The sequence below is a fragment of the Oenanthe melanoleuca genome, chromosome 6 (genome assembly GCF_029582105.1).
Source record: "Oenanthe melanoleuca isolate GR-GAL-2019-014 chromosome 6, OMel1.0, whole genome shotgun sequence".
In the NCBI taxonomy this organism is placed as follows: Eukaryota; Metazoa; Chordata; class Aves; order Passeriformes; family Muscicapidae; genus Oenanthe; species Oenanthe melanoleuca.
The window spans coordinates 31351941-31424029 of NC_079340.1; the positions used below are offsets into that span (position 1 = coordinate 31351941).

The window sequence follows — 72089 nt, forward strand, 5'->3', positions numbered from 1 at the left end:
TGGGGTCTCTGACTTGATACCTCAGAGGTCTTTCCCAACCTAAATAATTCTGTGATTCCACTGTGCCAAGCCAGCATTCTGCACACCATCACCAGCTCCTAACCTGTGCTGGAAATCTTATTCCTGTGAGAATCTGAAAGGTAGAAATTATTTTTTTCCTTTTGCACCTGCCTCTTCTTTACCCAGAGTATGAAAATCCCATGTTGATGGCCCCAGGCAGTGCTGGGGCTGGCCACAAGATGGTACTGCAAGACCAGAATTCCTGTTGGAAGCACATGGAATTGTTAATGTTGGAAAAGCTCTCCGAGATCTGTGTCCCCCAGCACTGCCAAGGCCAGCACTCACCCTGTCCCCAAGCTCCACATCCCCAGCTCCTCCAAATCCCTCTGCAGGTGGTGACTTCACTGCCCTGGACAGCTTGTTCCATGCTAGACAACCCTTCCAGTGCAGATTTTTTTTCCTAAAATCCAACCTAAGCCTCCCCTGATGCAAATGGAAGCTGTATCCCCTGCTCCTATCCAATGTCCCCCTTACCTGTGTGATGGATCCAGCAGGAATGACTTTTTATGACACTGCTGTGCCTTGTCTTCAACAAAAGAACATTTGGCTTAGCTGGAAAATGGATTAAATTCTTGGCAGAAAGTTGCATTCAGAACTGCAACAACTTCACCATTTATCCTCATTTTGCCAAGCTGAAGCCCAGATATTATAACAGATAACAGATTATAACACACCCTTTTCCTCATCCAGTGCCTGTTTTCCTTTGCAGGAGATCCTTTGTTTTTATTGTATTTCCTCCAGACAGCCAAGGTGCTTGGCCCAAACACTCAAGGCCTTATACAGAAAACACTTCACCTTCCTCTGCAGCAGCAGTGAGAACATTTGGGAAGAGCCCTTCCCTCAGTGCCTTTGCACTCAGGAAAGCTGCATCTTTGATTAGTTTTGTTCAGCAGAGATAAGAGCAAAGCACAGCATGAGACATGAATTTTCTGAGGTCTCTGCAAGGAGCCACTGCTATGCTTTGGCACAAAATACCAAAAATGAAAACATATTGTCTTGATATTAATTCCAACTCCTTGGCAAGTTGCTCTTTTGGGGTTGTGGGTCACCTCAGCTCTACAGTGACTAATAAAAATAAAATGGCATTTTTGCACAGCTAGAATTGTCAGCAGGAAGGTGAAGGGACCTGGAAGAACTTGGGTGAGCCTTGTCCTCTGCAGAGATTTGCTATGAAGCCACTGACTCTGGCTCTGACACCAGCACTGCCACATCACTTGAGGAAATGCTGTTTAACTTCACTCTGAGCCACCAGATCAATTTTATCTTTACAGCCTGAGCTAGAGTGATATCCTTACCTCCAAAACGACTTCTTGACCAATATTTGGTGCTGTTTGATTCTTAGTCATGCCACAACCCAACAGCATTCAGGCTGCAATGTATGAAAATCAGGAGATCCTATTTTGGGGCTCATGAAGGAGATGGAGACATAAAAAAACCTCAATGAAGATTTCACTTTCAGAAGGACCAGAGTGTGTGAGCTGCTCAAGTTAATGATAAGGACAGATGTATTAATTAGCTTTTAGGGCTGGTAAAATAATATTAGCTGATGGCTGTAATTGACAACTCAATGAAAATATTTGACCGTGTTTCCGGGTCAGGAAACATCTGTAGAGAGTTATCCTGACCACACAGTGTTGATTCCAAACCAAAGCACAGCTGGGTGACCTCTTTGGTGTAAATAAGTTGTTGATTAAACTTTTAACAACTGCAAAAGGTGGTAAATTCATTCTGATTTTCTGTTTCACAGTCCCATGATAGTTTATATTTGTGCTGCTGAAGTAGTCTGTTCTCAGCTCTCCAACCATTCTTGGTCTGTGAGCATTTCTGAACTAGAACTAATCTGTTCTGCTTGTCTAAAATACTTCACTAAATTATTTATTTTAGGCTTTTCAAACCCCAGACTGAATCCTTTTTTAAGCAGCACATTACCAGTTGGCAAAGAACCCAGGAACAGTCTTCTGTTGCAAAACATCTCACATGTCACCAATCCTATTCCCGTGTGAAACCTTCAGGATCCATCAAGTTTTCAGCATTAATTCTCAATTTAGAAACACATGAAGTGAATAATCTGTCCCCATGGAGGGGGATGGGGAAAAGTTACCTTTAGTATTTGTGAATGTGCTTGTGAATCTGTCAGTAAAACTGCACTGTGGGGTCAGGATCAAGGCTGGAAGGGCACATGAAGCCAATCAGAGAGGATTCCCTGGGGGTTTGAGAGCTGCCAGCTGGACAGGAGCTTCCTCTCACCCACTCAGCACATTCAGGGAGGAGATAGCTGAGCCCATGAGAGGAAATGATCAATAGGTAGCATTTATATTTAAAAAATCTCTTAAAAAAATCCCTTACTTGGGTGGGACTTCCACCTGCAGAAGGCTGCAGATTGTAGCTGACAGTGACCTGTGATTTGTTTGAAATCAAAGATTGAACTGCTGCACATCTGTAGAAAAATCTGATCTTTCTGTAAGCTACTGAGAATCCTGCTCATTTATGATTTTAATAGCAAAATTCCATATGGCTTTTACAATGAGTATTCATTCAGAATGGAGAAGACCAATCCTGCAGAATTTAGCAGAAATTTCCATAAAATCTCTCCAGGGCCAGGAATGGACTTTCAATAAAAGTGGTTTCCTGAGAAAATGTGTGAGTGGTATGAATTAATTACACATATTCATACTTACATGAACAAAATATGGAAGGCAATGAATTTGTTATGCTAAACACCAAATTGGCCTGTTTAGGTTTCAGCCATCCATTCTTACCTGGATTACAAAATTTCCTTTTACAAGAACTGTGGTAGGAAAGTCCATTTATCTTGGAAGATATAAATGAGACTTGGAAATTTATGTGAATTCACTTCACCTTTCTTTCAGAATTAAGGAAACATTCAGTGTTAGTGAAGACCATTTGAAAACAGGCTGACAAAAAGAAACAGAATTTTAGGTTGAATTCAATTAAAAATTTTAATGACTAAATGACATTGATTGCTTGAAAAAAAAAAAGAGTGAATAACATATATTGAAAATGAGAGATTATAAATGTAATTGTAGGAAACTGATGCTAACTCTGTCTTGCAGCATCTCAGAGAAGGTTACACTTCAACACCCCTGTGGAAGAGTGTTAGACAACATTGTCCCAGTGCTTGTCCACTCTTTTGCTGGGGTGAAAGAAGTTGCAATAAACTGATTAAAGCAAGATGCTTTCCATTCTCCCAAGGAAAACGTGGCAGAGCTGTTGAGACATGTGCTGGCTGAAGATGAGACTCTCAGCTCATCCATTGGCTGCTCTTTGGAATGGGAAAAAAAAAACCAAAACAACAAAAAAAGTCAAATATCCACGCACAAAAATAGAATTTAAAAAAATAAAAACTCCTTTAAGCACTGTAGTCGTGGCAAGAAATTTACAGGTTATGTCCTCTTCCATAAAAAAGCATCATCAAAAAGAACTTGTGCCAGTTTTGTATTAAAAGGCCGATAGAAATCTCTTAAAATGGCCTTGGTGGTTGGCAGCATCGGGCCCAGGCTTCTGTCTTCAGGTCTTCTGGTGTTTGAGGCAGGACTCTTGGTAATCAGAGCTTCTTGCTTCTCACTCAGAGGTCCTGTGGAAAAAGAGAGTGTTATATTCAAATATTTCCCCCCCAAAAATGCCCATCCTGAAGAAATCGAATGGCTAAATCAGAAAGGTTTGCCATGGGGAGAAAAATGGAATTTTTGGTAGCAGCCACGAAATTCAGAATATTGAATAACAGGCTTAGATCAGCAAAATAAATCACTATTGGTAAACATGGGAATAATACATATTCCTCTCCCATCAAAAAGCAGCATAATCACTCTTGGAGGAAAATACCTGTTTTCAGAGAAAAAAGACAATGATTGAAGACAACTCCCATCCATTCTGGAGCTGCAGGTATTTTATGCTGTTTCATTTCATGGTGTGAGCTGAGTAACACCCAACAGAAACTCAGAGAAGCCCTTTTTGTTTTGTTTATTTGGAGGCTGGCAGTGGGATCAAAGTGGCCACAGGTGTGGTGATGCCCCCACTTTGGGAATAAATGTGCATCAGCAAGATAAAAACCTACAGGGTTTTCCAGCACAAGCCATATTCAGGAAGCAGATGCCAAGCTTTTCATCTGTTCAGCCTGCTGCATCCAAGCTTTTCTCATCATCTAGACCAATCTTTGGACCAGACAGATGATTTTTTCAGCCACATTTTCATTCTCTTGCTACTGTCAAATCAACATTGGGCAACGTTTTGTCTGCCGGCGTTTCTTCCGAGGATTAGCAACAGATGTCTCAATCAAGGCAGCAAAAACACAATTTCCCCCTTCTCCTCAGCTACAAACACAACCTTTCATGCTCAGATGTAGGTTCTGGGCTGGTAGCCCTTCAGTTTGTTAAAACTGTGGGGGATAAACTTTGCATTTCCATAAGAGTGTGGCAAACAAGCCCTGAGTGCCTTCAGGAGCAGGGCTGGAGATAAATCCCTGCATTATGAGTGGCCTGCAGATTTTTTTTCTTTATATACTCTCACTAAGATCTTCTAACACCAAGCATTTGAGAATTTAATTTTGCCTGACTCCAGGCAATGAGATTAATGCATCCTTCAAGCCAGATTCCTTTGCTTCTCTTTTTCTCTCACAATAAAGCAAAACCAACCTAAAAGGAGAAGGATAATCATGATTTTGCACACTTAAACCAGCCAGCAAGCACCTACCCAGATCCAGGAACTGGAACACCATGTGCATGGTGTACCTCATGTTTGATGCATGGTCCTCCAGGCGAAGAACAAGGATCTGATCTTTGTTAAAAACTGTCAGCCAGTCCAGGAGATACACAACATAGAGCCCTACCTGTAACCTCACCTGTAAGCACAAAAAAACCCAAATTAGTTCACCTTACAACACTCCTAGCTGTAAAAAAACAACACCCACCTCTGTTTTCTGGGCAAAAAATCCCAAATATGTGCTTTTGAGGAATGGCAGAAAGAAAGTATGTGAATATTTTTCAATTTTCCTCTTGTTTTCTGAACCTCTTAAAGAAATCTTTGCAAACAGCTTTTCTGCTGGTGGGAGATGTCATTTTACCAAGATGCATGGGTCTCAGGTGCAGCAGCATTGGTGGTGCCTTGTCTGAGCCAGAATCTGTCAGACCAGAGAGGGGGAAAGGCAGATTTTCACCTCTCCTGCCCTTATATCTGTTTTTCTTCCCTCCTCAATTTTACATAACAAGTTGAAATATAAAAAGAGTACCCTTGGTGTTCTTAAAAAGTCCAGCCTCCAACTGTGCTGATAAATATTTTTCTAAATCCCTTCAAGCTCAGAGGAGAGGAACATGAATCCAAAGTCTTAAGCATCTTTCATAAAAGAGGATTGACATCTTCAGCTGACATTACCACAGAGCCCATGAAGTGAGACCACAGCCCCTTTCTCTGGCACTGCCCCATGAGCTACACTGATACCTAAATTCCTCTAAAAAAAACATATTTTGAATTATTGCTGAATTATTATCATCCTGTGTGATTTGGATGTGTGTCTTTGGCTGCTCATAATGTAAATCTCCATATTTAGGAGATTTCTTTATAGATGTGCTACACCAAAATCTGGAACTTCTCATTTGATTGAGACACCAGGCTAAGATGGGATAATTCTAGCAGGGCAGCACCCCAGCCCTCAGCCAGCGCCTCATTCCACTCACCACTGGGGCATTAACTTGTGGTTTAATGTTTCTTTTCTTACTCCAGCCTCTTGTTAATGATTTCTCCATCTTCCTTGCACACTCCAGGTGCTGCAGGCCACAATTGGCACCACCCTGCTCACTGTGCCTTTCTCTGGGTACTGTTCTTCCCACTGATTCCAGGTGCCAACACCCCTTTCTGTCCCCTCAGCATCCAGCAGCAGGACAATGCCTAGGACACCTCTCTGGTTTCAGAAGAACATTAACAAATAGCAAATCCCCTTTTTTCCTGGCACAGTCACAGAATTAGCAACCTAATGAGCTCACCAGGGACAGCAACCCTCACACAGCAAACCACGAACACAACAGATTTAGCAACTTGGCTGAAGGAGAAGCTAAAAAAGGCCACTGAGGAGCACAGTTGGCATGTGGGTTTTATTCCAAACACCTGCTTGTGGCTCTATGGAAGGCAAGAGCCTCCTCTGCTCGTTTCCAAAAGCATCTTCTTCAAGAGGGCTCCGAAGACAACAAACGGAGATGGGCTCTGCACCCTGAGGATGAACAGAAGAGGAAAATCTTCCCTTCTGCTTCTCTCTCTGCCTTTCTCTGCCACACTGCAAGGAACACATTTGTGCAGGCAGATGGCTGGAAAATCGTGTGATGCTGCCCAGCAGCAGCTGGTGTGTGAGGAAGTCCTGGGGCTGCACTCAGGGATGAGCAGCTCCAGTCACCTGGTGAGAGAGAGCAGGGTCCTGTTGGCTCTGCTGCTGCAGGGCTCCAGCCCATGGAGTACTCTGGCACTGTTATTCTCCCAGTGGAAGAGGCAATAACTTCACCCCAGAGGCAAAGGAGGGAACTGTTCCCTCTGAATCCTTTACAGCCTGAGCAAATAAAAGAGGATTGAAAGGCAAACTGGCCAGATGTGATGCTTCAAGTCAATCTCTTCTGTATTATTCTCTGCCCTTGAGCAAAATCTGAAGTCAGCTCTACACTAAAATTGTGAATTTTGGAATCCTAAGCCCGTAATACTTTGTAATACCTATCCATCCCCCTGCCAGTTTCTGTGTTCTCTTGTATAATTTTCTGGCAGGCACATTTAAAAAAAAAAAAAAAAAAAAAAAAAAAGGAAAAAACTTTATCTAGTTATTGGTAGCCTTTCCTTAGAAAAGAACACATAATTTATTCTGATTTTGAGGCTATTTGGTACCACAAAGATCTTTGCCAGAGCTACTTTTTTGAAGACATCTGCAAAAAGCACATTAAATTGTAATCTTCACTAAAATGCTCTCCATGCACTTGCACAACAGCAAGGCTGTGTTATCCCTGTTGGCATCCACCAGGGAACAGGCTGAGGAGACAGCTGGGCCCCCACAGCATCTCTTAGATTTATATTTACATCCTCCACAAACAAATGAAGAGGGAGAAAGTTTTGATTTTGGGGGATTTTGGTGTCTGGACAACATTTCCTGCAGGCTGGAGCAGCGAGGAGCCAGAGGTGGCAGGGAATACGTACAGGCATGGCGTTGTTGAGGGTGTTGTTGTAGACACAGGCTCGCAGGGAGAAATCCAGCACACAGCCCTCAAACAGCTGCAGCGACTCCGCCACCTTCTCGTGGAAATCCTCCGCGGACTTGTTGGCACTGGCGAAGTACAGGTAGTCAGAGTACAGCCTGCAAGGGAAATGTGGCACTGAAATACCATAACACTGTAATCAGAGTACAGCCTGAAAGGGAAAAGTGGCACTGAAATACCATAACACTGTAATCAGAGTACAGCCTGAAAGGGAAATGTGGCACTGAAATACCATAACACTGTAATCAGAGTACAGCCTGAAAGGGAAATGTGGCACTGAAATACTGGTAGTCAGAGTACAGCCTGAAAGGGAAATGTGGCACTGAAATACCATAACACTGTAATCAGAGTACAGCCTGAAAGGGAAAAGTGGCACTGAAATACCTGTAATCAGAGTACAGCCTGCAAGGGAAATGTGGCACTGAAATACCATAACACTGTAATCAGAGTACAGCCTGAAAGGGAAATGTGGTACTGAAATACAGGTAGTCAGAGTACAGCCTGCAAGGGAAATGTGGCACTGAAATACCTGTAATCAGAGTACAGCCTGAAAGGGAAATGTGGTACTGAAATACAGATAATCAAAGTACAACCTGCAGGGGATTTGATGCCTCCATTGTACCCATCTCTCAAAATTCCAGAAATCTTACATATTTTTCAGTCTCTTCCAAAAAGACACAGGTGTTTAAGAAATAAAAACTCCCATCTTTTTAGGTCTCACTTATTACTGCAGTAACCTTTTGTATTGCATTTACTTTATCCTTTAACTTCCCTAGATTTCCATGGGTACATAAAAACACCTCATTTGGAAAGTTTAGGCCTTAATCCAGCAAAGCACTTAAGCACAGGAATAGCCTCTCTGCACTCATTATTTATGTCAGTGTTTTGCAGGAAGAGGATTTTAATTCGCATGGGAAGCAAATGAAGACTCTGTTCACTTAAAAAAAAAAAAAAAAAAGAGAAAGAAGAAAGGAAAAATCTGAAGGACCAGGCCAGCTGAGTTCACCTCAATTAGACACACAACAGCATCTCCAATATGGATAAAATGTGGATATCCAATGTGGATATCAGGACTCAGCCTGTCCCAGGGATGGTGGAGCTGAGTGGTGAAAGGTTTCTTCCTGGGAAGAATCAGCCAGCAGGCACCAGGTACAGCATGGGCTGCAGGTTATTAAAAAGGTTTAATATGACTGCTTGGTATTTCTGACCATCCATCAAATGAAAAGCATCATTTTTCAGACTTGTTGGCATCTTATGAAAAACCTTTCTTGAAGACAAGTTCTCCCTCTGCAGGGCAGTTGAGATTTTCTTTCCATTTTTCTTTTTCTTTTTTTCCCATCTGTTTTTAATTCTGGGGACATCTGCCTTTGCTGATTAGGATTTCAGCTGTTCTAGCTACTTGAAGTCCTTCCCTTCAACCTCCATTGAAATAATGACACCAGTTGACAACAGCCATCTCAAAAATAGATGTCATTCAAATATTCCCTGCTGGGGATAGCCCAGACTTTGTGCAGGTTAGATTAGAGCCCATCCCTCCCACCTTTCCCACTGCCTGGAATCACCAACAGATACTTGGGCTGCCCCTTCTGCTCCTGCAGCTCAGATGAGCCATCAGGAAAGCAGGGAATTGCCAACAAAAAGGAAGTAATTTGACATAAACACAGTGAAGGAGATGAAGCTGACTTTTTCTGTCACCCCTGCTAAAGCTGGCAAAGAGCTACACCCCCATTCCAGAGGGTGGATAAGGCAATCAGGGAGTTTGTCACTAATTTCCACTGGAAGCCACTCCAGAGCTGTCTCACATAAAATTACCATCTGTTAACTCCTGGGGTCAGGAGATGCTGTTGAGGCTGAGAGCTGCATCCCCACATCATCTGCAGCCTCATCCTCACCATCATCTTCATCCCCACATCATCTGCAGCCTCATCCTCACCATCATCTTCATCCCCACATCATCTGCAGCCTCATCCTCACCATCATCTTCATCCCCACATCATCTGCATCCTCTTCCTTCCCTGAGTTTTTCTGGGCTTTGCCCTTGCCCTTGACCCTGCCACAATTATTCTGAATGTCCCTCTGGAGCTGCAGTGAGAAGGAATTCACACCTCCCCAGTCTGATCCCTGGGGACTCTGCTCCATCCCCTCCACCCTCTCCATTGTTATCCTGCTTCAGAGGGCACAGTGGGAAGGAATGTCCCAGAAATCTGGAGGAAGACTGGCGAGAAGAAGTGAAATGCAAGTGGAAAGCTGGGCATGGCTGACTCTCCATAGCCATTTAAAACACCCATACCTTGGCAAAAGCCAGGCCCTTTCCCTGCAAACATCAGGAAGTCCAAGGATGAACTCTTGGCTGTGCAGGCTACAAATGCCCAGTGAAACTTTACACAGCTGTCTCACCAAGCACTTTAGAGTTTAAAAACTTGTATCATTTGCTGACTGCAGAGCTATTTAATCATTTTTAATCATGATTATTTAATCAGTTTGAACTAAAAACCCCATGAAAACATAGATTTTACTACTTAAATGAAGTGAAACATTTCCCAGGACCACTTCTGCTGAGATCTGAAATCACAGTGCCCTCCTAGTCTAAAAAGCCCTGCTGAGAACCAGGGCATGTTAGCTCAGGTAATGGCATTAGATTGCATTTGGAAACATATAAATTCTTTTTTTTCAGAGTAGCTCAGGAGTCCAGGCATGGCACTCATGGCATTCACACTCACATGCTTCTCTAAAACATTATCACTGTTACCTGAGCCAAAACACACAGAATAAAACCCCTCCTACCACAACCAAGTAACTCTCAAACACCATGTGAATATTTACTTGCATCCAACAGGGTGTGAACTAAAAATGTTACAATAACAAGAAAATTTTCTTGCTCACCTTTCAACAGGGTCCCTCAGCATGATGATAAGTTTGGCATTTGGCTGGAAGGCATGGATGAAATCCTGGATCAGGAAGGGAGGTTCTCCTTCAGTGCTGTTGTCATAGAAGAAAATCCAAGCGTTGTTGTCCCACATTGTCGAGGCACTGGCCTCTCCTGGAAATGAAAAGCATCTCTGCTGGTACCTCAATCCATTCTTCCTCTTGGAGTGGAAATTGGCTGAATTTTTAAGTGCTATAGGCAGATCAAAACTGACCCCATGAATCCCAGCACACTTTAGCTCTTGCAGACTGCTGAAGCTCCCAGAGCTGCAGCAATCCCACTGCCCTGTGCCTTTGGGAATGCAGGGATGGCTAAGGCAGGTTTTATGCAATTCCACCTGAAATATTCCTCTCCACAACCACACTGCTTCCTGCTATTGGTTAACATGCAAATGGATTTAATTTGGGCTGGGATGGACTGCTGAGGGTTTCAGCACATTGTTCAGTGAGGAATCATGCACAGAATGATCTGGGCTGGAAGGGACCTTAAAGATCATCTTGTTCCCATCCCTGCCATGGGCAGGGACACCTTCCACTGGGCCAGGTGGCTCCAAACTCCATCCAACCTGGCCTTGCAATGCTCTTTGCAGCACCCACAGACTGGCCTTAATGCTCCCAAATCTCAGAGCAGCAGCTTGCTAGCAAATTGTAATATCTCCCACAGAAAAATGTGGAAACCACCACCCCTGCTAATCTACAGTGTGCAAAACATAATCAGAAAAATCACTGAGCATCTAATAAATATTTAAAAAGCAGCTGAGATGTGTCACTGAGGTCTGAAATATTACTTTTATATAATTATTTGTGTAGAGCAAGTCAACTATTTACAAATAGAAAAAGGATTTATAGAATAAATAGCACACTTTGGTAAAATATCAGATTCTAGCATTTAGTGTCTGAAGAAGCTCACTTGGAATACAATGCTACAGGGAGAAATATATTCAGTAAAAATCTCTGCCAGAGTGAGGTATATGATGGTTCAGCTGCTAAATAAAAGATCTGATACCTGTTTTGAATTTTGGAACCTTCTCTGTCTTTTTAAGTAATCCTGGCATTTATGTGGCACAGTACAGTTCAATAAAACATGTACAGAAGCTTTTTGGGGACTTACATTCTCTGACAGTCTAATGAAAACTAATTCTTGCTAATGAGGTTTTTCAAATCAAAGGAAAGGAGATTAAAAAAATAATAATGTTGTAAGCTTATAGACTTGTGCATTATTTCCCTGTTTTTTCTTCTTTCCTCTGCTGGGAAAGACCAATAAAGTTTTAAAAAGATGGACAAAACACAACATGAGAAAGGTACTGGCTCCAAACTTCAGGTGAACATAATGTGATTCATTAAGGAAGTCTGGGAGTTGTTAGAAAACACATTAATCTTCTGTCACGTTCATTTTGCCTCTTTTCAGGAGGAGGAGATCAGGTCCACTGGCTGTAGCTGGGTGTCCCCAACAGCTCTGCTCTTCCATTCTAAATTAATTAGCCAAAGCACTGCCTAATCACCAGCAGGCTTCAGCCTGTCAATTAAAACTCAATTAGCCCAGCTCCCACGCTGGGTGAGGCAGAAACACAAAGGATTAGAGAGAGGCCAGGGGCTGAGCCAGCCCTGCCACAGAAACCTCCCCTGAGCTCCAGGAGAGGGGAAATGCTGGGATTTGGAGCACCTGCAGGCAGGGATTTGCTGGAGGGCACTCCAGGGATGGGGGAGACCTTGGGCAGTCCCTGCTGCATCTCTGAAACTGCTCCCTCCAAAATGTTTCCCGAATCATGCCAAGGTGATTAAAGTCTCACTGAGCCACCCATTCCTGCCTGGGCTGGGTCTGATCATCCTTCACAGCTCTCTGCTCTGCTCCCTCATCACCCTGGGTGTTCTGCTGGGCTTATCACAATGGAGTGGCCAAACTGCCAACACCTCTGCAATGGGAACTGCAAAAAAGCAAAACCCAGTGCATTCACACCTAGATGGGCAGAGTCTCTTCACACCAGAGCCCCCATTCCACAGAAAATGTGAGTTCCACCACCTGAAACCTGCAGGCAGGACACAAGTCAGGCAAAATCCCAGAATCAGAAAGATTATTCTTCTTGGAGGAGACCTCAGAGATTGCCAAATCCAGCCCAAAATCACCAAAACCAAGCCATGCTAAAGCATTAACAGGGCTCAAGGTGCTGCTCCAGCCCAGCAAAACTTGGGGTCAAGAGGGAAAATCTTCCCACAATATGACTGTCATGAATTTAATGAGGGGGAAAATATATATATATATGTAAAAATATAATAATCATTCTGATCCCTGCTAACTTTTATAATTTTAATTTCTTGAGGCAGGCAAACAAAAATTTTCCTGTCAATTTGACAGTGTTTGGTTTTGTTTTATAATACAGGTTTAATACCTGCACTGAGAACAAGCCATACTAAAGATGAGATTAATTAATTACCAACGATTAATTATGTTTAATTATGCCAGTGCAACTGAATTATTTTTTTTCTTATGGACTTAAAGAACATATGAATTATTAAATTGCCTAAAGAATGGTGCATAGCCTCCTCATTCAGTCATTAATGGATTAGCATCATTTTGTGTTTTCACAAGTCATTCCTCTGAATTTATCTTATTAATGATCTCACATAAACAAGTCCTGCTCAGAATGCCTCTGGCTGGATCAGCCCTGTCCTCTTGGGTTCATCTCTAAACAGATGTTGAGTTGATTTTTTTTTTTTTTTTTTTGAAAATGCAGTTATTACCCTCTAGGTTTAATATCCAAAGAAGCTTAACTTTTCAAAGTAATATAACATGATGAACTACTGAAATATTTACAGTTTTAATTTGATTTCTCTTTGCAATCATCTGAAATAAGAAAAGGAAGATGATGAGCAAACCTGATATTCATACAGATTCATTTTAGGCTAGATGGCTTTGTTTTGTTTTTCACCAAGGTCATAAAAGACTGCCTTAATGACTATAATCATTCAAGACTTTTCCTGTAAACTTAATAAGAAAACCCAGCAGAACCTTAATGACACAAGAAATGAGACCACAGGAAAAAGAAACACAAAGTGAACTCTACAAAAAGCTGCAACAGGAGGTGGGTAATCAAAGATGTACGTTGCCAATTAGATTAGGGAATTTAATTAGTATAAGCACTTCACCCATGAAAGGACAGGAGATATTATTGAAAGTAGCAGGAAAATCTGCAGATGTCCTTGATGGCAGCATTTCTTAAGAACCCCATCTTGCAAATGTTGCTCAGTGCTGCAAATGTTTAATAAAGTGAATGATGGATTTAAATGGAGGCTGGGGAAGAATTGAACAAATGTGACTCAGCCAAGGCTCTGGTTTAACCAACCTAAGGCATCATCACCATCTCATCCAGCCAGCAATAGGTTAAAATTTTAGGTTATAGTGACACCAAACCCTCAATCATTCTGAGGGCAGGCAGCAAAATCTTGTCTCTGTTTTCTGTAGAAATGTGACTTCAAGCCTACTTGAAAAGTCTGTTTTAGACAGGGAACTGTCCCCTGCACAGCTCCTTTTTGCATGGAATGTGTCTGGTTTCCCTGTGAAATAAGACTGGTAAAATTCCCATCCCCTCAGATCTCTGGTTTTAGCAGACAGCAAAGCAGAATTCAGAAGTTTTTGATGTTGCTCATGGGCATGTAAAGCAGCACACCATGGACCAGGGTGGTGAGCCCAGTGGATTGTGTGTCATGATCCAAGGATCCCTCCCTAGAGCCCAGTTCTCAGCATGGACTTCCATAAAGTACAATAAAACAGCACTATTGGATGATTTTTAGTGGTAATTAGGTAACTTAATACCAATTAATTATATCAATTTCTTCTGTTGGAGCTTGAGAAGAGCCACTAGGAGCTTTTGCTACTACATCTCCCACCAGCTCCAGGATCTCCAGTGTGTGTCATAACACCACAGTTACTGATTTATCCCAGACATTGCTCCAGCTTTTGGAGCTGAAGCCACAATCCCAGCACTGCAGGCAATCCCCTCATAATTGGACTGGAAGTGGATGTGGGGACATGAGTTAGGGGTGAATTTGGAAGTGCTGGGGGAATCTTACAGGTATTTTCCAACCTAAATGATTCTATGAAAGCAAAATGAAAACTGTGTTTGAAGGAGTCACCAAGGTCATTCTCATTCTTGGAAAAAAAAAACAACAAACCTACATTAATTAAATGCTGATGCTCATCAGATATACAGCACTCACTCAGGAATTTTCTAGAGATAATCACAGCTTCTTAACAAAGAAAGGAAGAAAAGAAAGCCTACAGGAAAAGCCAAAAAGCTTCCAGGCACACCAGAGAAGAGCAGATGAGGGGCTCTGTGTGCCCCAGCTCTGAGCCAGTGCAGCTAGAGAGGACTTGGGGCTGTGCTTGCCCTACCAATGATGATGTTGCTCCTCCTGCCACGCTCCTTCCCTGCATCACTCTGCAGCAGGCTCTGGATCTGGTGTGCAGCCAGGTCAAACAGGTCCAGGTAATCCTCCACCGGGTAGCGGTCGTGGAACCCATCCCGCAGCCGGATGATTCCTGAGGAACAGCCAGAAGGAGAGAGAGAATCACCAACTGCAGCAACAACAGGGCAAACCAAGGTGGCTCCAGAGCCCAAGCCAGCCAACACCAGCACGAGATCAGACCAAGGGCAGCCCTCAGATGAAAGTGCCAGTAATGAGGTGAGATCTGAGAAACTGAATGACTGCGCCACAAATTCGCAGGGACAGGAAATATTTTAAGCTCTCTGTTTTGTAGTCCCTGCATGAATGAGCTTGGATTTATCTTCTTCTAAATTTAGCTTTTGGAAGGAATGTAGAAGATAAGATTCTACTTCCATTTGCACCCATGTAAATTGCAGTAATATTGGACTCCCACTAGATTTACTGTTTTGAGCTTGAGCACAGGCTCTGATGCCAGATATGCAAATCAGCACACACTGGGAAATCATTCATGGTTTCTTTCCTTTCACAGGTATGCAAATAAAGCTCCATGGTAGTATTTTATTTTCTCTTCTCCTTCCCTACTCCAGGGTGAGTTCAGCATCACCTGCCCCCTGCGTTTCTCAGCATCTTGAGCTGCATCCTGTGATTTTTATACTCCTTTTCCCACTCCTGTTTCCAAATCTAGTCTCACTTCTCCATGTGCTGTACATGCTCCCCACACAGGACTTCTCATTCTCCCTTTCATGTCCCCTCAATGCCAATAATTATCAATTATGTGAGAGGAAAGCTCAGCAAGGGAGTTCTTTTGTCCATTGCCTCTGATTTTCCCCTTTAGGAAAGTGGAATTTAATGAGGGTAGGAGAAAGTTCAACAGCATATTTAGACTTGTTTTGAGGGGGGAAAGAAGTGCAAGTGTGGTGTGCTAGAGGCAGCCTTGGTTTGTTGCCACCCCACTCCTGGGAACAGAACCAGGGGCAAGGAGCCAGGAGAGAGACAGTCAAGCTGAGACAAAGTCCTGTGGAGCATCAACCATCCCAGCAGAAGGGGAAAGGAGAGATTTGCAAAATGGGGGCTCCCCAGAGGGCTGTTTAACTTCAGCTGAAATTAGTCAGTCTCTTAAAAATCCACTGAATCAGAGGATGCCATTGAACAAAGAGATTTCTTGTCCAGCTTAAGTGTTAGAAACCAAAGCAAGTTAATAGCCAGGAGCATAGGAGTCATAGCCACTTGCTGGCTGTCTCAGTTTCACTTGTGAGGGTGTTTGTCATATTCTCCGTTTTTCTTTTTTTAATTCTTAAATAGTAACCATTAGGTAATGTACTTTTAAGGCAGAATTAAAGGATAAGACATCAGGAATAAACTTGATCTTCCATTTTCAGTGGCAGACAGCTGAGATGATCAGAAGGTCATTCCTACACATCCCTCTCCCACGAGACCATGAGCTCTGCAATGTTTCCTCATCCTCCAGCTTTAAAAAACAACTTCAAAAACTGAATTATGCAAGGAATGTTCTCTTCAAGGATCAGCACTTGGTCCCCAGTGGCTGACCACAAGACTCTGCAAGTGGAGGGTTTGTGAGTGCCAGCACTGAGATAGGAATTCACCCTTGTTCTCAAGTTAGATGCACTCCAGCCTGATTTTTTACATTCTTCTGCCTGTTTGGAAGGTCAGTTCAGAGCTTTAGTAAGCTCAGTCTTGCTAAACTGAGGATGGGTGCATTGCCTCCTCCAAAATTGATTCCAAATATTTATGTTGGGGTTAATCTATTATTTGGTGTAAAACATTTTAGTTTAAGGTATCAGTTGGATTCAGCTTTTCCTGCCAGCACTACCATGGAACACAAAATCCTCCACAGATTTTGATGACAGTCCCTTGTTTTCATCACCTTATCTGAACATGAGAAAAAGTTGTGGCCTCTCCTGGATCCCTGGAAGTGTCCAAGGCCAGGTTGGACATTGGGCTTGGAGCAACCTGGGACAGTGGAAGGTGGAACTGGATGGGCTTAAAGGTCCCTTCCAACCCAAACTATTCTATAATTCCCATGTTTTGTCTCCAGTCAGCTGCTGACTGTGATGAACAAGTCCCTTCTCATGGGTCCTCAAGGAGGACCACGATGCTTCTCTTTGTTTGACTTGGTGTCACTCCTCAGTTCACACTGGTGCCTCCAGTGCTTCTCAAACTAAATTATCTAAAATTATCTAAATTATTATTAACTAAATTATCTCAAAAGCAAGGCTGTTTTTTCATCACATTGCTTTACATCTTAGTTTACAAAAATGTGTTTAGAAAATGTCCAAAGTATTTATTTTGGCAACTTTCTCACGGCATCTGCGAAGGAAGAAAATTGAAAATTTAACAGCAAAATCATGAAATCCCATCTCTGGCTGAGAGCTCCTCACCAAGAAGCAAGGAACAAAACCCTGTCTGCAGGAGCTCAAAGCTTCCTCTGGGATCCAGGCACAGGGAAACAAGATGGAAATGACAAGACCACATGTAGGAGAAATAAAGAATTTGAGGTATGATCTCAAAATAAAGAACAGAAGCAGCGCTGCTGGTGTCCCAGTGCCTCAGAAAGTGTCCTTTCTTGTCTTTAGCCACAGAAATTCATTATTTTCCCATTCCAAGGAAGCTTAGAAAAGCACCAAAAGAAAGTAGTGATCAAAGTCCTCATCTACCCTTCAGTGCCAGTTTTTCCTGTTCCAAAGTTTGTGTCTGCCATAAAGCAACAGCAAATGAGAAACAGAAATTAAGATGTCGCCAAAATAAGCAGAATCTTCCTCTTGGAAACAGTAAAATCACTGAGAAGTCTTTGATCTGTGATACCAAAGTCATCCAAAGTGAGGGCACGCCAGCACTTAACAGCCAGACCCAAGAAGAGGAAAATCCAATGCCTGGGTGGAATACAGAAGGCACAACACTCATCCACATGCAGAGGGGAACATTTAGGAAAATAAAATGGGTCTTCTGCAGCTCATCTAATCTCTAACCACAAGACTGACCATTCTCAGCATCCAGAGAGAGATAAGAAGCAGAAAAACACTTCAGAGGGATGAAATTCTGTGCTCAGCCTGCTGCCCCAGACACCCTTTGGAGGTGCAATCACGAGGGGTGGATGCCTTGTGCTCCAGCTGGCCACAACCCCAGCTATTCCAGTCTGCCTTCAGAGATGGAAATACTGATATCATCCAGAAAAAGTATCAAAAATACATGCAGGGCCCTCAGTGTGAGAGAGATTCCTCATGCAGAGCATCTCTGCTGATCCGTGTTGGCCAGAGCTGTGGCACTGGTGAAGCTCCTGCCACAGTTTCATTTATTGAACCATGAGGACTGAAATTTTCAATAGTGACCCATCATTTATTGATGTAAGAAAGGCTTTATGGAGTTTTGCAGCTCAAAACTATCCCTGCTGCTCTTCAACTCCCCCATGACAATCTAACAGCTTCTCTCCTTGCCTTTATAAATTCATAAGTTTTATCCACTGTTTTTATTTCCCCTTAGATTTTCCAAACTGTTGCAAACAGACCAAATGAAATGTGCATTTTCCCCAAGAGGTTTAACCCAAAACACCATTGAACAAAAACAGGCTGTGCATCCACCACTTGGATTTCTCCAAACTGCCAAAGCTGGCAGTGTCTAGGCAAGACAATAGGGAGCAAATTTACAAACCTCATCCTGAAGACTTAAAAAATTTTAAGAAACACTGTTGGGAATGAGGAAATAGGAAAAACCTTATAAATATGAGTGCTTAGCTAAAGATTTTGAAACCATAAGTGAAATAGAAATGATAGCTTTGTGGGGCTGAGAGCAACCATGTGAACTCCTTCCTTTGTTTAGGTAATGCCAAAGAGCCAGCAGACATCCTGTTCCAAGCATGGTTTAGAGATAAGGTTTATAGATAAGAAAGCCATAAAACATGGTAATATAGCAATTCCTATAGGCTGCATGCAAGTATTAGGAAATTAGTATTTTGTAGTAGATTGGTTAGTGGAAATTAGAATATTCAGCATAGAAGAAGTCTTATTGTATTGTAAATGGGAAATCACTCTCTATTCCTCTCTCTCTTATTCTCTCTTACACTCTCTCCCTCTCACACTTCTCCCTCTGTCCTGCTCTGAGTTGTGGCTTGTAACACCCTGGAACTCCCTCCTAGGTATTTACTCTGAGGGAGCTAAAGTGTGCTACATTAGATAAACGAAGGAGTCCAAAAGAGGCTCTTTGTCTTTCTCAGGGATCTCGTTTATTGCATGATGACTCCACGGACAAAGAGGGTTAGGGTCTCACCTAACGGACTTTTCTAGGGAGAAGGTCAGGGAGGGGACTTGGAAAGAAGCCAGTAGGATGTGGACACAGAGTTAGGGTAACACATTCCTTACACCTCTTTAGGTATTGGGTTACAGCAGTGGCTGGCAGCCCTTAGCAGCACCTACACCCGTGCCCTAACAACAAACTACAAACTCCAAGACCAGAACACAGAGAGCTTGTCCTGACGGCCCTCCCGCCAACAACTCCCACAGGACCCACCTGCCAGGCTGGCAGAGGGCACCCTGGCTCACCAAAGCGTTTCCTGGTCCACCAGTGGGGCTCCTTGATGGCCGAGAAGCGCACGTCGGGGTGCAGCCGCAGGCGGTCGTACAGGTCCGTGGTGCCGCACTTGGGCTGCCCGATGATGTAGAAGTGGGGCAGGCAGCGCAGGCGGTAGTGCCTGTCCTGGTAGTGGTCCAGGTGGTTCCAGAACACCTTCCTGAGGTACTCGAAGATGATCCGGAAGCGCTTGGAGTACAGCGCGTAGGAGTTGGTGGCGTACGGATCCGTGCTTGTGTTGCCCCGGTACTCCTCGTACCAACAAGGGTTCTTGCTGTTTGGAAGGAATTTGTTAGGAATTACCGAAAACATCTGCAACATAAAGAACAATAATTTCAGTCAAGGCAGCAAGCAATCAGTTGTACTTCTCTTACTTAGAGTGGCGAGAGAGCAGAAACCACCTGGATGTTTCTGCCTACAAAGTTGACCCCGTTTATGGCTTCTGATGGCACCAGGACCAAATCCTGTGCAACCCATTGGACTGGGAGACAAGTATTTAGAAATTCTTTCATTTTAAGGCCAGAAAGGGCCTCAATAAACTCCTCTGCAACCCCAGGAACTGATTTTTAAAGTCAAACACCTAATACTCAAATCAAATTACCTTCCAGTTTTTAACTCTGAAATACAAGGTTTGCAATGACTTTCAGGCAGGTACCCTGGCAAGCAGTTATTAGAAAGGCTCTTTTCCTATTTATCATTTCAGGTGACAGGTAAATCTAAGTCACAATGATTTTGCATGAGAGAAGGTAAAAGTTCAGTGATGTTGTACAGCTACCAGAAGGCTGCCTGATTTTTTTCTTCAGGTGTCAAGACCATTTACAGAGCCCATCCATCCTGCCCGTGACTCAGAGGGATGTGATCTACAATATCAACTTCTCAGCTGCTGTGAATCAGGAGACTCTAGGTGGTGTAAATCACTGCATGAACATCCAAGCAGTTGCACTTTTTTATATCTAGGCAAAAGATTGATCCAAAAGCCTTGAAATAAGGATGTAAACCAGTTTAAGGCACGCCTCAGTTCATACTTACATGTGGCTCTTGCTTCCTCAGCTCTTCTAAATCAGGGCGCTGCCTCGTTATAAACTCTATCTTCGAAGTAATGGTGTCAATAATTAATTTAATGCTTGGATAATCCTTTACATATGAAATATTCATTTTTGAAGGCTGGTAATAGTCTTTCATGTCACTAAGGCTTTCATTGTCCATTAAGCTGGGATTGCTAGCAAAAGCTCCGTAATGGAAGGGAGATGGGATCAGCAGCAGGCCGTGCTTGGCTCCAGTCAGTATGTAGGAAACCATCACCAGAGTCATTATGATGAGCCCAAACATCAAACTGCAGAGCTTCCCCTTCCTCAGGCAGAAAAACCCATTCCAGCTCTCACAGTGATCAGTCCTCACTTCCAGAACTGCCAGCCACTTCATCTGCTTGCTGTCGGTGTACAAAGGGATTTTATTTTCTCCTCTGCACACAGGACACTTCTGGTTATTGTGATCAGGTCCACGGCATCTGAAACACTGTCTGTGCAAGTCATTTGGTAACAAATGTATGCAGCAATTAATGCAATACCTCATATTACTACTGTTAAACTCCTACATTAATGAGCCAAGCACAGCCATAAAAACGTTTCTGAAGTGTATGAGTCATCTTCTGCAAGTCTGAGATTTTTTTCGTTCCTGGAGTGGTTCTACAACTACTCAGCAATGCAAAAGGACAGGTTCAAAACAGAATAAAAAGTGACATGTGTCACAGGAAGAAAAAGAAGCCCCAACCACCACCAACACACAAAAATAGATGTACTCTGGATGTGGCTCCCAAGAATTTGGCTCAGTGAGAGGAATGTGGTGAAGAAAAGGATCAGCTACAAAACTGGCTCAAGTTTTTCCCATTGAACAAAATGAGAAGGAAGAAAAATTGTTGCGTAGTGTGAAAATATGCAAAACACAAAAATAACTCATTGTCCTCTGCTTTATGCTGGAATAGGCAAATATGGGTAGAAATTTCCAGGTTCCTTTAAAACAAGCAGGTTCCAAACTGCATTACTGCTGCTGGAAGCTTCATCTTCCCAGAGGTGGCTCCAAAGAGATGCATTGTCCAACCTAGAGAAACAAACCCAGATGTTTATGTACACCCAGACATCATCCACACCCCAGCAGGAGCCAGTTCAGATTCATGTTTGAAGGATGTCAAACATGTGCCAGGTCTGGTAATTACAGCACTCAGGATATCAAACCCAGGGAACTTTTGGCTCCAGGGTCACAGAGAGCTGCCCCTGGTTTTCCAGGCTGGTTGCTACCACAGGTAACACTGCACGACTCACCAACCCACCCAGCAGATCTTAATCTGCTCTGGAAATATGGGAGCATTTCTGGACAGTATCCAGTGACACAGGTTTAAATAATTACGATCTATCTGCTCCTGGAGACCTTAAATTAACAGTCCTGAAGTGGGGTAGGAGCCTGTTTGAGGCAGGGATAAAGTAACAGTCTCCTTTCAAATGTGGGAGATAAAGAGCCAAAAAAAACCAAAAATATCAAAAGCCACAAGTAAAACATTCAGCAAAGTGAAGGGATTAAAAAACAGACAAGGCTAATGACAGGATCTCAGGTTTCTGGACCAAATGATGGGTCCTCTTATTACTCACCAAATCACAGAAGTATAATCAGTACTATTATGAGTCCCACAATTTGACTATTTTGCCTTTAGCTCTATCAACACCTATTTATAATGCTTAAGCAACCCTGCAATAATTCTAGATAATAACTCCTGGTTCATTCCTACCAAAGTGTCCTGATCAAATGGGACAGTCACTTCAGATCCCACATTTATCATCATCCTTCTGGCTGCATTTTTGTACAAGACAAAGTGCTTTTTGTGAAAATTATTTGTATTCTGATGTTTCTCCCACTGAGCAGTGTCATATATTGGAGGATTTCTGCAATCAGAGCAAGTAGGCTGTGTCTCAGGGACTCAAGAATAATTAGATAAATATTGAACAAAAGTATTTGCAAAATACTTTCCTTCCCCCCAAAAAAAAAGTTCATTTTATTAATGAGTTTATTCTCTTAGCCAGATGAGGCAGGCAGAAATCACAGCATAATCATTGCTGACTATATTTAAACCAAAGGGAAAGAAATCAGTGCAAGACTTCTCAAAGAGACCAGTCTTAAAAACTTCTCCAAAGGAGCAAAGCTGTGATGATTTTGCCAGAAATTTGAACAACTAGAGATATTAAATGGGATTCATATGGGTCATTTTAAACCTAGAAAGTTTGTGCTTTCTTACACATAAAATATCCCCCAGTAAATGGCCAAAAGAAAAAGAGGAACTATGGGAAGGAGCAAGATTGGAAAGACCTTGATGGTTGTCCAAACACCACCAGTGGTGGTGAGAAGGAGGGCAAGAAAGGGAAGTCCTGACAAGAAGTGAGAAGTTTTCACTTCCCAAGTAAATATTTCAGGCAGAGATAAGACCCTGACCAAATATTTTCAAAGAGGAAGCAAAGGGGACCAGAGACAGAGGCAGCATCCTCATGCAATAGAGGAAGTAATGAAAACAGAGATAGATACAAAAAAAATACAGTAAAAAAAAGAGGATGGAGATGAGGGCCTTCATCACAAAAGATAAAAAAGGAAGGTGAAAAAAGCCCCTCTCAAAAAAAAAGCACAAAGAAGATGCTCCAGGTTAAAGCAGTACCTGGAAAATATCTGGTAACCAAAACCCACCCACTTCAATTACATTTATCATGTTCTACACATTTGTTTTTATGCACTCCTTCTACCCTGAACTCCTCCTTGACATCCACCTCAGTATCCTACCAGACCTCTGCTCTCCACCTCCTTGCTGTTTATTTTCATGGACCAGTTCCTATGCACTGGCTATTTAAAATAAAGAAAAAATCCAATTTATCTTCCAGTCCTCTTCTAACAGTCCTCTTCTGCTCAGTGACACTGACTGAACAGATTTATCTGAGATAGCCTTATGGGATCAATGCCAGGTTTTGTGTATTCAACATCAATTCTCATTTTTTTTAAAAAGAGCAATCAGAAATACATTAATGAATACAGACCACAGGACCTTTGAAAAACCACATAACCTCCTCTGTCCTAGCCTGTGCCCATTTGTGTGTTAGAAAAATGGACTGGAATTTATTGAACCCATCCCAGATGCAGACACTTATCATTAAAATCTGCTACAAATATTACAAAGCCAAGGAAAAACCATGTTAACTACATCTTTGACAGGTGAAGAAAATAGTTTATCAGGTAGCTGATACAAGGGGAAAAAATAGAAATATGTTTAGGCTACAGTAAAACTGAGATATTAATCACACCAGTCATGAGGGGAGATGTAAAGTTCCACCAGCAACCATAACTCTGCCAGCTCATGCATCAGGCTGCTTAATTAGATGATCAGTTTGATGACCTATCACAGGACAATGACAGATCACTCAGCTAATAGGATAGAGACATTGATCCCTTTTTTTTTTATAACTGCTAGTTGCCAACACCATTTTACATGATTTTCCACCGTCACATTCATGAAATAAACACAATTGTAATTGTGATAAACACAAAAAAAGATATAATTCCCTGCTGCCACTCCCTCCTCTCTCCCAAGAAGCCTTTGACAGAAGTTCATTCCCTAAGATTTTCCCATGGCATGAAGGATGCTCACCAGAAGGGCAGGATCTTCTCTCAGCCCTCATTTCCCTCACTCACCCCATGAAATCAAGACATCTCCAGTGCCTTGTTCCTGTTCCTTCCATCCAACATTCCCAGAGCCATCAGCACATGTCACCTCTTTGTACTCCCCTCCTGAGAGCACAGGGCTGTGGATTGCAGGCAGAGGGAAGGTTATGAGGCTTGAGCTGGTGATAAACCATGTGTGTCTCCTTATATTTCAGCTGCAAAGCTGCTGGCTGTTCACTGGCAGAAAATTACTCTCTTTACACAACAAGCAGTGTCTTTGTGTATTGAATAATGTAGCATGTAATTTCCCCTTGTTGGAGGGAAGGGTGAATTATTTATGACCACGTCCATACTGCATTTGTCTGCTGTACATTAATGTGTGCCAGCCCTAACCACAGAGCAGAAATCAACAGCAACCTCTGCAAGCTCCTTGGCCAAAAGCAGCCCTCCTCATAAAAATAAGGATCTCTGGGAATAGCCTAAGGAGGAAATGTGGATATACACAGAGGAATGGGGGGAAAAAAGGAAAAGCTCTCTTAGATTTCAATATATTCCCACTGAAGCCAAAGGGACTTTGCTCCAAACTGAAGCAGCTCAAGGTAACAAAGGTATTTATATGCAACAGAGAATTTAACAGCAAACAGGTGAGATGTTTTAATGCCAGTTTCCCTGAGCAATTCCTGTATTCCAGGAGAGGAGGGGCTGCTGGGGGCTCAGGATGCAGGAGAGGAGCCTGGCAGGAACCACAAAACCAAAGAGCAAAAGGCTGAGCTGCCTGAGCCTCACACCACAGCACTGGAAACAGCATCCACCAGGCTCTACTCAGCTCACAGACATTCCCCTCAAAAGAAAACTTGCAAGATTTTTCATCATCCACACGAGTTTTGCTGGCTGTATAGAAAATATTTTAAATTCTGTATTATTGCTAATAAACAAACATTTCATAAAATTCCTCCCCTTTGTCTTTAAGGACTGTAAGGGAAGACTGCAACCAAAATGGCCATGGGCTCTCAGAACCAGGGAATTGCATGGAGAGCTGCACTGGAGCTCTTGAACCCCTCCAGTGATGGTGATTTCACCACTGCCCTGGGCAGTTCCAGGGCTCAGCAACATCTTTGATGAAGAAATTCTCCCTAATATCCAACCTAAACCTCTGCTGGTGCAACTGGAGGCCATTTCCTCTTGTCCTAGTGCTTGTCCCTTGGGAGAAGAGACCAACAGGCTGTAAAAAGCAATTGCTTTCATATGCTCAGTCACGTAGCTGAAATTCTCCTCTGTGAATAAAATGAAGAACATTGAACAGATTTTGCACCTATGTGTGTGACCTGTTTTCCAGGTCACCAGTTCCTTAATATTTAATATGCTTTCCTTTCTTTCAAAACTCTTTCAAATAAAGATAAATCAAACTTCTGTTGGTGCTCTTCAGGCTAAATTTTGTTATTTCTAATCACAGTCAGCTTCCCCTCCCACCACATGAAAAGGTGCCTGTTAACCTCTTATAAACACATTTCAGGTGCAGCAGGAACACATTTCTCATCCTGGGGTATAAATGCTCCCCTGAGTTCATGTCAGTGGAGCTACAGCACTTTGTTTCCTCCCTTCACACAATATTATTGAAGATTTCATGTAAATTTGTCCTGATGGGCAGGTCACAACCTAAAATTGGGTGTTTAAGACAAGTGAGAAAATAATCCACCAGCTCTCAGATTAGATGGGGGGAAGCCTAACTGAAAAGCTACAGATGCTATAAAATTAAGGATAAACACTTTTATCCAAAAAAAAAACCCGAACAAAAGATTAGACAAAAGATAATACTGCTGAATCATCTGGCCAGTAACACCACATTGCTCCTAATTTAATACATCTAATGCCACTCTTAGAGTAACAGATATGTTATTTTATCCATAGTCTCCACTAATCTGGATAAATACTCCTTCTGCCTAAGTGCCTTCCCTGCCAAATCAGGAAGGTTTGTTTGGATCAAGGTCTCAGTTTGCACTGCTGATGTTTTCTGAAATCCCAGAGCAGAGCTGATCCCACGCCCTCCATGAGCACTCCAGAAATGAACTTCCCCGTGGAAGTTTTCCCCCTGGAAAGCTCCTGTGCAGGCAGGGCTGTCCTTAGTCACAGAGGGATGGAGCTCTGGAAGGGAAGGGCTGCCCATGTCTCACCATGATGAACTTTCCATGACTCACATCCAGAGGAATGGAAACATGAAAGGGCAAAGTGAGGCTGGTGGAGTGAAATCCTCCTGACATTTCCATATGGAAAGGAAAAGCCCAACAACATTTAGCAGCAATGCAGCACAACCATGTAATTCCTTTTCCATTCCTCTGTTACTCAGTGCAGCACTGTCCATGTCCAACAGCAATTCTTCAGCTTCAGGATAAATTTATGACCTCTGGACACAAAAAACCTGCAAAACCTTACAATTACAGATGTATTTTAGCTATCAAGCTTACTGGAAATGGTTGGAACTGAAGCAGACTACAGGCAGCACACAAACAACTTAAAGTATTTGTACAAGGGGAGTGAAGTATTTGTACAGCAGGAGGAAGTTCATCCTGTGAGTGGGCAGGTTGTACCATTCCAATAAAAAATACCCCAGTAGAAGTAATAAAATCTAAACTAAATTTAAAAAGAAAGAACATTATGTAAGGAAAGGAGAGAAATAATCGTAGATTTTCTCTCTCCTGCTTATTGGACACGTTTGGCTCATCAAGTTAACATTTCTGGAAATAAACTTTGCCTGAACTCACATCTATTTACCTCAGAGAAATCAGGAAGATGCCAGAAAGATGATATGTCAATAAAAAGAGGATCATGAATCACTGACCTCTGCAAACTTCTGGCAAAATAAAAAGGGGAAAAAAAACCCAAACCAAAACAATAAAAACAAGCAAAAAGCAATTACAGTGATTTAGAAAAGCCACAGGACTCATTACAAAGCTCAGCAACCTCCTGCAGACTGAAGTTATGCAAAGCTCCTTTGTTTACTTAAACCTCCTAATTTTTAAAGAATCATCAATAAATGCAACTCCCAAGGTGCTGTATAAACCCACAGAACCATTTTCAAGGCAGCCAACTGGAAAACAGGTACAATCTAAAAGCAAGAATAGGTGACCACAGCCCATGGTTACACACTCAGCCTGTTGAACAACTGCTGAACATTTGTTCAAGTCTAAAATTTTCTTTAAAGAATCCATTTCATGGCCTTTTAAAGCCAAAGAAAACCTCCTGAACCACCACTGAATCAGCAATCCTGCCTAAAAAACAACAGTGGCTTCTTCCATAACCCAGCTGGTTTCTTTCTGAGAATCTAATCCAAACACAGTCTGCTCTTTTCTCATCCATACACTTCTAAATAAAATGTGAGAATGGAACAAATTCTGAAAAAAAAAAAAAAATTATATTAAAAAAAGTCAGCAAACTCCTCTAAAATCAGCATAACAATAGTAATTTCAATCACCTAAGGATGACTCCCATTATTTGGGCTGCAGGAAATAGTTACTGAGCTTGAATCACCACTCAGGGCATAAACACTGCCTGAATAAACTGATTCTTGGAAGCAAGGAAAAGAGAGTGGGGATTGGGAAGGGGAGCCCCCTGACCTGGATCAGTGACAGCAGGGTCATGCCCTCCCCCAGAAACCTGTTATTGCACTTGAAGCCTTGTGCAAGTTCCTGGAAATTACCAAGATCCAGTTCCCTGCACTCCCAACATGCCACAGCCACATGTTCTAATGTGTTTGTTTGGTCTGCCTCAAAATAACAAAACTCTGTATTACCCATTTTTAAATTAAAGCATTTTTCAGCAGGAAAAAAACCAGCCCGCTAATTATATTTAATAACTTCAGTGCTCCTTCTTCCCATTCTATCTGATTTGCATCAGTCTAAATCAGATTCATCACTTATTTTTTTGCAGAATAAAAATTGCAGGCAGGGAAATGAAACAGAACCAAAAATCAGCAATTTCTCCAGAAATACAGATCCAAAAACCTGGAAAAAAAAAAAAAAAAAAAAAAAAAAAAAAAAAAAAGCACCAGCAGCAGGCACCCAACCTGTGGCAGCACAAGCCTGGAGCTGCTGTGCCAGGGCAGAGCTCCCATCACTGTGTTTAAATCCTCCCTCTTGTAGCAACATGCAGCAGAGTGCTGTTCTCATCCATTTCTGGGGTGTTTGGAGCAGGATTTTGCCTGCAGTACACACTGGCTTCTCAACTCCTGATCAAAACTTGCTGCCCACGATGTGCAACAGCTCCAGCAATTCATCTTTTCCCTTCCCCTAGTTCCTATTCATCTCACACAGTGCCTTGCCACAGAATCACTGACAGGTTTATATTGAATATGAAAGAGTTGCACACTGTAGGGGAAAAAAAAAAACCTGTGTCTTTACATAAATTACTCCAGTGCATTTCTTCTCAGAAAAAAGCCACTTTAATCCACTTTCAGAAATCATTCTGCATGGTTGAAGTTTAGTGTCTTTATTTTCAATCCTCATAATAACTGTGAGCAGCCTCCCAATATTCCCCACATGGTTCTGGGGGTCCTTCCATGGAAACAAGGATAACCAATGCACCCATCCTGTGGGGCTCACATATTCCTCTCCCAAAAATCTGGAGCCAGATGAGAAAGTTCAACATTCAGAACACAACCAGAAATTGCATCTATTTAACAAAAACCAGCCAGTCCCTCATTAAAATGATCGATTCACCAAGAGCCAGGATGATGCTGCCACTGGGAGTTAATTTTTACCACTTCCTAAGAAAAAGTGCATCTACTTAAATGTCCAGAGAGACACCAATACCAAAATAAAATAAAGACAGATGTAAAAGGTCAAGCAATTCATGCAATGAATTAATATCTGTGAGAATTGTTCAGTCTAAATTTGCCCTATGTACTTTCTTTTGTTATATGGAAAAGAAAACAAACCACAAAACCAAAACCAAAGAGCTCCCTGGGAAGGCACATGGATCACCTGAAATACAACTTTAAGTGCAGAAAGTGAATGTGGTAAAGCTGTTTTTGCCATAAATGTTTGTATTGCATTGCTAATAAGAGCAAACAGCCACTGAAGTTTCATTTCCAGCACAGGGCATCACAATAATGTACAACAATAGAAATTCTTACCTGCCTGCTCTTTCAAGGAACACATCCCACTCTCATCCCACAGATCAGCCAAATCCCTGTTGTGTGTGCCAGTGCAAAGGGAACCACTGAGCACCAAGGCTGAATCTGTTATGAAGCTCTTTCACTGCAGTTATTTTTATCGAACAAACTGAAGAGGTTTGGGGGTTGGCAAGAGGGAAAAAAAATACCATCTCTAAATACAGCTCTCATAAGCCCTGCAGCCAGGCTGTAATCAGAAATAAATGAGTGTTTATCTTCAGAAAAAGCCCGAGGCAAAGAATTGCTGTGGTATTGACAGAGCTCACATCTCACACCCAGCTGTTTTGTAGTTACCTGTTTCTCTCCATCCACTGTGAATCCTGTTTAATTTCAGCTCCCAAGGCTGCTTCATTGACTCTCTGCAAAAATACTGCTGCAATTTACTCAAACAGCTCTTCTGGAGCAACTTAACTCAGTAGACAGAGAAGGTTTTCCCTCGGTGCAGAGCTCAGATAGGTGAGGGCAGCACAGTGATTTCACTGCTCTACCTGAGCACAATAAAAAGTTGTGGATTCCCCATCCCTGGAAGTGTTCAGGGCCAGGCTGGACAGGGACAGTGGAATCACTTCACTGTGCAAAAGGAAATAAACCTTCACAGCCAGTGAGAGCTGTGTAGCACCCTTGGAACTCTGGATTTGCAGGAGGGATCTGTCAGTGCTGACGGGTTATTTTAAGCCCAGCTTTTTGTCTCTTGCATTGATTACTGCTCCAGAACCAGCACGTGGGGGAAAAATGTTCTGAGAGTATTTCCAACGTCCTGCCAAGCATTTTCAGCCTTGACATGCTGCAAAACAGTGGGCATAACTCACAGCTATGAGTTCCTCTGCCTACCAATTTGTTCCTTTTACACATTTGACTTTCCTCGATTTCAGCAGCTGCTACCTCAGCTCGATTCAAAGGGAGGAACATTTTCCATCCACCACCTGATCTCTAATAGTTTCTGCCACTTTGCAAGGGGTATGCAGCACAAATTGCCAAATCCTGTGGGTTGTGAGAGATCAGCTGCTAATTTAAGGCTGCTTTTGAGGGATGAATAACATTGTATGGAATAAATAGAATTTTCATCACGTAATGCCTTTGGTGCCTGTTTATCTCATGCTGTGGTGAAATGGTTCTGCATGCAACAATGCAACCCAATGGTATCTACCAGAATTCATCTGATACACCTTCACACTTCAGGTATAAGCAGTTTTTCTGGAAGGGGATCCACTCTATATGACTCTTAACTTTGCTTTGAACACAATAGTTATGGCAATTCTAGAGCAATGCAAATGCTCGCAGCTGCTCATTTGATTTTTAGTGGCTGAGAAGGGATTTTCCTCCACCCCCAAGCAGAATTTTCTCCATAAACTTTACTATATTAACAGAGTCATCTGAATTCTTTTCATTGTGACTCATATAGGGTACCTTGTCTGTGAGACATGCATTGAAATGGATGGAAAAACATATCTCATCTGTACATAAGTACCATGTAAGTGCTTTTTCATGAATAGGGCATTTCATCTTTCATCTAGTGCTGAGTGGGTGAAAGGAAACATACACAGCTGCATCCTGAAAAGACAAACTCAGCATTAGAGTCTGTCATTAAAGTTTCTTGTAAATTCAAACAAAAATTACTCAACTCAAACTATTCATTGATGCCAAATCACAACTGGGGCTTTGTTTGTACTTTAAAAAAAAACCCAACTCTGTTCCAAGCTTAGTAGTAACTTTTCTAAATGTTCAACAACTTTAATTCTTTAAGCAATGACACATCAGATAAACCTCAGCCCATTAACCAAGAAACCTCCTTGTTTATTACAAAGTGAAGCAGACTCAGAGCCCAAAGTAGAAAACCCAAGAAATTTCGAAGCATTCTCAAGAAATTTCTAATTAGTTATCTCTAAAATATCACCAGATAAAATTCTTGCAGGTAACTGCTGGCTACACCTAATTAAGCAAAACTTTTTTGATATAATATCATTATCCTGCTTCCAGCTTCCTAGAAAAGTGTTTATTCTGCAGAAGTCAGGCAACATTTACTTCTCCAGTCTCCTGTCACTATTCCTAAGGCTTGGGCTCCATCACTCACTCCTCTGTAGTCTGTGCTTTTTAGCTTCACAAAAATAAACTTTTTTTAAACAGTTTATAAGATCCCACCATTCTGAAGACATTTCTGCATCTCTGCAGCCTGGGCATTGTGTCCTGTGTGGCTGGCACCACTTGATGTGGAGCCTAAACCCATTTGATGATGGATTAAACTCTCCTGATTGTCCTCTCCTGTTTTCATGTCATCACATCTAAAGAGCAGCACTTCTATCACAAGCTTCAAAGGAGTTCAAACATCTCAACTCACTGATTTCCACCAGTGCAGGAGGGAGGATGTGCTGCACTGTCACCACCTCTCAAGGGTATCACAGCTCTTGATGCTGTTCTCAAAACAGCAAAATCCAGCCCAGGAATCTTTCAACTGCACAAATCCCCCAGCTCACAACAGTCATAACAACAGGGAAAAATTCCATGCTACATATGGAACCCTGTGAGTAAATACTGTAATATCCAGGACAATACAAAAATCTGTTCCACTGAACCATTGACTCCCTGACTTGACTCTCTGTTCCTGCAGGTTTCCCCCGTGTTTGGCTTCAGTGTGCTTGTTTTCCACTTGGAAATAACACAACCACAAATACCTTTTCATGCCTTACACTGTGCTTAGCTGGCCTTCAGATTGTAAACAAACAAGATAAAAATCTGAGGGTGTTCTTTACTCAATCTCCATGAAAAGAAACCAAGGGGAAAAAGAAATTAGAAAAGCAAACCAAAACCCCAACTCTGCATAATGATGAATGTACCAAGAGAAATTTGGCATGCACCCCCTCACACCCTGCCTCTTCTGCAACATTTTCTGCAGCATAAAGACAACATTTAGCTTAGCAAACTAGATGGTCTTTATTTGTGGGCAGAGGAAACCCAAGGCAAATGCTCCAAGAGACTTTTTTTTATTTTTCCAATGGGTATGTTAATTACTTGACTTCTGTTACGGGGAAAGTGTCCCAAACTAACCTTCCACTCTCCCTCTGCTCCAACTGCAGAGGGGTCAAAATTCACTTTTTAAGGTTTTGAAGTGAGGAATTGAGAAGACAAAGCCCACCCTTGATGGAGCTCTGAGATAGCACAAGTGCCTCATTCAGATCCTTACTGATCCCTACCTGAACAACTTTTGGGAACTACACAGGGATGCCTGGACCAGGATGCTCCAAGATCTGCTCTGTGGGACAAGTTCTAAGGAGAAAGGGAGCACAGCTCTCCCAAATGCTCTGCTCCAGCCAGAAACCTCTCACATCCCTGGAGGCAGCAGAGCACAGAAGTGAACAGTGGGAGGTAAAATGAGGTTTTATTTTTAAGCAGCAGTGCTTGTTGATGTATTTGGTTCCAGACAAGTGGAGGAGGACACAGAGCAGCTACAGGACAGTGCAGCTGAAATGGCACCAAGATGAGTTCTGAGCTCAGGTTCCTCTGCTTGAAATAAATCTTTGCTGAGGCAAATCACACAAGGAATCTGAAGTGACACAAATTCCATCAGCTGCAGTTGGCAGCCAGACTTTCAAGAACAGATGCATGACTGTTAATGATAACCCAAAAAGCTCAGCTTCTAATGCAGAAAGATTGAAACTGTGTTAACATTATAAAAAACTGCAAAGAACTAAAAGCATCTCCAGAATACACCCCACAAAATACTTTGCAGGAACTTAGAAACTCCAGCTTTAGCAGAATTAACATATCTAACAAAAAACATCTCCAGCAAAAATGCTTCTCAAGTTTAAAATGCATTTCCATCTGTTAAATTTCTCTGTTGCTGATGGTGTTTACCTTGAGTCAAAGATGTGAATCTTTGATTTCATGAGATTAATGTAATAACTTGGTTTAGGCTGTTAATGCATTCAAAGCTCTCAAACATGCAGGAGACTAAGATGGCATCAAGAGCATACAGATACACTTGGAGGGGATGATTTTAATGGGAAATAAATTAGAAATTCCTTAATCTATTTCTGCAGCAAGGACTACACTGACATAAGAGCTTCATGGGGTATCTTAGGCTGGAAGAGATGGCTTCCAAGTCCATTTATTCCTTCTAAGCACTGCTATATAACCTAAATAACAACACTAAGGAAAACCCCTAAAGCCTTATCAGGTAGTGAGGACTCAAGCTTGGAGGAATGCAATGCTCATTTCTCAAAAGTGACACCTGGCCACAATGAAACAATGAATAATAAAATATACATATTATATACAGAGAAAAAGGCTGTATTGGCCAGCAGAGGAGCTCAGCCCAACTGGTGCATCAAAGTGCAAGAGGAAACACTGGTGTTGGTGCCTCAGATGCAGAGAAAGGTGAGACCAGCTCTGTCCTCAGCTGTCCTATCACTGATGCCACTGAGTCACTTCAGTGGGCACCAGAAGGAGCTGTCTGGATTTAGGAATAAGCTGCCCTTTCTCAGCTTCCTGAACACTTTCCACCTCAAGAATGATGTTTACAAAGCACAGCAGGTGCCCCCACGAGCTCCATCCATCATTGTCTCCTGCAAAGATCACTCCACGCCCAGAGCTAGACACAGCAGCCTGCAACAAAATGCCAGGAAATGCCAGGTGTTCCATCAAATCTTTGGGAATGTGACTCAGCACTCTGGACACTGCAGCCCCTCCACCCTGCTTTGTGTTCTCCACAGGAGATATCCACTGCTCACAGCCCAGAGCTCTGCCTTCAACAGCTCCATGTGAAAGCAGCAGCCTGATCAGGGAATTGTTAAGGTTGGAAAAGACTCCTGAGATCACTGAGTCCAACCCTGAGCCTCAAGCTGCTGCCTTCACCACTAAACAAACCACAATCACCCAGCTGGGAGAGCCCTCCTGAGTCTGAGCCCAAACTGGTTGGTTTGGTTGAGGTTTTGAATTGTGAACTGCTGTGGTGTCCCTGCCATGGAAACTTTCACCCTCTGGTGTGTTGGGCTGATGTGGCCAGAAATGTGAATTCTGTCCCCATTTGTTAAACCTGGCACATATTATCTGCTCATGGGCCATCTTTAAACCAGCTGGGCAATCATCTTTATCTTTCCACAGCCCATCCTCCCTCCAGGAGATATCTCCTGTTCATGGCCAGTGAGTCCCAGGGCATGACTGATAAAATTCCATCATCCCACTGGGAGATGCTCCAGCCAGGGGAGGAGCCAAGCCTTTCCTACCCAGATAAAAACTGAGATTTTGGACACCAAGGAACCTTCTTTCCACTGGATTCCAGAGGAAAACCAGACCTTTCCACATCATCCCTGGAGCTTCAGAGGAAACTGCACCTTCTCCAGGAGCACTGCTCCAGCTGAACCACATCTGCCCCTGCAGGAGGATGCAGCCACCATTGAATGGGACTGTGCCAACACCCTGACTGACTGACGGGTGTCAGCTTGGATTCTGACTCTGGCAGGGTTTGGGATTGCTCTGTGTAATACTGCATTGCTATTTTAATTTTCCTGGTAAAGAACTGTTATTCCTAATTCCCATCTCTTTGCCTGAGAGCCCCTTAATTTCAAAATTATAATAATTTGGAGGGAGGGGTTCACATTCTCCATTTCAAAGAGAAGCTTCTGCCTTTATTGGCAGACACCTGTCCTTAAACCAGGACATCTGGCCAAAGAATTGTCCCAGGAGCTCATCTCCCTGCTGGTGGCATCTGGAGTGTGCTGATGCTCTAGTGCATCCCATCTGTGCTGGAGGAGAGCAGCTCCAGACCAGAGTCCACAAGGGAAGCACCCAGGGATGGGTTCTCTGCACTGAAATGAAATGTTGGACAAGGCTTGGAGCAGCCTGGAAGGGCTGGAATGAGACAAGCTTTAAAGTCCCTTCCAACCCAAACCACTCTGTGACTCTATTTTTTTCTATTTTTTTCATGTGAATAACCAAGCCCTGCTCCTTTTACAGCAGTTGCTTCACCAGCATCTGGAAAATTAGGAATTCTAGAACATCATCCTTGGTGCAGGAGAGAAATAAGTCTCACTGCTGATCATTTGATTTAATTTGCAGTTTTTCCTGCATGTTTAAATCCTGGAAAATGCCTTCAGCATCCAAATCATTTTTAATCAAAGTAAGTGACTGCAGAAGTTTAGAATAATCTGTAAACTTTAAAAAAATCACAGTTCTTCTCATTAAGTGAAAAAATAAATCATATGCTGATAACACACCTCAGTTTATTGCACGGTTTAAATTAGACTTTGAGAAGAATAGCAAATCCTAAACAATTATATGGGTTTCTTTCTTTACATATGAAAACTTGCATTTGATGTTATTATTCCTCCTTTAGGTTACTTGTATAGGGCCAACAAAACTGATCTGGAAAACACAGAATATTTTATCCAAACAAGGACATTTAAATACAATGTGTAGTATTTTATCAGTGTTTTTACAGAGATGCTTCTCCCAAGGTGAGAACTAATTAAATGAGAAAATGCAGTTGTGACCATTCATGCCATGCACAGGAGTCTCAGGGTGCACTCAAATGTGTCTTGGGGTTTGGTCCAGGTCCAGAAAGGGTGTGTAAATCCCAACATCAGACCTCAGATCTTTTCCAAGGTGCTTCTCCACCCCTGGGTGAGAAAATGACAGAGTTCTGACACGTGTAATATAATTTGGAATAAAAAGGTACAAGTCCAAGAAAAAACTAGCTCTCCTAAGTCACCATCCAGAATCCCATTACCTGGGAATTGAGGGATTTTGAATGAAATTCAGAAATGTGTTACACAAGACAGGATGCCACCAGCAATCCAATTTCTAAATAAGCCATCTAAGGCAGACAGCATTGACTCTCTGACTTTCTCCCAGTAACCACATTAAACAGAATGAATTTCAGCCTTTCATAAGCTCAACAGACAGAGAAAGTGAATTTTCCCAGCTTCCCAAGCTGCAGTCACACTCCCCATCCCTGAGCTGTGCAGGGAACATTTTTGGGGCCAGAGCTGGCAGATGGCATTTTCAGGAGCAATGGTGCAAGACCTGCAGTGGGAAATGAAACCCTCCCTGTCATAAACAACTCCCAGTTAAGAACTGGAGCCCTCATTAATATAATTGGTTTCATATGAGGTGCTAACATACAAATTTGCTGCTTTGAGAAGCCAACAATGTTTCTATTAGTTAAGGAGTGTTTTGCTCACCTCTATTTTTGCTCAAGCACAGAGGAAGAAGGGAGGGGAAATGTGTCATGTACTCTGCCTCCAGCTAGAGAATGCCATGCCAGAGTACATTTTTCACCTCAGATGAAAAATGAAGGCAGGTAGCCTTTCAGCACAGCCACTCCTGAGGACTGAAATGGAAAATTATTTGGAGAGCAGCTCTCACATCATTCACTCAGAGCTGTGGATTTACATCTTCCAACCTGCCTGAGATCCACAGAGTGAGAAGGACTCCACCCCAAGCTGAAACCTGAGGGAGAAGACATATTAAAAATGTAAAAACAATCTATAGTGCTACTACTGGGGTGAAAAAAAATCACTAATCATTACCCTTCAGGAAAGCACTCCATTTTCAGCCTTTCTGCTTCAAGTCCAGAAAATTAAATTTCCTCTTTGTAATGGTGCTGCCTTTTGAGTACAGGCCAAGACAATGAAGCAGGGAGCAGAAAGAGAGCCTGCAGCTCTCAGTTTGGCATCTCTGGTGGTGGGAGGGAAAAGCCCCTGGAGCAGGACACACACCCAGGAGCAGGAGCCCTTTGCTGGCTCCCACTGTGAGGAATTGTCACCTCCTCCAGCTCCCTGGCCATGCCCACCCAAGCCAGGAAATCCAGTTTGCACTGGGTGCCAAGGGTTGTTTTTTTAGGGGGTCACACATCCCCCTCTACCTTTGCTCAGTGCTCCTTGCAGCCTTTAAACCCTGAGGATGAACTCCAGAAGCAGATGCTGGTCTCTGATTTCCCTCTCCACAAGGATTTCCACCTCCTGGATGGCTTTAAAACTCCTCTCACTGCTTCCAGCTTGGCTGCAGATGAATATCTGTGTGACCCATTGGCTGAAGTGTCTTTAATGCTACAAGAGTTCATGACAAAAAACCATCCTGTCTGTAAAATGTACATTCCCCCTTCTGAAAATGGAGTAAGCCTATTAATTATTTTCTTAAAGACTGAATCTCAAAATGGCACTGCTGACATTTAAGGCTCATAAAAAATGCAAGTCTGTCTGATCTGTGAGAAATGAGTTTGTATGATCTATTTTAAGATGAAAATATTTATCAAGGAAGACAGTTGCCAATTGGGAACACAAACAGAAACAAAGCCACTTACAGTAAGTTACCCTTTTTTTTTTTTTTTTTTAATCATTTCCATGCCAAGGGCATGCTTCTCCCCAAAATAGTGGTGCATAAAATAAGTGACATCTGGTGGCTTTAAGCTGTAATAGAATAAGGCACCTCATTCAATGCTGTTAACCATATTAATTTTTAAATTTACTGCTTCTTAGCAAAGCTTTTTAGATGTTTTATATATTTATTTTCACACAGATACTTCTGAGGCCCCTGGGCATCACAATCCCTCTTGCAGGGTGACAACTGCTGTTATCCAATTAAAGTGGGACTGCCATATTCACATCAGGAAAAACAACTTCACAAAGGAATTTGGAAGGCACAGGAAAAGAGCACTAAGCTTTAGCTGGGCAGCACCAGTGAGAATTGCATAGAGCCAGGCTATTAGAAAAGGCTCTGCAGAATTTTGGGAAGGAAATCCTTCACCTGCTCCAATTACTCACCTGCTCACAGTAATTAATATCAATTCAGGTCTCTTCGAATTGTCTTTCATTGGATTTTAATTAAACCCAAAAGAAACAGCTGCATTTTTCACTCTGAGCTTAGCAGCATCCTGGTGGCTACAACTTTTACAAATTTGAAAGAGCTTTTCCCCTTTTCATGCTTTATTGATCTCCAGCAATGGCCACATCTAATCCAGCCAAGCCTCCTGCACCTAAACCTGCACTCCAGACATAAAGCAATTACAGCTCCCCTTCAAACTCCTCCAGCCAGAAATACACTTCTCTTTTAGAAAGCCATAAGCCTCTCCTGGATAATTAATAGAAGTACTGTCAGCCAGCCTCAATTAAAATTACAGAATTGCTGGCACTGCAATATCAAGGCTTGCAACACCAATTTCTGCAGTAATAAGTATTTATTGGGGGGGGGGGAAGAAATCTGTAAGCACTATGTAACAGAAATGAGATGAAAGATAAACAGACTCTAAATATTTATCAGCAGAGGAAGTCCAAAAATATAGCAGCAAAACTGGAGCGGATGGCAGCTGAATCCAGACCATTGAGGGTTCCTCGAAGGATGTGCCAGGAGGAACTTCATTTTCAGCTTGACATGGCTAAATCAAATTAATTCCTTCCTCCTATTCAATTGCTGCATAGAAACCCCCTGATGCCAAAAGGACAAAGCTAAAAATGTCCCCACAGCCATGTCTGAAGCCATAAATAAAGAGCTGCACTTTGGGGCTTTTCCATCTTTTAAGCCCGAAATATCCTTAGGAGGAATGTCCACCTGCATGGTTGGCTTCCCTCAGCTCTGAAAGGGGCTCCACATCTGCAGGGTCTCCATAAAAAGGGGCCTCTGGGATAGCACAGCTACTGATGGATTATTTCAAAGAGAAATATTATTTCCTGCTCACATTCCCTCATCCCCACCAGACGTTATCTTCACCTCGAGACCTGGCTGAGCTAAATAACACATGCACAGAGAAGCACAGCTGAATGGCTTTAGCTCCAGCCACTCATCAAGAAGAAAACTTTTAAAGATCCCATTTCAATTTATTTTTCAAAATGCTGGCGTGCTGAAGTCAGCAGGAAGACATTTCAGTGAGTTTAATGAAACCAGAGTTCATCCAGAGAATTGCTGTTTGCAATGAACTCATCTCATTTGAAACCTTCCAAGTTGTTTTGTTAAATGCAACTTAATGATATTTGCTATTCTGGAATTATTTGCTATCTTTCAAAATACAAGAGAGGAGGGTATTAAAGTTCTGCACTGTAAAATATTTTGTGATGATGGATGGGATATTCTTGTTTCAGTAACAGGCATGTTTTTAATGCATAAATATTAATTGCCATAAAGTGCATGTTCACTTTGCAGTTTTGGGAAGCTTTAGATTGTAGAAATTGTAATAGTAAAAAAAAATATACTGTTGGTATTTACATATTATCAGCATTTTCACAGCATATTTTTAGGGTTTTTTTTTTCCCATTTATTATCCAATGTACCAGCACAGCAAGACAAAAAAAATGGAAAACTGGAGAGATGACTACACCCAGTTAATGGGCATCATTACAGGAAAACACTATCAAAACTCAGCAGAGGCTTTTTATGCATTCCCCTGTATTACACCAAAATGAGTTATTGCAGCATTCTAACTCTGGTGCTAAACCAGGAGAATCTCAATTTTTACAGCTGTAGCAGGAATGAGCAGCAGGTGAGTGGAGCCCACCTGAGAGAGTTACTGACTCCAGGTAAAAGCTGCTCCCTGACAAGCTCTGGAGGGTTTCCCAGATTTTCCAGCCTTGCCACACTCCTTGGTGAGCAGAGGGCTCTGAATTCCTCCAAAACAACTGGAAAATACAAAACAACTGGAAAACTGTTCCCAGTCCCACAAGAATCTGGTTCCCCTCACACCAGTGAAACCCAAAAGGTGAATTGCTCTGCTCTAGACCAATGCCAGATAAATCCACCTGGGATTTCCATGGATACCAATCCAGATTGCATTTACTCTGCTGTGTGTTTTCATTTTCCTCAGCAGTGCTCAAACATCTACTCTGAAGGGTTAAAAGCTTCCCTACTTAACATCACCTGATGTCAGACAAATTTTTATTTCCTTTTTCCTCGGTGAGGGGATCAGCTCAGATTCCACTCTTCCCTTCTGCTCACCTCTCACAGCTCATTTCTTGTTTTAAAGATGGTAAAATAGCTTTGCAAAGTAATTCTAATACTAAATGTCAAGTGCAATAGTGGTTTTGTTCTGATTTATCCTTATCTGATCCTCAGGCAAGTTAATCCTCAACCTGAGAAACTGTTTTCAGAGCTTTATAATTGATGAAACTTTTCATCTAAATTATTTACTTTACGAACAGCTCCAATGAGTTGCTCAGGGCATAAAGCTGTAGTACTCCATGCTGGAGTGCTCAAGAACATGTTTTTGTCTCCTTAAATTAAGAGCCCATCACTACAGCTCGTGCTGCAGTTTCTACTGGCAGCCTTTAGTGCACAGCAGGGTTTTTATCTGAATTTTTATGGCTGGCAATAGATGCAGTTACAACCCAGATGTCTCAGTGTTATCCCAGCCCTGAGCTCCAGGGAGACACAGAGCATCCCTGATCCTGGAGGTGTCAATCCTGCAGTGGGAACCACTATTCCTTCCCTGGGATCACCAGGGCTCAAAACCTGATGGACACATTCAAACCCTCCTCTCCCACTGCAGCAGCAACACCCAAAATCCTTTCCAGAAATGTCCTCAGGCTTCAGCAATCCCAAGGATGAGCTCTAAAAATGCACCAGGAAGGGGTGGAAGACAACAGCAGGAGCCCAATCACCAGCCTACCACAGTGAAATACATCTATGAAAGGATGAACTTAAAAATTTGAGATCCATTATCCATTTAATTTATTTAACATTACCAATATCTGTTTAACATTATCTAATATCTACAGAGCTAAGCAGGAAAAGGACAAATTACAACTAAAAAGTAGCCCAAATCAAAGAGGTTGGGAAGGAATATTAGATAAAGTATTTGAAGGGCTTGCAAAGGAAGTGTTGGTTTTAAGAATTTTCAGGAGATGAAGCTCCCCAGTGAGGAGCTGGGCCTGCAGGCAAACCCATCTCATTATGTGCTACATTCTCCTAATAAACTATTAAACCATCCTTCTCCATTTCCTCCTATTTCTAGCTTCACACAGACAAACCTGGCTGCACCAGTCAAAGAGTCCTTTTCCTTTGGATTAATAAATTCTGGCACTCACACCATTATATCCCAATTTAGGCACAGCAAGGTTGACATTGGGCTCTTACATTTCCTCCAAATTATGGGCAAAACCTTCCAGAGTCCTGATTTCTGCTACTTTTTTTTTTCTTTTCTGAGGTCTCTCCTATTTGTTGGTATCTCACCACTCATTTGGTGCCAGTTCTGAAGCACTTTAATTAAGTGCTTTTTCTCCACACTCTTCTAGGAGCTGAAATTGGGCAAACCATCCAATATTACAAACTCACATCCATGTGCTGCCCATCCTCAGAGCACTCTTGCAGCACTACAAGGCTTCTTCCATCTCCCAAGTACACATTTCTTTATTTTTTTTGCCCTTTGTATCTTGCAGAGCTTTTCATTTTTCACAGCAGTCTTATCTTGTTTCCTCTGTATGACTTTGAACTTTACATTTTATCTTCACTCTTGTCTGACCTCAGCTCAAACTCACCTGTAACTCAATGACTTATTTGAAAGAAATGACCTTCCCTCCATTCCATGCAATTCTGAGAAGTTACAAGTCAAACTTAAACTTGTTTGAGCCAAACACCAATAAATGCAACACCAAAGTGAAATACAATAATAAAAAAGCCATTTTCACTCTCACCAGCTTTTCTAATTTTATGGTTAGATAGCAGGGTACATTCACCCACACTGAAAATCAAGCTTTTTCTATAGGAAAAAAAAAAAAAAATCTCCTTGTGAAACTTATTTTTTCCTACTGGAAGGCGTGAAGCAAATGGAAAATGTCACTTTGAGTATTTTGCTATTTAGGTACAGATCTGCACCTTTTATAGTGAGGAACAACCCACCTTAGACACAGATTTGGCCTAAACCCCCATTTATTTACAAAATGCTGTGCTTATTTGGTGAGTACATGATGGCATAGTAAGTTTTAGAATACTGAGTGTGTATCTGGTGCTGCTTTTCGGAAGGAATTGCTCCCTGAGGGTGGGGAGGAGCTGGCACAGAGCAGCTGTGGATCCCCTGGATCCTGCCAGTGTCCAAGGCCAGGCTGGGTTTGGGGCAGCCTGGGACAGTGGAAGGTGTCAGGGCTGGAGCTGGATGAGCTTTGAGTTCCCTTCCCACACAAACCAGTCTGAGATTCTGCCTTGTGACCACTGGTGTGCTCTGGTGTCCATCAGAGGGGACAGAGGAGATGGGACAGAGTGCCAAGGGTCCCCCACTCCTGCTCACACCCACCACCTCCCAGGTCTCTCCTCCTCACCCCAGCTGCCCCCAGTACCCACCAGGACAACAATTTTCTTCTGTTTTCTCTTGCAAGGCATCACCTGCTTATCCTCCCTCCGAGGACACTCCTCGAAACTAAAGCTTGCAAGCCACGTTCAACAGCTGCTGGAAACCAGGTGTAACATAAATTAATAAATATTCCATGGAAAAGCTACATTAACTGCTTGCCCCTGAAGTGCTGTTCAGTGGCATGTCAGGCCCAGCTGTGTAATCAAAGGATTACAGTGCTCCCATTGCAAGGCTCTCCACCTCCTCTGGAGCCTCCCTGTCTCCCTCACCTGTAAAATCCCAGCCAGGCACCAGGACAGAATTGTAATCATGTCTTTGAGCCCTGGAAACACAGCCCAGCAGGCTGTGGGGACAAACACAACATGTTTTCTGGCAGATACACGGGCAGCCACACACATTTTTAAGAGGATGGGCCAGCAGAGCTATAGATCATTAGTTCATTTTGGTGGGATTGAGTGCAAGTGGAGAGATGGGTGCAATTCAGGCTGCTTTGAAATGAGAGCTTGCAGGAGGTTACAGATCCCTTCCCCCTGAATAGCTGTATTTAGAGTTCAGATCTGACACCACACTTGGCAAGAAAAACAGGGCACTTCACTAAAAAACATAAATAAATAAGAAATACTAATTTGTGGGGCAACAGGGTGAAAAAAATGCTCTCTTGTTGGAAATCTACCATGTTTTTCCACAGCACTTTGGATTCTTCTAGCTGAGCAACATAACTCCAGCCAAGGAGTATGGTGGGAATTCAGAATTACCCCTCCCTGTGTGAGGTATGGAGGAAAACAGGTGGGTTAAAAGGGAAAATGGGAGTCTAAAGACAGCAATTAGCAAGCCCAGTTCAAATCAGGGTACATCTTCTGCAAACCCTCTGGGATGTTTGAAACAGTGCTCCACATCAGGCAGGCACCCAGAGTAGCACTGAGTGATTTAAGAGCACATTTCCTTGGAATTTATGACTGGGATATACATTAAGTGTAGGAGTTATTAGGAGAGAGGAGGATTTCAGTATCTGTTTGTCATGGCTTTTCTTCACCTAAGTGATGCATCTGTGCTGGAGGGGAGGCACAGCTGGGTGTTCCAAGTTCCTAAATCCACATGTCATTTAGGTGAGATCAGCCCTCTGCTGCCAGCTTGCCTCTGGAGAAATTCTATCAGCACCTACAGGGGCATAATGCTGAGTTACAACAGTGAGACTGTGCTCTGTGGACATATGAGGAAGCACTCAGTGTAGAAAAAGTAGTTTAATAGGAAGGATTCCCTTCCTAGTGAGCAGAGGAATTCCATAAGAAATCCTTGTTGGCCAGCAATAACTCATCAGCTTTGGCAGAGTTTGCTGCCATCCCCCAAACCACTTGATCTTCAGTATAAACCAAAGCTGTGAGAGGTGCTTCAGCACCAGCCCATCCTCAAAAACACCCTCAGTGACACTGAAATCACCTGGGCTGCCAACAAAAGCTTTGACTACTGAAACTCCCCATTCTCACAGAGCTCCTGCCACAGGCTGCTGAAAATAATGTTAAAATATAACAAAGCAGTTCCTTAATTGCATCTCTGTGATTGTGCCTTCATAATCCTATCCTTGCTAATGCTGCTGGTGGATCACACACCTTCATCCTTCCCCTTCAACCACGTGAAATAATTCAAATATGAGTTTGCTTCACCCTTCTCATTTGCAGGATTTCCAGACCCCTACTTTTAGTTTAGCGATGAAGATAAAATTCCATTACTGCCTTCCATTGCATTAGTGCAATTAAGTGTTTTGCAATGTAAATCTCCACTGTTTGATCATGTTCCTGTTACAGACCACCAAATAAAACACTTTGAGTTTGAGATTCGTCCTCCCATGACAAAATCTGAACCATAAAACTATTTTGCTATTGATTTCAGAGCAGCACAGTGACTGCAACTCACACACACAGGATCTAAGTGCTATTAAGAAAAAAAGAAAATAAAGAGAGTAGTTTCACTACTAAATCTTCATACTTGTAGTTTCCTCCTTTCTGCATTCAAATTGATTTTCTTTCTTTTGGCATGAGAAGAGCCAGATGAATCCTTTGACTCAATGCCCAAGAGTGAAATGGCACCAGCAGCAGCAGCAGAGAAGCTCTCAGGCCACGAGACGTGTGACAACATTTTAATCATTGACAAAAAGAGGCTTCAAGGCAGCTGCTCTGTTAATGTTTGCTGGTTTCAAGTGAGATTTACTGTTTATGAGTGACTGCATATAAAAAACACATCTATGCCTATAAATAGCACAGATGTAAATATATATGTATGGTTCATGTACATTGGGGGGTGTTTTATTGGTGGAAATTTCCCTCTCTGCCAAAGATCAAGCAGTTCCCAGTCAGTATCAAGTGCAGAGCTGTTCAGTCAGGTGTTTGTTTATCCAAATGAGCACATACGATTTGCAGTTAAATCTTAAAAATATTTACTTTTCATGAACAGTTCCAGCAAACTTTGAGATTTTATCTGTGATGTGCCCAGCTGGCCACTCTGCTCTTTTTTTTAAGTCTCAAAACACAAAAGAACGTGTTTGTTCTACAGGGGATGATGATGATTGTAGGGTTTTGGTCTGGCTAACAATTCAAGAAGTGAAACCATTCTGATGTCATATGCAAGGAAGTCAGTGTGAAGGGGACTTAAGGCCACAGAACGATATAACAAATACAATAAATTCTAAAAATTTCCAAATCTGAGAGTTTGGTAGGTGTTTGGATGCACCATCTGAGCAATACTCTCACATATCCTATTAACCTACAAATCTGTCTGTGCCTAAGTCACATCACTGCAGAGTACGGCTGTAGTATTACAATGAAGCAGCAGAGGAAAATTTAAAAAAAAAAAAAGAAGAAGAAGAAGAAGGAGAAAAAGAGAAGCCCACGTACGAGACCGCCAAAGTTAAGCTGGTGAATTGTTGCTTAACAGACTCTGACCATAATAACCCGTCACGGAACCTCGCCTGCATTCTCAGCAGCTATAAAGCTATTTTTAACAGCCGATTTAAGAAATACCCCTCTTCACCCAAAAATACCCATGGCGAGCGGCGGCAGGCGTGCCGGCTGATGCCGGGTGGGATGGAAAGCTCTTCCAGCACAGCCCGGGCGAGCTCCGCTCTCCTGAGCCCCGAGCGCAGCGCCGGGCGCGGTGCGGGACCTGCGGCAGCCCGGGCTGCTTCCCCCGCTCCTGCCGGGGATCCCAGGGGATGCCCCAGCCCTGGGGGCAGCGGGGACAGCGCTGTGTCCCCCGAGCCCAGCGCTGCCCCGCGGCTGCGGCTGCACAACTTCCCGCAAAGTCCGAACTTGGGGAGCCGCTGCCTGGGGACCCCCCGCCATCCCATCCCATCTTCATCCCATTATCCCATCCCATCCCATCCCATCTTCATCCCATTATCCCATCTTCATCTCATCCCATCCCATCCCATTATCCCAATCCATTATCCCATCCGATCCCATCCCATCCCATCTTCATCCCATCCCATTATCCCATCCCATTATCCCATCGCATCCCCGCGCTCCTACCTCTGCCGCCCGGCTCTGCTCTGCTCTGCCCCGCTCCCGCCGCCTCCGCCGGCTCTGCCCTGGGGGAGGGGGGCGGAGGACGAGGAGGAGGAGGAGGAGGAGGAGGAGGAGGAGGAGGAGGAAGGGGGAGGGAGCAGCCCCGGCGCTGCCCGGCCGCGCTGCGCAGCCCGGGAGGCGGAGTGCCGGCGCTCGGCTCTGCCCCGCGGCTGCCCGGGATCCGGGGGTGCCCCCGGGGATGGGGAGCGGGGATGGGGTGCGGGGGATGCGCCGCGGAACCCCCAGGTGGGATGCTGTTCATCCCCCGGGTGGGATGCTGTGCATCCCCCGGGCATCCCCCGCGGCATCCCGAACCCAAAAACCCGCGCCGGGGATGGATCGAGAGAATCCCGAGCCCCTCCCGAGCCCGGCAGGAATTCGGGGTGTCCCGGGCCATCCCCGTGGGTCGGGCTCTGCCGGGGCTCCGGGGCTGCAGCGGGTCCGAGCTGCCCTGCCGCACACCGGGCAGGCTGAGGCAGCATCCCCTGCCCTGCTCCGGGCTCGGAATGGCAGCAGCACAAAGCAGAGCAGCCAAAATCTGCCGCTCAGAGCAGTGCAAAGTTTGTTAGCAAACAAGAGATCCTACCTACATATATAAATATAAATATAAATATAAATATAAATATAAATATAAATATAAATATAAATATAAATATAAATATAAATATAAATATAAATATAAATATAAATATAAATATAAATATAAATAAATATAAATATATATATTTATTTATATACACACACACATATATATGCATATATACATATATATATACACATATATATATACATATATATACACATATATATACATTATATATATATACACACACATATATACATTATATATATATATACACACATATATATACATTTTATATATATATATATATAGACACATTTTTATATACATATATATATATATATATATAAAGTGAATATGAATATACATAGAAATGGTTAATCTGTCAGAGAGCAAGCTAAGATTAAATTTTAGGAAGGAATTCCCTGTGAGGGTGGGGAGGCCCTGGCACAGGGTGCCCAGAGCAGCTGTGGCTGCCCCTGGATCCCTGGCAGTGCCCAGGGCCAGGTTTGGCTCGGAGCACCCTGGGATATTTGAAGGTGTCCCTGCCCATGGCAGGTAGTTTTTAAGGTGCCTCCCATCCCAAACTGTTCTGTGGCTCTATGATGATAAATTGATGGTTAAATGTGTAGTCTGGTTATTTAGACTGTGACACACACATCCCTTCTGAGATGCAGCACACACCATTTCCCTCAAAGGTTTAATGCCACACTTGCAAAGCCAGTATTACCAGAAGGAAAACACTTCATATTTCCCTCCTTACCCTGCTAAGCTTAAATCCACGTGTTTAATACTCAGCAATATTATTTCTAAGAGCTGAACATGAAAGAACAGTGAATTCTCTATTTTAGTACTTCCTTTTGTGATCAAGCCCATCTTTGGTTTTAACTTTCAGAAGCATCTCAAGCTCACACAGCTCTGTGGGAATCTGTTTTGCACAGAAACCATATGTACCTTAATAGTGAAATGCAAAGCAGGAGTTTACAAATTACACAGCTCTGATTGGGAGCCAAATTAAGATTTCAAGCAGGTGATTTTGCACCTGTAAGACCACATGAAAAGGTTTAAAATATTCCAGAAGCCACACATGCACTCATTTCCTACAGCACCACTGTTCAGATCACATCTGAACCTCACCTGGTTTTTAGGGAAAAAAAAAACACCCAGAATAAAGACCCTGACAAGGTGAAACCTGTGATTTATAAAATACTCACACATATTCAGCATTTCTGTTCTGAGTTAAATATGCTGCCCTCCAAGGCCTTTTTTGGCCTCGTGGGATGCTCTGAATAGCAATTATCCTTAGCCAGATTTCTGTGTAATTACACTCCCTTCCTTTTTCTGTATTTTTAAAAAACAAAAAATCAAAGAAGCTGTCATGAAAACAAGATCTTCATTCTTTGGGGAAGTCTCTGTTTATATTATTCCTCACCAAGCAGCAGCTGGAGTAAAAATCTTGGTGGTGTTTTCCACATGTGGGAGCTCAAACTTCCAGGCACTCCATAAAGGTTGAGTCCACCCACCTCACAGACACTTACAGACTGTTTTCAGTGTTACCTGGAGAGATGGGGAGGAAAACACAAACTTTAGTGGCATAATAAATCCCTGTCCAGGAACAGTGTTACCAGGAGAAATCACAGAATCTAAGAATGGTTTGGGTTGGAGGGACTTTAAATCCCATCCAGTGCCACCCCTGCCATGGCAGGGACACCTCCCACTGTCCCAGGCTGCTCCAAACCTCATCCAGCCCATCCTTAAACACTTCCAGGGATGAGACAGCCACAGCTTTCTGGGCACCCTGTGCCAGGGCCTCACCACCCCACAGGGAAGAATTTTTTTCTGATATCCCATCTAACCCTGCCCTTTGTCAGTTTGAATCCATTACCCCTTGTCCTGTCACTACATGCTCCTGTAATGATTGCCAGAGGAGGAAAAATCAGAATAAACAGCCTAAAAATCTAAAAGCTAAGGGTGACCTTTAATTCTCATGATTCAGAGTTCAAAGAGGGAGGAAATGAAGAAGTTTCAATATAGAAATTATAGTAGAGCCATCTCTGACTTGATTGGTTTTCATAAAAAGAAAGGTCCTGACCTCCACCTCTGTAAATCTGATTTCTGCTGGTTGCCATGCTTACTCTGCAACATATGAAGAATCATCCCACTTTTAAAACAAGTTTGTACATATTTCTTAGCTCTGACCAGGCTTATGTGTTGAAAAAATGGGAGAGCCCTTTAGCAGTGTTGAAAAGCAGGCCCACAATTAGTGGTGCAAACTTGTGAATTTTAAAGGTGATTTTTTTAACCATGTGAGTCCTTTCTCCTTGCTGCTGGCTGTGGTTTGGGGCAGAAATGTGGTGGACAGGTCCAGTGGCTGTGTTTGCCAGCAGCAGAGCTGTGCATTTATAGCCAGATTTAACTCTGGGATAAATAAATCAGATTGTGTCCTCAGAGCACTGCTGTAATGGGATGCTAATCCCAGGAAAAGGGCTGCTTTTCCTCCACGTGCCTCTCCAGCATCAGCATCCCCAGGTTATTCTCACAGAGAGGGCTTAGAAATGCAGATGTTTCTGCTTTGTGCTTCCTCTCTCCCAAACTCATAAAGCAGAGGAAGGAGTTCATTGCCCACAAGGACCCAGCAGGATTTTGCTTCCCACCCCAGCTGCTTTTGGGGAGCCCTTTTCCCATGACCTCCATCCCCAGGCAGTGCTTCCCAAAGCCCTTCTCCAGGGATGCTGCTGCAGGCTGCCAGCACAGAGCCAAATCCTTACATCAAATCCTAATTCCACCCCAAATGGATGTGACAGGAAAAGACCAAAACTTCCCCAAAACATCTCAATCAAAGCATCACCAGGAGCTGCAGGGAGCAAAGCCACCTTCCTCAAGAGCTGCCTGAGCAGGCACCCCTAGGGCTCCTTTTCCTTTTTCCCTTCCCTTTTCCCTTTTTTCCCCTTTTCCCTTTTCTTTTCCCTTTTCCCTCTTTTTCCCCTTTTCCCTTTTCTTTTCCCTTTTCCCTTTTTTTCCCCTTTTCCCTCTTTTTCCCCTTTTCCCTTTTCTTTTCCCTTTTCCCTTTTTTTTTTTCCCTTTTCCCTTTTTTTTCCTTTTTCCAGGGAAAGCTGTGATGGAGCTGGAAGCAAACAATTTCCTGGCTGGGTGGGGACCTGTGAATCCAGCCAGGAGTTTCCATGCAGTGAGCCTGGGAAACCACCAGGTGCTGTGGATGCTGTGCTTAGCACTTGAGCCTCTCTGCTGAGCCGAGCCTAATTCCAGGCACATTTCCCATCCCAGCACCCTCAAGGATTATTTCAACTCTTCTCCCAGCTCCAAGGCTGTGAGTTGGTGCTCTGAGAAAACTGAAGGAAGATCTGCTATTCTTAGTTGTCTGTTCTCCTGTTGAAACGCTGGTGTAATTCTCACCAGAATTAATGGAATGTGTGTATTTTAAAGAAATGCATTATTACTCTCATTTTGCCCCTGGTATCCTGGCAACAGGCACATTCACATCACTAATTTCATGTCTTGTGCATCCTTCAGCTCTGAGTAAAGGGTAGATCAACCTTCAGATACTCTGAATGCCTTTCTTGCTGTTTTCCCAACTTGGGTTGGGAATTATCCTTCTGGGCATGCACATCCTTGGAATGCCTCTGGGAATTCATGCTCAGCCTTTAATTGAAGACAATGCCTTTGTCCCTGGAACAGGCAGAGATTAAAACTGAAACTCGATTAGGTAAATGTGGCAGAATCTGGTTTCCCACAAAAGGTCAGTTAGATTTTAATGATGGAAGCTGAGAGCCAGTTGCCTTGTGCCTGATGCCATCCTTTCATCCTGAGCTGTGTCCTTCAGCACCCTAAAGAGTTCCTTTTATTGGTGATCTTTATCCAAGTACTTGTTGAAGAGTATCATTCCCCTCTTAGCCATCACTTAGCCAAGTGATGCATATTAAGTTCCTTTAATCTTCACTCATAACTCAGTCTCTTCCAACCTTTAATCATTTTTATTGCTCTTCTTATGAATTTCTTCCAATTTGTCTGCATCTCTCTGGCAATGAGGCACCCAGGATTTACTGCCTTGTTTTAGATACACTCTCCCTGCAGCAATGCAGAAGATGTTACCTCCTGCTACTTTCATCCACCGCTGATTTAACAAGATGCTGGAGTTGTGAGGTGGCTGGGAATCAATTAAAATAGAATTTTAATGGTTCAGTGCTCAGAATTACTATAATTCTTTTGTGGCACCATGTGCAACGAGAAGCCTTGGAGCCTGTGAGTACCTGCTGCTTCTGGGAGGACGTGTTTGTGATTCCCAGGGCAGGAAAATCTTCAAAACCTGCTGCATGCACAGCTCTGGAGCCTCTGAAGGGATATGAAGGAGCTGTGATCCAAAGGACAGGTGGAGATGGGTTCAGATTGGCACCAGGAGCAGCTCACCTGTGCTGCTGCTCCTCCTGGAACTCCCAGAGAGGTGACAGCCCCAGGGGCTCATCACAGCCACAGCAAAACTGCAGGAGGCAGCAGCCAAGAGCTTGACATTAGGTTGCTTGAAGCTCTGTTTAAATGGTTTGCTTTAATAAAAAATTAAAAAAAAAAAAAAAAAGTCTTTAGAAATCTGCAATGCTTTTGAGCTTTGATTAAGGGAGAGCTTGAGACAAATGATGAAAGATGCTCTAAGACTTCTCAGATCTGCTAAAATGATAGACTGGAGTCACCAGGATCTCTGCTCCTGGCTCCTCTTTTCCCAGTGTGAAACCAGCAGTGGTTTCACATTGCTCTGGTGGATAAGGAGGGGAGGCTCTTACTCCTGGAGTTGTTTAGTTCCTCTTACACAACATTTTTCCCTTTCTGTCCCATACACAAACTGTGGCTCTCCAGATCTATTTTGTGTTGTCACATTTGGTCTCTGAGCCATGGTAGGGAATTGAAAGTCCTTTACATGCAACTCCAATTCCCTGAGTTTTCACTTTCATGCCATTTATTACTCCTCCTCCAGCTCCTGAATCCAAAATGAAGCATTTAAAATTTGATCAGGGATGTGTTCTAATGAGTGCTTGGATTATATGTGTACCTTGTTTCCTTAAATGATTTTTACCCTTCTGTCTATCTCCAGAAAAAAACAGATTAGCTGCTTTTTATAGGCTCTTTTCCCTACACACCCCAGTCCTTCCTCTTTCCCATCTGTTGCTCCTCATTCATGAAGTTCCTTGCAAACCCCAGCCTTCAACAGTGGCTCAAGAATTCATAAAACAGCTTGTGGCATGAAGCACATTTGCATACAAGTCATGTGCCTGCACATATGAATCTTTCCTTAAAAATTATTTACATTCTGGACAAACATCTCATAGTGCTGAAAAAAAAAAAAAAAAAAAAAAAAAAAAAAAAAAAAAAAAGACTGTTTCTTTTAGCCATAATTTATAAATATTTCAAGTAGTGGGGTCTGCTTGCATAGACATGGCCTGTGCCACCCTGATTTTTTCCTTCAGGAGCAGAGCATGGGCTCTGCCCCTGTACAACTGCAAAGAGATTAATTTCCAAGCCTGCTTTTGCTGTATGAGCCTTCATTTTAGATAAAAAAATAAAGTAATTTAACTTGTTAGATGTTCTATGAAAAATACCAAGATAGACCAACTGTCTTTACCTTCAAAGTTATGAAAACCATTATTAAAAAGATCAATCACATAACCTCTTTGCTGACATAATGATAAATGTTTCCTGCGAGTGTTATGCTATCTTCTAATTTCAGAAAAATTAATATACCTTTTTTTCTGCCTTTTCCCCCTCCTTTTTGCTAGCTCAGACCTTGTTACAAAGCTGTTTTAATTTGCAATCATTCTTCCAGTGCACCTGCAATGATGGAGCTGATAAACACTTTCTTAGATGATAATTTTTAATGACTACCATGTCTGCAAACCGAATTTGGGCTTTAGGAAGATTGCCAGAGATGGCAGAAAAAACTGAGAGACAGAAGAAATAGCATGGGAGGGATGCTCATACAATAATTACATTGAGCAATTCAGTCTAGTGGAAGGTGTTGGATGAGATGAGCTTTAATGTCCCTTCCAGCTCAAAACATTCTGTGGTTCTGTGATTATCTATTCTTACTGCATTTTATTTTTCTGGTGAGTCCCTATTCATCCAGTTAAAACACTGCCATGCTTGAATCCATCAAAAATCTCTCAGTTTCTCCTTTGTCCCAGTGCCTAAAAGCTGAAACATAAGAGCAGGGCTTTGCACACTGCTGCTATCCTGCTGAATCAGGCAGTTTGGGGCAAAGCCAATTCCTGTGACTCCTGTGGTCTCACATGAGGAATTGCTTCTGTTGGAGGAGCGTTGACCATTTAATATACAGTGCTCATGACTCACCATATATTCCCAGAGCATTTGGAGGTATTTCCATGCTGTCTCTGTATTTTTACAACCTAAACATATTCCCCTGGAGATTTATGCAGCTTTACATTCTTTTCCCTCATACACATTTCCAGGAGTTTTATGGGGGAGCAGAGGGGGAGCCCAACCAGCACAGGCAGCTCGCTTAATTTAGCACAGTCCTGTCCTTTCCAGTTCACCCACCTGCAAAATGGGAATAATAATAAGCACTTAAGGGGGAATATTCACATGTCTAGCTCGAGACCTTTAATGTTCATCTCTCCAGAGGCTCAGCAGAGGGAAACAGCTTCTAACTCAGATGCTTTGAAAGGGCTTCTAATGGAGCTTGCTCCTCTTCTGGCAGCCAGGGAGATCAGGTTCTCAGCTCCAGCACCCCTCCATCAGGCACTGGGTGACATGCCAGAAGCCAGGCACTGTGAACATCTCCTTCATGCCTCATCCTGCCACCACTTCCACGCTCAGCTTCCCCAGGTGGAGCAGTATCTGATTAACTCAGTGGTTTTTCCACATCTGCAGAGTGGGTCGCGGGGTGAGCACCATGCAGAGCCCCAGTGATCACTGAGGGTGAAAGAATGAGCGTTTGGGCAGCACTTTGTGTGTGTCAAAGCCAGTGGAAGCACTGTGGATTATCAATATGGCCAGTCATTAGTATTCATTAGGCTCAGAGCAAACTCCTGAGGCTCACATCTCCCTGCTGCAGACTCTGGGTTGCAATCGTGTGACATTGAGCAAGTCACTTCTCTTGTCCTCATTTTTCCTTGTCATGGGGACCTCTGCATCATCCCTGAGTGTGATGAGAACCTTAATAAGGCTTGAAAAGGGCTTTGAGACTTGTGGTGAAGAGGGAAATATTAAAGTCAGGCATTGCTGTGACAGCAGATGAGGAGTGAGAGCCTCACCCCATCCAGAGGGCTCGGAGCAGTGCCATGGAGTTCTTCATCCTGCCCAGGAACACTGAGGACAGACAGGCACACTGAGCCAGTTCTGCTCACAGCCAGAGCCAAGAAGCACCACCAGGGAGTTGAGATTTGGAAAACCCATCCCTTCTCCTTTTCTTCGGGTTGCACAGGCAAGCTGCCCATTGGTATGCACAAATGGATATTTAGGCTTCTAAACACTGGCTCCTGGACACAGAAATGCAATTTGGGACTGTGTTTAGCATGGAAAGACTGGCAAAGAAATCAATCTTTATTTCAGAAAATCTTCTCTTCAGTGTTTAGCCTTGGTGTTGATTATATGAATTAGATCCCTATTACAAATGAGCCTCATGTCCCAGAAACTTAATGTGCTGTGCTCAAGAAGCAAGACTTTCTGCATTTCATCATCATTCTGTTCCTTAATGATTCGGCTTTCCTGGCAATGATGAGAAATGTTTATTTCCCTGGAGTGTTTCTGGGTGGTGAAATGATGGTGTTATTTGTGGGCAGTGGATGCTGCATTAACCCTCCAAGGCTGCTTTGCCATCTTTCCTCATCCTGTTTGGAGACCTGGCCACTTTCCTTCACACCTCTGGTTTCCACAATACCCTTTGGTCACTTTTAATCTATTCAATCCACTTTTAAGCTGGAGACAGTGGCTGCCAGCTTCTGCCTGCTTGGAGGCATGGGAGCGAGACAAAGTGACAAAGTGACAGTGAGATAAACACTGCTGAGAGGCCTTAGTCTGCATTTTGAGGACTGCTGTAAATCAGAGTGATGGAGAGACACAAATTAGTGGTGCTAGCACAGAGAGGTGAATGTGCCTGCTGGGATCTGCATATTCCTGTAAAATGCATCTACTTTTCATTTATAGCCAGTGATGGGAGCACTGTCACAATGATGGGGAAAAGAAGGATATGTTGACAAGGTCAGGCTCTGCAGGAGTCACTGATGGAGTTAATGCAGGTTCCTGCAGTGCTACAGCCACATTTTCTTATTTCCACCTCCAGTCAGAAGCACAGCAATACGTTATTCTATGTGATCATATAAAAAGAATTCTTCATTTCATGACTTGTAACTTCTGTCACCAGGTGTTGGCTGACACTCTGCATCCTGTGGTAGAATCCAGCTGCCTTCCCCAAACTGAAAACCCAAACCCAAACATCTGAGATGAGATGAGTTACATACCCACATATACATTTGATGTTTGAGGCAATGGCACCATTTTTTGCTAAAGCAAAATCTCAGTGAATTTGATCCCCTCACCAAAAGATTGCACCTAAGAAAGTTGCATCAATGCAAAGTCAGGTCTGAAATCTGCCATCTGCTAAAGCAGGGAGCCCTAAAGTTAAATTCACCATTGGAGCCAATGCTTGGCTGCTCTGCAGTCACCATCTGTAGTTTTTTACATTGCTGTTTATTCTGTTAAATTTATGCCTTAGTGTGTAAAAAAGTCCCCAAACTATGAAAGCAAATGAGCAATGTGACAGGGCTCAGCCAAGTAAAGACAATAACTTTGACATTATCACATCTTTCAGACTTGAAAATCTCAAGGCTTAACCTCATGTAAACCCTTGGCTTTACAGTTTGAAGTCTCTGCTGAGGACTGGAAATCTTGCAGTACTCATTGCCTCTGTCTGCACTCCCAGCACACTGGAATTTCCTCTCATGTTGTACTAACACAGAGCTCTTTGCTCAGAATTGATTATTCTCTGCAGAACATACAACCACTGGTCTCAGTGGCTCCTGTTGGAGTATTTTGGCCAACATAGGTGAAAAAAAATCATGCCAAAAAAGCTTTGTTGTTCAGCTCCATGTGCTCCCAGTCTCAAATTCAGCCTACATGTGAACAAAGGAGAATGCTTGGGAAATGTACAGGCATGCAAAAATCACATATTTGATGATTTACTCACAGGTGACTTTTTCTTTCATGCAAAGGGACACAATTTAAAAGAGAGCAAAACTCCCTGTGGCTGATTCATTCAGCTTTTCAGATGAGAGCATGCAGAACTGCCTAGAATGGCAGTGTAACTCCATTGCTTTTTTGGTTTTTTCTCTGCTGGTTCAGGAAAGAAATGTCAGTCTGACCCATCTGCTGGAGTCTGAGCAGAGCCCCAAAAGACCCACACACAGGCTGGAAGACAAGTGCCCATATGGTGTCTGCACTCATTCATTGCAGGGCTGGTAGGCAGCAGAAATACCTCAGGGAAGGACTGGGGATGAGAAGATATTTTTAATAGACCAGACTGCAGTGATCTATAGTGGGAAATAATCACCAAGCATTTTCCACAAATATCTAAATTTCTGTCTCTCCTACTTTCTCTTCCATCACTGGCAGAGTAAAACCAGAAAATAAAGGTTTCTTGTACTGTAAAACACTCAAAGATTTCCCAGTTACTTGGTGTTCTACTGTATCTACTGTTAACATTATTAATATTCATTTTCATTTACACCACTGCAATGCCATTAATGTGATAAGAATGTTATTATCTTTATAGCAATAAGTATTTATTAAAAGCATGTACAATGAAAATTGGTAATAAGATGAAGCAATGCAAAGCAAAATGCAATGAATCCCTTAGGAAGAATAATAAAGATTTCTGGCTCTTTTTATTCCTCCCAACAACTTCACAGTATTAAAAAAAAAGAAGCAGCAAGATAACAACACAGGCTCGAAGTCACTGATCAGAATTTGCAAGGGCTCTGAGTGTTTATCCTCAGTGAAAGCTGGAAGGATCCATTTCTGGAAAATTATTGTTGCCTGCCCTTTTTAGCAAGAAGCTGTCTTGCTGTTTTTGTTTAATTAAGCTGCTGCTGTCAATTACTGCCTGCAAGGAACACCAAGTATTGCCCAGTGAACCTGGGGGGGCTCTCAGCAGCCTCTGGGTGTTGGGAGCTCCCTCTGCCCTCCCTGCACACCTGGTGAGGGTGGAAGGTGACAAAATTCCCATTTTCTGTCCTTTTCCCACTTCCTCCAAGGAAATAAAAATAACCCATCACTGCTGTGGCCCCACTGACTGAAGCATCAGCGCTTCCATCCCAAGCTGAAATATTTGCTTTATTCCCCATTGCTTTGTGTTTGCTGAGCCTTTCCTCTTGTCCTGGCAAAGGCTTCTGCCAGGGGTGCCCTGGCCAAATTAGCACTCTCCTTCCTCTCCCTCCTGCCACACCCCTCTAGTTCCAGGTTCACAAAGTTTTATTCTTGCTCCTTTTCCTTTTTCTGCTGGGAGAAATCGTGGTTGGGTTTGTGCTGACCCGGCTGCCGGGCAGAGCATTCCCAAACCCCAGGAGCACAGAGCCAGCCCTTCCTCAGTACTCTGTGTTCCTGCAGCTCTGCTGGACACTTCCTCAGGCAACAAGGCATCTCACCACTGGCTGCAGCTGAGGCTGGCAAGTGCTGCTGCCCAAAAAAATGACAATCTGTTTTTTCCTTTTCAACTGGCTGCCAGCTGAGTGAAGGCTGCTGGTGCTTTCTGCTCTGGGGAGATGAAAAGTGACCCCTGGTCAACTTTCTGGGCCAACCAACCCTTACATCCACTGTGCTGTAGCCAAGGACCACAGCTCAGTTATGAACTGCTCCAAAAGTCCTCTCTCTTATCCAAAGTCTCCCTCTTTTCATCCCAGTGCTGGCCAAGAGAGTGACAGGACAAGTGCTGCTGACACGGATGGTCTTAATTGAATTGGATGCAATTCTGACCAAAGTATCCGAATTCCAGGAAGATACAACCAGAAAAGCTCCACCACCAAATTGGGGGGGATTTTTTGGAGTGCAGCTTTTCCATAGGGCACTCTTTTGTGCAAAAAAAATATTGCTCCCCCTCAGATTTGAATGTTGTGGATAATTTATTGGGGAGAATTTTCCATGCTGTACATTCAATATAATCTGTAGCTGGACTCCAAACTTTATTTTCAAGTTGTACAAAGAAATACCACAAGAGTAGAATGTAATGTTAATTAGGTCCAGTTTCCTCATGTCTGGTTGGCCCAGCACAGTCCACTGATTTTATTTGTGGATAGATTGGAGATATGTTCACATATTTGTAACTCCCCAGCCATGGCAGGGACAACTTCCACTGTCCCAGGTGCTCCAAGCCCCAGTGTCCATCCTGGCCTTGGACACCCTGTGCCAGGGCCTCACCACCCTCACAGGGAGGAATTTCTTCCTATGAACAGGGTAAAACAAGTGAAAAATCACAGCTAAAGTGATGCATTTATTGTATGTCCCAGATGCCTTCACTTTTTCCTTTCTATTTGAATTCTCTTCCCTCAATGTTACAGCTCTAGCTTTGATCCATCCCAGCAGAATCAACAACCTTTTGTAAAATGTTCTTTTCAGTCCAAGTCCTTTCTGTGATAACAACAGAAACAGTACAAAAAGAAGATTTGGATTATGTTGATGTGTGACTAGACTATTGATCTCACAGCCCGGGAAATGAAAAATAAGATGAAATGTGATTTTTAAATCTGACCAGGAGGAGGGGATCAGGATGAAGCCAAGCACAAGTCAGTGGGGAGAGTGATTCTGCAAAGAATCCACCTCAGAAAATCAACTTGCAGTGTTCGTATGACACAAATTCAGTTCCTTGTACTCACTGGAGACCTGGTTTCCTCCAGGGAATATTTTCATATTTTTATAAATATTTTTATAAATAATTTTAATTCACCTTACTCCCATTGCCTGCACATTATGGACAGACAGTGAATGCACTCTGGCTTGCAAGGGAAGATTCCTGTCTGGGACACTTCAATTCCTCCCCTCCCTTCCCAAAACCCAGCTTTGATCCCACTTGATGACCGAGGCCTTTCCTTTGGGGATGGTGGAGGACTCCCAGCAGGTCCTTCTCTGAACTTCACTGTTTCTTTGGAGAACAAAACCTACTTCCCCCTGTCACAAGGTCCTTGTATGCCACCCCCAGCTGCCCAGGCTGCTCCTCATTTCCACCAGGGCTTGGCTCACCGTGGCAATCATGAGGCAGGTTGGTCTGAAGGGACACGTCTGACAGCGCGCTGGGAATTTGTTTCCTCCTTTTTCTACTGTAAAGCATTCTTCCTTCCCCAGCCTGCCCTAGAGAATCTAATTAGTGGCCTAATTGCCACCCCCATACCATGGCCTGGCTGACCTTTGCTGGCTCGTGTTCTCAGCCTGCCTTTCCCTTGTCAATGTAATTCTGGCTCTGCGCTGCTTCCTCCGCACACCACGCTCCACTCCAGCCTTATTTCTATTCCCTACTCCAGCAAAATTGAACTGTGAGAGCACTGTAAATTTTCAGCCTCGAGAGGCTCTTCATTAAGCAACAAATAACTCTCTGCACCTCCTTGATACTGCCCTCCTGTTGGCTGTTTGTCACACAGCCTGTGACCACCCTGCTCAGAGCTGCTGCTGCCCAGGAAATGCACATTGCAGCCTTGGCTCCAGCATAGAGGCAACAGCATCATTTTTATCCTTATTTGGCTCAAAAGCCTCGTGCTACCTGGCTGTTCTTTCCAGTGTTTCACCAGTGGATCCTGGTGCTATCCTCTTTTTATGGCTCCAGCCCCAGTGCTGCTGCTACTGATGCTTCCACACAAAGGGGTGCTGTCCAAAATAATGAGCTGCATTTAAAGCCTCGATGCTCTGTCCCTGACACTGCCCCACCAGGGTGCCCCTGCAGCCCAGCTGCCCCCCAAGTCTTGGCAACAATCTGGGCTCCCACCCCTGCCTTGCCTGGGGTTAGGTGGAGCCTCAGCTCCCGGAGAGGTGCGTTGGTAATTTTCAAACCACGGTGCCTCTCAGAGCCAAGCACCGCCCTGGGAAGGATGTCATAAAACCAACATTCCTTCCCTGCTGAAATGCATTATTAAAGCCTCCACCCCGTAAATCCCAAGTAGATAACACTCTCCGTGGCACCTTGTAAAATAAGCAATTTTCTGCTACCGAGGAAACAAATTCTTTTTCTCATTCCTATCTAAACTCCACCAGCACGGTGACAGACACAACACTGCATCTGAGTTGGGTTTTGACAGCCTCGTGTATTTCCAACTCTGACAGCAAGAATAAATGTCTGAGGCTTTTTATTTTAAAGAGCTCTGGAGCAAAATGGACTTTCTGGGTCTGGCTTCACCCTTTGTGTCTCCCAGCCATAAAGTTTCCCACCATTTCCATCACAGCTTCATTGCAGGGCTGAGGCAGAACTGAAGTGCTGAGATAAATCTGCACTTCAGAGAGGAAGTGAGGCTGGGAGTAGAAAGATAAACATGGTAGATTCACAAATATTTGTGTTTTTCACCCCAAACCACATCAGGATGAAGCTCACAGTGTCTCAAACCCTTCTGGGTGCTGCTGGGGCAGAAACAGAGAATGACTGGGGCTGTATCCAACAACCCTTGCTAAGACAGACATGGAGCAGCAGCGTTTGAGGTGACAAATGAATTTGGACTCCATTTTCTAGTTTCCTGAGGAATTTGTCAATATTTCATTTCAGCAAGATGTTACCTTCAGTTTTTCTTTGGGTTTGTTTAGGATTGTCAACTATAAAACCCCTGCAGAATCAGTGATTATTGAACCAGCACATGTTAACATTTTATTCCAGTTTAGAATGAGAAGAGATTAAGGAATTCCAGCACTCACCTACAAAAGGAAACTGCTGTTTCCTAAATAGCTCTAATCATCTACCAAGGACACTGCCCCATTTTCATCCATTATGGGCCATGCAGGTGTGCAGGATTATTTCTTGTATGAAAGGTCTGTGGGATCATTCTTTTCAGAAACTTAGGTAATGTCTTTTTTTCATTTCAATAGCAATCAGGGGAGTTAAATTAGTGGTTCATTGTTATTTTTCTGCTCTTTGGTACACAGAGTGTATCTCCTGTGTATTGAACAGCTCCAGCAGGGTGTTCAGTATCAACAGACCTTACCATATGTGGCCACAGATTTTAAATACTGACCTTTCCTTTTTTCTTTTCTTCTATAAAAGTTGAAGCTAAATTCAATGAATTTTTATCTATATTATCATATAGTCAGGGATCAGCCTGAAGCCAAACTAAATTTTCTTCATATTATGAGTGAAAAAATGGCTTGTTCTCTGGCTCAGCACAGATCACGCAGCATAAATCCCTTGTGTTAAAGCCTCTGCTCTTCATTATCAATACAGAATTCCAGCAAGAAGGAATAATACTTTTCTTTTCCTCCTCATCCTCACATTTCACTCAAGATGCAGCCTGTGCTTTGAAAACACAGTGTCACTCAATCCTACCATGAAAACCAATTAAAATTCCTTCATAGGGAAACCAGCTTTGGGTTGGGTTTGTTTTGGCTTTTGCTATTTTTTTTTCCCCCAGCCTGCTATTATAAATAATAGCAAGGAAAAATAAAGTTTTTAATTTGTGCAAATGCCTTGACAAAGTTGTCCTTCATCCTTGTGTAAATATTGCTCCTGTACCACTGCCAAGGAATGGCCTTGAGTGTCTGCACAAAAAAAAAAAAATCAGACCTGCTCCTATCTGAGCCCATGAGACCTACGTGTAACTCATGTTTATGGCTGATATTCCAGCTCCTCAGAAATTGCCTCTGAGCCTCTCCTGACTGGCAGTCCAGCCTGCTGTTCCCTGACTTCTGTGCAGCATTTCAGGAGTAGCCATGGCAAGCTTTGCAAGGAAAAATATTTCTATTAGACAAACTGAACAAGCTGGAGAGAAAGGCCAAGGTCTCTAACAAGCAATTCCCTTCCAAACAGTCAGAATTGCATGCCTGGATGCTTATCTGTTCTTTTAGAGTAATCCAATAAAAGATAAACTTTCTCCTCCTAAAAGCCTTTACTCCACTTAAACCCTTGACCATCGTGGCTGAAATTCCATGGCTGGATCCAAAGATGATGGTGGAGATAAGGAGAAGGGAATCTGTTTATCTAGAGAGGGACAATTTGCACAGGATGAGCAGAAATGGCTCTGTTGCACAATCTGGCCCTGTTCCTCATTTCAGCTCAGAGGGAAGGGAGGGTAAGACCCAGTCAGGGCTGGTGTCTCTGGGATGTGTCTCAGCTCTGCAGCTCCCATGGAATCTCTGCCTCCCATGCCTCACTTGGTAGGAAAAGCTGCCCTGGGGCACTGGGCTTCTCCAGAGCCTCTGGGAACTGGAGGGTTCAATTAACTCTCATGGACAGTGATGAGAGAATAAAACCAAGTCACACTCTTTCCAAGAACACAGGCTGGAGCTTGCAAACCTGCAGGCTTTTCATGGTGCTGACATTTCACAGCCCATGAGCTTGCAGCTTTGGAGTCAAAATCACAATTACAATTACAATTTTAATTACATTGGAATGGAGTTCAATTTAAAAATCCCGTTGGATGACCTCTTTGATTTTGATGAAGTGCTCAGACTAGAACCTTTCAGCCCAAGATGATGCCCTCTTACATTCCAGCCAAAAATTCATGAATCACACATAGGGTGAAGGGCTGAAGAACCACCTACTCTTTTCCTGAGTAGGAGAATCAGCTCGTCTTATGCCAGGAGAAGAGAGAATGGGTGTAAACTGTCAGAGGGCAGGGTTAAAGGGATATTTGGAAGGAATTATTCCTTCACAAGAGCACAGGGTGCCCAGAGAAGCTGTGCCTGGGTCCCTGGCAGTGCCCAGGGCCAGGCTGGATGGGTTTGGAGCAGCCTGGGATAGTGGGAGGTGTCCCTGTCATGGCAGGGGTGGAATAAGATGGAATTTAAATTCCCTTCTTGCCCAGACCCTGCTGGGATTCTATTCTATGATTATTCACTGCTTTTAGGGCTGTTTCCAAACATTTACATGTGCACCTTCCTCTACCAAACCCCCAACACTGGGACAGCAGCTCCCTTCACCCAAATGGTTCTGTGCATGTTGCACACAGTTCTTTGCCATTGAAGGCATTTTGCTTAAAAACTGGTATAATTTTAGTAAAAATGCTGTGCTGACAGGTTTCAAGTGTGGGAAAGGCCTTATCTCCAAGTTATCAGTAGATATCACTGTGACCAACCAATTGAAATTATTCTGGGGTTTAAGGTCAGGAAATGGTGAAACTGTAGCAGGAGAGCATATTTTGCATAATGCAGACTCTCAGGCCTGAATCAAAACACTGAGAATAGCCTGGAGGAGATCAGCACCTTTCATCCAGTTCCAAGAGAGTCTGGAACATTCACATTTAAATTTGTCAACCAGCCTTTAACCTTTTCTCCCTTTTCTCTCCACCTCCTCTGGTCTCTCCACATGCACCTCCTCCTGTTTATTGGCTATATTTCCATTAATAAAATAAGGAGAGAGCTCTTTGAGGACTTCCCCCAGGCTCAGCCTCTTTAGGGTCCTCTCTAGGATCCTCTCCCTCCAGGGCTGCTCAGTTCAAAGGGAAATCAAAGGTCAAAAAAAGGTATCTGGGTGTGAAAATTTTTCACTTCGAAATAAAGGTGTATCTGCCACACCTGTGGATCACAAATAACCTGGGAGAGGGGAAAGTTATCCTTTATGAGTGCTTTCCAAATTAAAAAAAAAAAAAAAAAAAAAGAATATGAGCAATACATTCTTGAAAATTGCAATACCACACAGTGTGTAATTACCACAGCTCCCTCTTTGCACTGCTTGTCTCTGTGGGCTGGATTCCTCCAGCAGGTACAGAAGCAAGAGAAGAGAAGGGGAGAGGAGGAAAGGGCTCTGGTACTGCCACTTTCCCCCATCAGCTGGCAGCCCATGAGCTCAGTGACAAGATAAGGGGGCAGCAGGTTCAGGGAGTTGTGGGGCTGCACTTGGAGGGAGATGGGAAAATTCAGCCCTATTTTGTTATCTTTCCCCATGGGACCATGGAAAATTCTTGGCCTGAGAAATTTGGGAAGAAGTAGCCAGAGACAAAAGTGCCTCCATCCATCCCTCCATCCATCCCTCCATCCATCCATCCATCCCTCCATCCATCCATCCATCCATCCATCCATCCATCATCCATCCATCCATCCATCCACCCATCCATCCATCATCCATCCATCCATCATCCATCCATCCATCCCTCCATCCATCATCCATCCATCCCTCCATCCATCCCTCCATCCATCCATCCATCCATCCATCCATCCATCCATCCATCCATCCCTCCATCCATCCATCCATCCATCCATCCATCCATCCATCCATCCATCCATCCATCCATCATCCATCCAGGGAGTTGTGGGGCTGGACTTGGAGGGAGATGGGAAAATTCAGCCCTATTTTGTTACCTCTCCCCACGGGACCAGGGCAAATTCTTGGCCTGAGAAATTTGGGAAGAAGTAGCCAGAGACAAAAGTGCCTCCTCCATCATCCATCCATCATCCATCTCTCCATCCCTCCATCCTGCCAGAGTGACATTCCCAGGAGGGATCAGCACAGAGAGCTGGAGCAGGGAGGCTCTTCCAGAGGGGGTCCCTGCCTGTGCAGCAGGTTTGGGCTGCAGGAGGGAAGCAGCCTCTGTCCCCAGACAGGCACTGGCAGGTCACTCCCAGGTCAGCACAGGCTTGTTTGCATGGAGCAGAGTGCACCCTCTGCCAGCCTACCTCTAATTAAAGACCTGCAGTTTCCTACATATGTATTCTTAAAACATCTGTAAACATAATTACAGCAAGCACTTAAACAGCTCAATATGAGGAGGGCGTTCTCTTGCACCAGGAGATTGCTTTTAATGACTCTGTGTACAGCACAGTCTGCAGATAAGGCCAGGAGTGCACCCAATTATCTCTCTGCTGGCACTTTCTGTGCTTAAACTCACATTTTCAGGCTTTTGGGTTTGCTTCATGAGGACTTCCATTCCTGTTAATGCTCAGTTCTCCCTGCACCACTTTAAAAATTAAGTATCCAGCCCCAAGCCTGAGCTCTGGTTATCCAATTACCCTTGGAAGATGCTGTGGAGCTCAGCCCCATTTCCTTATGTCTTCCCTCTTCACTTTGACATGTGCTGAGAGCACTCCTTTGTGAACTGACGGTGGATTTTGCAGGAATTTGGCCAAAACACAGACTGTGGTGTCAGCAGAGTGGCAAAGGGTGTTTAGAAGGGGACTGAAGGTAACTCCTGGCCATGTTCTAGCTCCTGTGTCCAGCTTTCTCCAAGACTCCCAGCAAAGCAGAGGTGGGGAGCTATTTGGTGTGTGAAACACATTCTCACCTGGAGCATTTTTCAGCCTGGAAAAAGAAATTAATGAACCAAATTAAGAATATCAAAAAATCTGAGCTGTTTTCCAGGGAATTTGCTGTTGACTGTTTTCATTTTCTCTTTCCTCCTTGTCTGAAGAGTCACCCATCTCCCCAAATGAAAACACTCAAAAGATCTGTTGGACAAACAGGGAGATCCCACAAGGGTGGGAGTGTCTTTGTTGTGAAAGGCACTGCAAGGCTTGAAAGTAAAAAAGCAGAACTGTGGAGGTTTACACCATATACAAAAACTGCAACTTTTTTTTTTTTTTTTTTTTTTTTAGCATGGTATGCAGACAGAAGGGGAAAAGCAGCTGCCTAAATAAAGAACTGGCTTACAAAGAAAACATTTTATGTGAACAAGTTGCTGTCTTGCAGCAAAGAGGTCAAATCTGGGTCGAGCAAGAGCACACAGAGGAACTTGGAGATCATAGAACCATGGAATATCCTGAGCTGGAAGGGACACACAGGGATCATCATCTGCACAGGGGAGAGTGGATGTTGATGTGCTTGGGAATGGAGAGGAGAAATCAATATAAAGCCAAATAGGAACACTCAGAGAGGTCAGAGGAGGAAAGCACTCACAGCTTGGGGGCTCCTTCCCTCTGTTCACCTGCAGGTGGGAGTGCTGGGGGGAAACATGGTGCTGCTGCTTTCCAAACACAGCAGCACATCCCCAGCAGCTTTGGGCTGGATTTGTGAGGGCTTTGTGGCTCTTGATGAGCACATTCCAGAGCAGATGATCCCGGGTGGCTGCACACATTTCTGGGATGAGCCCTCCCTGTGTCAGGCTGGGCTCCCCTCACCACAGACACCAATTGCACAATCCAGGCTGGATTTTCCAGCCCATGGAAAGGCAGCCCATGTCCAGCTGGCTTCTTCCTGTCACAAAAGTGACCTGTGGAGCTCACAGATGACGGAGCTCCCACTTCCCTCCTGACTCACAGACCTCTTTTCCCATCTGCCATGAGCACACCAAGGCTCTGTTTGGAGCAAGGATTTGCCAGAGCCATCTCCAGGATGGGCCATGAGACCCCCCCAAAGGCCTCCCTGCACCCTGAACTCTGGAGGAATTCCATGGAGGCAGACCCAAGGCAGAGACCAAGGGACCATCTCTCTCACAGCTCGTGCTCAGGCTGTGTCTGCTTTGTCCTCACCCACCAAAGCCTGAAAATGTATTTTAAAAATTCATTCCTTCCCTTAAGTTCTGAATGCCAGAACTCCATCCTCATAGCCCCATTGATCATGTTTCTACACAGTATTCCAAGCAGTAAATAAAAGTGTATTTTAGTTATGGAAGATTTGGGCTGTCAGGAATGACACCCATCTGTGTCTGATGCTCAGCTATATTTCAGTGTGTTCTTCTGATCAATAGAATAGGAACAGATTATTTTTGTCCTAATTAAATTGAGAGGGATTCTCACCCAATTAACATTTGCCTGTCAGACCAGTGAGTGCTAGAAATCACATACATTCCTCTAAATAACTGTAGCTGCATTTTGTGTGGATTCTGTTTGGAGGAAGGTGGTTATGAAGACAAGTCTTGGCCAAATATTTTCAAAGAAGACAATAAATACTGTATAAATAAGACATGTAATCTTTCAGTGTATTCCTGCAGGATGTGAGTTCTGTTGTGGTTCAAACTAAAGCAAACAGAATTTTGCAAAAGAAGCTGAAGTGTTTCTTCCTATCCTACTATAATTAGAGGCAAAAGCTATTTTAAAAGCAGCTTTTCTTGTTACTAATTCATTAGACATTAATTTTCCCTGAAAACATTCCTCTATGTCAAGTGGCCCAAATAAACAGGATATTATATATCTATGAGTCCAGTTCCTGCTGACAGGGAAGAAGTTTGACAGTTTCAACACAGGGCTGCGCTTCAAGTGGTCTGGATGTTCTTCTGTGCCTGCTTTTGTCATCCTGTGTGACCTTAGATAAGGCAGCCACTGAAACTCAGCTGTGCTCTGTGAAAAATGAAGATAACTCTCTCCTCCTTCACAGGGAAGAGATGAGCTTTAACCAAGCAGAGAGTAGATATCAGCCTGAGAAACAGCAAAGGAACAGCAGTGACTTTTTTCCAAGGATCTAAAGAGAACATCCTTTGCAGATGCTTTTTCTTCCATGAGTCACATTTTTAAAGGCCTTTTCACTACTACTGAAAATCAACTTGGTTCCACTTGCAGGGTTTCATTCAGCTTTATGTGAAGAAATATTTAGCAGCCACCAATCTTTCCCAGCTGCCTTTGATGTGGGAGCTGCAGCTCCAGGGGGTTGCTGCCTGCTTTCTGATATGGCAGGAGAAATGCTCAGTTTTACTGGGAATCTGGGGACTTCATCCTTAGACAAGACAATGTTAGAAAATTAGAGATATTTATGTGCAAGACTTTTGTCCCTTGGTCCATCCTCATTGGTGTCCCCTGATCAAACACTGACTCCGATGGGATGGGGGTGATGGCCCTGGCAGGGGGTGGGATGAGAGGAGCTTTAGTCCCTCCCAACCCAAACCATCCTGATCCTGTGATACCAGGTTCAGCTAAACTCAGACTCAAGTCGGTTTTTAGGAATGGCTCTCAGATGGGCTTTGCTAGCACGTTTGCAGAAATCTAGATAAGGATGTCTTTAAAAAGGGAAGCAGAAGAATGGGAACTAATTGGGAACAATTGCTTGAGGACTCTGCTCAATCCAGGATAGCTGTAGCTGCAACAGATTTGTTTGTTATTGTACAACAGAGTATTACAAAATCATCCTTCCTGTTACAAAACTATCCTACCCAAAACTATGACAAACTTATTCTAGATAACTTTGAGCAGATGTGAAAACTCAGTAGGATATTTTATTAAAAAAAAAAAAATCATTATAGACTGTGAATTAAAAATGTTATCAGAAAGGAAATCAAATCACAGTATGTGATATTGCAGTGAACCATTAGATTGTGTCAGTCCAGTAAATTATTCCAGCTGGGAAGTGATTAATGGAGCTCACAGATTTACAGATCAGCTACATCAGTGCAGGCTGGTCAGGGGCTGAGCTCTGACACCAGCTGCCACTGGGCAGGATGTGACTGATTCCCCCAGCAGTCAAATCCAATAAAGGTTTGACCTGGGAACCTCTCTCCTTTTGGCAGAGCTGCACTCATTCCTCTTCCTGGCTGCTCTGGGGAGATTTTATCTGTGAGCACACGTTCCATGAAGCACTGGCAGTGAAGATTGGAGCAGTGCAGTGGGAAAGGTCACACCCAGAGTGACTCTGAGCAGCTCAGGCTGTGCTGTGTGCCCACACCAGGAGGGATAACCAGATAATCACCCTGAGTGCTGCTTGGCCACTCTTTCTGTCCCAGCTCTTGGCAGGTGTCTGTGCAGCTCAGTGCAGTGTTCCAGTGCTCCTGAGGAAGCATTTCAATAAGCCCTTTCTCTGAAGTTCACCTAATATTTCCATGCAGTTCTCCTTTGGGTGAAATATTCTGTGGCTGCCGAGGTTTTCTTGGAAAGGCAGAGGGGAAAGTAAATTTAATTTGACTGTTTCTTAGTTACCTGACCTTTCATATTCTGTGGCATTGGGATTTTCCAATAGTCTAGAATCTTAATTAGCCTCTTCTTTCATACTTCTCTTTTTTCCTTCTCAATCCTCCTACAGTCTCTTCAGTTGCTTGCTGAATTGAGATCCACAAAAAAAAAAAAAACAATAAAATGGGATGAACTCTTCAGATGGGATAACTCATGGTATCATTTCTGACTTTATTGCATTCTAGTATGGAATTAAATGAAAAATACTGAAAATTCAGCTGAAAAATCATAATTATCATGGGTTTTTCCATATGCTTCCTTTCAAATTCTTCAATGGGTGGGGATGGTCTGTACACTTGTTTCCCATAATTATTATTATAGATGCAGATCATAATTTGAATGATTTTTATTTGAATCTTTGTGTGCATAATCACTTTTCATATACCCCCATTTCTGTTTTAGCTGGGACTTAAACTCTACAGAGAGTAAAATTCATTAATTTTTTACTTAACTGTGCCTTTTATCCTGCTGGTTTTCAGAATCTCTTTGCTCCTTCCTGAGATTTTTTCCTATGAAGCAGATTTTTTTTTTAACCATCTTAGAAATTAAACTCCAGTTCCAACTTTAGACAGTTTTATTTCATATGCTAAACTGTCACAATCAAAGGCAGAATCTCTGCTGAACAGGTTTGGGAACATCTGGCTCATTTCTTTTGACTTTTGAGGCTAATTATCTCAGAGCAGCTTGGGGCTGGTAAGGATGAAGCTCAGCTGCCTGGCCACAGCAGTCTGGGAGAGGTTGGGGTTTGGTTTTGGGTTTTTTCCCCCTTTGTAACTGTCTTCCCCACAGCCTTAAATCATGCTGAAATGGGAAGAGCACAAACATGTGCCCAGGGAGCAGCCCACATGTGCTGGCACTTGGAGACACCACCACAGGAATTCCTTGCTGTGTGTTACAAGAGCTGGACAATCCCTGCAGAAATCAGGGACTGTGTGGGGCTTGGGAATTGGGAACAGCCATGGAAAAAGCAGGAAAAATGTCCCTGAGGCATTGCACAGAGCCCAGGGAGAGGTGCCAGCCCAGGCTGGGAACCCCTGGTGCTGCAGTGGTGATGAGCTGGTGACTGCCCTGTGCTGGCTGGAGCATCCAGGGTGGTCACATCTTCCTTCTGCACGGCCAGGGAACCCCAGGGAAGCCAGTCTGAGCCCTGCTTGCTGTCCTTGGCCACGTCACCCAAGCCCAGAAGTGTCAAGAGTGGTCACAGGGATCTCTCTCTGGGTTTCACACTCAGTCAATAGAAAGGAGGGCAAGGGGCTCCCTGAGCAGAGGATTTTAAAAGCCACTGAGGCAGCACAGTTAGAGCCATGAACAGACATTGAAGTACAAAAGGAGGCAGAAACAAATTTTTTATTAAACTGGGGGGAGAATGCTGGGGTCTCCAGTTTTTCCTGCTGTAATCTTTGTTAAGGGAATGCTGCTTCACTCTGGTTTTTTCCCTTTTTTTTAAGCATTGCTCCCATAAAATTCAAAGGGAATTAATTGAAAATATGTCAGCCTGGGGAAGACTAGGGGTTTCCCCCCCCCCCTCCAAAAGAAGCAGAAGTGCTGAAGGATCTGAGATTCTTCCTTTGCCATCTCCAGGGTCCCACCCTGCCCCAGGATCAAACTCTCCTTCTCCCCTCAGCTTTCTCCCTGCCAGGTAATGTCTAACACAAATTCCCACACTGAGGGAGGAAAGAAAGGGAAATAACAACAATGAATCACAGCAAACCAACCAATCTTTCCATCCAGCTTGGAAAAACCTGATGGCAGAGACTGATGTTATTTCTGCTTTCAGACAGGAGTGCAGATGTGAAGGTGAGGAGGGGAGGGAGGCAATGCAAGATGATGGGAAGGAAATCCTGAAGGAGGAAAGGATTTTATCCCTGTGTGCAATCCAGGTCAGGCAGGACAGAGGTTTCCCAATTTCAGCAAGGTTTTCCAGAAGTAAGTCCATGTCTTGGGCACAGGCACATGCCAGACACACTCTAGGCAGCAGGCATTTGATTTATTTGTCCCAAATTGTATCCTGGGAACCAGAAAAAGCTTCCTGCCATGGAAATAAAAAATACTAAATTCCAGTGAAGAAAGAACTTAGTTGAAAAGCCAGTTTTCTTTGTAAATGACAGATGGTGCTTGGTTGTAGAGGGTGAGGAGAGTCATCCATTAAGGCAACTTCTCTTGCTGAATTCCGTGTTTTAATTATGCAAATGCACCCAGACATCACAGCATTGATGTGATCTCCAGGAGAAATGATTATATCTTTACAAATACTCTTAATGTTCACCATTGCTCATGAAAACATGGTCCCCAGAAGTGCAGAATGAGTGGAAAGGAAAATCAGCACAGTGGCTCGTGCTGCAGCTGAACCCTGTGGCTTCCCCAGCTCAGCTACCCAGGTATCCCAGAGAAATCAGGAGATTAAAGACCAAGAAGGACATTTTTTTTTCTCTAAAAATCATCTGGGGATAACCAGAAGAATTATCTGAGTGGAAGGGTAGGACAGGATTAAATGGGTTTGTATATATTATATATACATTTATATTTCATATACAGATATATATGTATATGTGCCTTGGATACATTTAAGTGTGGAATTAGGAGGTCTCTAATCACCACACTGAATTTTAGAAACCCTCCATCAAACATAATGCTGGGAGAAGGAACCTAAGCTGTTTTAAAATGGATCTTGGCAGTTTCCTGGGTGGGATTTGGTAACAGAACAGAAGGAATCCTAAATTAGAAATTAAAGGGTTTGGAAGATGGTTTTGCCCACAGGGAGATGAAAGGATATTTGCTGAGTAGTTGTCAATGAATTTTGATTGAACCATTTCTAGGCTATTAAATAATTCTGTTCTTCAAAGGGGCAGCTCACCCCTCACTTCCCACCCATTCTGCACCCTGTCCCCTTCCTTTGGCACTGATGGAATTTTAGTGGCTTTAAGGTTTTTTTCCTGCTCATTCAGATTTATTTCACAGGGCCTTAAAATGCTCATAGAAAGTGCAATTTCCAGTTCCTCTGCATTCCACTGTAAGAGAAATTCCTTCCAGCAGACTGGCCAATGAAAGAAATTTTGTTTAATTAGACCAATTTTATGATGCATTTTATTTAAAAGAGCCCCTCATTTTTATGTGGCATCCACCATTTACTGTTACACTGGTCTTGCAAGAAATAAGCAGAGTTTCAAGCACCTCAGCATTTTAATTGTCTGGTTTTCTAGAGTCAGGACTAATGGCAAGAGGTTGAAAAGCCAGGGGCAAAAGATACAAAGAAAATGAAGGAATATTACATTGTAAAAAATTAAAATAAAATAAAATAAAATAAAATAAAATAAAATAAAATAAAATAAAATAAAATAAAATAAAATAAAATAAAATAAAATAAAATAAAATAAAATAAAATAAAATAAAATAAAATAAAATAAAATAAAATAAAATCTGACACTTTAGCCATTATTTGCTCTTTTTCCATTGGATCTGTTAGTCTCTGCAAAGCTGAGCCATCATGCTAATAAGTTTCTGGGAGAGGTCTTGGCAAATCTGACATGAAAAATGCTGCAGGATCATTTGCCTACCAAAAGGAAAAAAAAAAACT

At 43.2% G+C, this 72089-nt stretch overlaps 1 protein-coding gene across 4 annotated transcripts; it reads right to left on the reverse strand.

Annotated features, from left to right (window-relative positions):
- Positions 1-3001: 3001 nt before the first annotated feature.
- CHST15 (carbohydrate sulfotransferase 15) lies at positions 3002-46059 on the reverse strand. Of its 4 annotated transcripts, XM_056494910.1 has the most exons (9): positions 43404-43525; positions 42361-42463; positions 20280-21347; positions 19223-19562; positions 14617-14763; positions 10185-10341; positions 7243-7399; positions 4771-4918; positions 3002-3655 (listed from the first exon to the last, which is right to left on the reverse strand). In XM_056494910.1, the coding sequence occupies exons 3-9, from the start codon at positions 20820-20822 to the stop codon at positions 3465-3467; spliced, it is 1683 nt and encodes a 560-aa protein (XP_056350885.1). In that variant the 5' UTR covers positions 20823-21347; positions 42361-42463; positions 43404-43525; the 3' UTR covers positions 3002-3464. The 4 variants fall into 4 exon arrangements, with proteins under 4 accessions (XP_056350885.1, XP_056350887.1, XP_056350884.1 ...); XM_056494912.1 differs by lacking the exons at positions 42361-42463; positions 43404-43525 and adding an exon at positions 45892-46059; XM_056494909.1 differs by lacking the exons at positions 42361-42463; positions 43404-43525 and adding an exon at positions 29401-29641.
- Between the last annotated feature and the right edge of the window lie 26030 nt (positions 46060-72089).

What these genes read in the sequence shown, in the direction of transcription:
- CHST15 (XM_056494912.1), bottom strand. Translation starts at nt 20,822, where the DNA reads ATGAGGTATTGCATTAATTGCTGCATACATTTGTTACCAAATGACTTG. An exon ending in GTGGACCAGGAAACGCTTTG is followed by an intron (nt 14,764 to 19,222) that starts GTGAGCCAGGGT and finishes GCTGTTCCTCAG; the next exon opens with GAATCATCCGGCTGCGGGAT. An exon ending in CCCTCAACAACGCCATGCCT is followed by an intron (nt 4,919 to 7,242) that starts GTACGTATTCCC and finishes TTGTGCTTACAG; the next exon opens with GTGAGGTTACAGGTAGGGCT.